Genomic DNA, 69254 nt, shown 5'->3' on the forward strand with positions numbered 1-69254 from the left:
ATCTGCATCTGAATGGTCAGTTTTACACTGATTCCACTGACCTGATAACCCACTGAATTCCATTCCTGGGACACAGGCGGCCAGTACAGCCCACGTCATCCCTTTAACCCCTTCCTTGCCAGGACTCCTGCATCACTATGGCTTTTCTCAGTGAAACATCACCGTGTGGCCCGAGGCACTTTAGGAACCCGTCCTGTTTCCTAGCTCTGGTGAAATAGTTGGATTGAGGAGCAAGCGCAGCTAGAAGTCTGTCTGCATGTGTACATAGACTTACAGAGCAGGGCCTCCAATGGCTTGGGTGTTCTCTGCATGAAGATAACAGGGACCAGTCACACCGGAGGATGAATATGGCCCATAAAGTCAAATATTTGGTCCTTTTCTAAGCTTTGGGCCCCACAGCACAGAGCAAACTCCACCCTCAAACCCCAACCATCTGCAGAACCACCGCCCCCCCTCCCTCAAACCCCAACGGTCTGCAGAACCACCGCCCCCCCTCCCTCAAACCCCAACGGTCTGCAGAACCACCGCCCCCATCCCCAAATGTCCAACACTGAAGTTCAGAGCATTGAGCAGTTTAAACAGGGTAAGAAAGTTAGAGGGGCTAGGAATTTCCCCGAGAACAATCCAGCGCAGAACAGACTCCGAGGCTGCTTTAGTTGTCTGATTTTTTTATTGATTGTTGATTTTGCATCACAATGTACAGGACATCCAATAAATGTGCAATATACAAGGAAAGTGCTGAGAAAGGGGATGCAAGAGAGAGGCGAGATGGGGGCTGTTCACAGAAAGTAGCCGGGGTGTCAAGGTGCTATGTGGCCCAGGACTGCTAGCTAGCAGGGAGCAAGCTCACTTCAAGGGAGCATCAGGAGCGGTGAAGCAGCCTTTCCGATCCCACTGCATGTCCCTGATGCGGCGGATAGACTGGACCTGGGGCTGGAAGGCTGACCATTCATTCCAGTGTCTGAAGTCTCCTCTCTCAAAGAGATACTGGTAGCCTCGGTAGCCAGGATACTGGTATCCAACCCAGCTTTAGGGAAAGCCAAAATAAAGCATCTCAGAGATGTAGGATATTACAGGCCACACGGTGCTGGGGCTCAGCTGGATCAGTGGGCCAGTATTTAAAAAAGAAGAGATCAGGTGTACGTCTATTGCCACAAAATATCAGAGCCGTAGCCCCCTGGCCTTTGCATAGTGGGTGCCATGGAGCGCCAGGCTGTGGAGCCAGTGTGAGCAAAGGCCACACGTGGTACATGTTTCACGTGAAGCATTCGAACATAGGAATTTTCACTCACCCAGTGGGCTTTGCTCGCACTTGTGTGAGTCTAGTGACCTGCGCTGCCCATGTGAGGGCATTGCCCTCTGCTACAGGATCCCTTCACGTGCCTCACTCCTGTCGTTAGGCAGGAGAACCGTGGCTGTCATGCTCTCGGTAATGCAGGGCAGGGGTGCCCTGTGCACCCTGCCCTGAGCAGGCTCCTCTGCTTTCCGGGCTCAGCTGTGACGGGACAGAAAGCCCCTCATCGAGCATGGCCTGGTACGGAGGGTCCCCCACATGCTGTACAGGACTGTGAATGCTTATTGACTCTGGAACCAGTCGCCCACCTGGCCTTCCCCGTGGTTGTGGCAGGGTATAGGCTGCTCTTGGCACCACATCCAGACTGTACAGGGACTTTCCAGACTACAGAGGTTTCCCCAGAGCTAAGAGGAGAGGCAGGCCTGCCGGGGGCCCAGTGGGAGTCACTGGCTCTTCTTGGCAGCAGGGAAACCTGTCAAAGGGTTTCTCTGTTGGTTCTAACACGCGATGAGCAAACAGAGGCTGGAAGATTGGATGTGGATCTGCCATGCCGTGCTCCTGGTGCTCCTGGGGCCTGCGGGGGGCAATAGGGTGTAGGGCAGAGGGAGAGTGTGTTCTGCTTACGTTCCACTGGACACTTTCACACTTCCCACCCGGTCACAAAAGCCATGAGCCCAGAGGCTGGGAACGTCATCTTCCTGGATTTCCATCTTGTTGCCCTTGAAGTCAGCAGATTCAAAGAGGGAGATTTTATAGCCATCAGCCGCCTGGGGAAGACAGCAGGGTAGAACCAGCTCAGCAGGCTGATCCACGCTCACTTGCCAAAACACCAGTGGCCTTATGCCACGTAACCACGGGGGCTCAGAACCCAGCGCGGGGAAGCTAAACTGGCAACCAGGTGGCAGCAGTAGAAATGACTTACCTGGTCCAAAGCCCAACATGCAGGGGTTAGTCGCGGGAAGGGGAGCCTCCCTGCTCCAGAGCCGAGGGGGACGGGTGGGCACTGCTCTGCACCCTGGGCAGGGGAGCTGGGGGGGTGCTGATACCCAAGCTGGGGAGAGGGGGGAGCTCCCTTCACTTGTAGCAGAGAAGATGGACCTGTGCTCCCCACACTCCTTTGCTTTAGCCCCTGCCTGCACTCCTGAAAGCAGCCCAGTCGGACTCCAGTTCCAGAGTCTCTCTTACCATCTTGATGGGACGCATGGACCTGAAGCAGTCGCTCCTGTAGCTGCTGGACCAGGTATCCCAGCGAGGATACTCGCCCTGCTCCAAGATGAACATCTCTCCGCGCAGGTTGGACTGCTCGAAGGCCACCCAGCTGAGGAGAAGGGTGGGAGTAGAACATGAGGAAGGCAGCAGAGGGCAGGCCGCAGAGCTACACTCATGAGACAAGTTAGAAATAACTACGGCGCTGTCTCATCTCCTGGACTGGGGCCTGGGCTCAGACTCGATGGCCAGCCAGCAGCTGAGCTCACCTGGGAATTCCCAATCATTCCCGCTTCCCTGACTCCATCTCGTCTCTCGCCCTGCGTGCCTAAAGGAAATGCTCACACAGGTATCAAAGCAATCGAGAACTAGCCATGCACCCAGTTGCATGCTGTGATAGAATGGGGAGGGACTCCCGCAGGGCCCGATGCCAGGGGTTGTGCCCACAGTTGCACTTGTCTAGCCTTTATTACAGACACAGACTTTACAGCCTCTCTTCCATGATGTCAGCTGCCCATTGCTTCTGCTGGCCCAGGAGGTGGATCTCAGCCCATGTCAGTCAGCAGGAAGTATCAGCATATTGCAGGCTGATAAGTGACCCAAGTGTCTCTTCCCACCCTCCCTCCTGCACTGTCCCACCCGAGAGGCCAAGTATCTTTGGGCTGTGCAATCCTGGCTGCCTCTCCCCAGTGGCCATCAGATCAGGCATGTGTCTGGATGCCAGGACACAGCAGCTCTTGGCCTGTTCCGCTGAAATAGCACATTTTGAATAACATGAAAAGGTGCCCAGGGCTGTTGCTGCCACTGGCTGTCTACATCTCATGATCCCAGGGCTCAAGGCTCACAATGCTCGTACGCGGGCACCTGTCTATGGATTTGGGGCTGAACTGCAAACAGCGAGGTATAAACCTTTGGTCCTGAATAGTGCCGCGTTTACACCTTTCTGACAGCTCCCCCGCACTTCCCATCTTACCCTTCCCTGCTCTGCTGGTTTTAGAGCTCTTCCTACCGGGCTGATTCCCCTCTCCCAGGCTGGGAATGACCATTTAAGCTGTCACTGTGCAGTCTGCTTCCTGCGGCCCGCACCCTTGGACAGCTCCATCCCCCTGGTGGATGGTACACGGTCAGGCCGGCCGCTTGGCTTTCACCATTGCGTTTCACTTTCCAAGGAATGCATGTTGCAATTGAAAGTGCTCTTGGTACCTCCTCAGCTGACTCTCCTGGATCTAATTGGAGGCTGCAAAGCACTTTGTCTCTGTCATTGGTCAGTGATACGCAGGGCCCAGTTGTGCGTTTTCCAGCTGAGGGCTCTGTGCAAACCAGTTCCCCTCTTTATAGAGTTTTCCCACATGATGCTTGTGTCATAAAGTCTCTTCATTTTACCGGAGGAGCTATCCACAGCTTCCCTAACACAGCACATAGCTTTCCACAGCCCCGTTCCTCCTGCTCCCCCAAGCATCCTACAGAAGCTCTGCTGAGCTGCTCAGCTCCTGCCCAGACATAACAGCTGCTGCAACACTTCAGTCTGCTCATTAACTCTCCTCAGAACAGCATCAAAAGACATGGGAGATGCTGGCCACAGTCCATAGGAAGATGTAGCCATCTACATCCCGAGGCCATGTCAGCTTGGCATTTCTCATCACGTTTCTCCCAGCTGCACTAGCAGCAATGGTGTGCGCACTAGTGCAGGGCAGGGCCTGGGGTCTGGTGAAATCATTGGGTTGTGGTTGTGCTGGGGCACTGAGAGTTTTGTAGCTCCAGGGAGCTAATAAAGAGCAGGTTTAATACAGCGTCAGGCGCCATTACAGACCGTTGCTTTCATACTGTCTGAATCTCGAGTCATTCATGACAACCAAACAGATACTGGGCAGGCTTCCCTGGTACACTTATCTGCTTTGCATTGCTCTCTATGGCTGCAGGCTCTAGTCTCCGTAGGTCAGGTCTGTAGTTCCTAAGACCATGTCTGAAGCAAATGCCAAGCACATCGGCAGTGACGCATTCCTTTGCTATTCTCACAAAATACTGGTGTTCTGGGGTTCTCCTGGCTTTACAAAACAAGCACCACATACTCTGCACCTGCTTTTCCACCTCTGGGCTGCATCCTACCTAGTCATAATCCTCCTTTAGCTTAGAGTTTTGTAACCCCCAAAATGTCCATGGTTTTCAGGTTACAGCCTAATCTCAGTGCTTCTTCCTCTGTTTGTCCAGTACAACAATAATGACACCGAGCATTGACAAAGCACTTTACACCTCCAAAGGAGGGATAAATTCATCAGGTGTGTTACCTCTGTCACTCAAAGATCATGCCAATGTCAGTCAAAAACCAGCTCCTAATGCCTATTGGGGGCTTCTTTTCTTTTGTACAATATTGTACATTCCAGACTACCTCCCTTAGACCAAAATACCCTTCCAGTGGCATTGCTTGGGCTCATCACAGTCTGTGCCGGCTGAAGTCCCTATGATCTTTTAATAGCAAGATCAACCCTCTGTCCAGTTAGGGACTGGCATTCACCTGGAGGTTACTGCAATTCCCATGGCTTCCACCTATTCATACTTCCTTCACTGCTGCTTTTACCAAAACGTGGGGCTGCCCTGAGGCCTTCCCCTCTCACACCCACACAAGCTTGGTGAGGCTGGGTGAGCGGCTATTCCAAGAACTTGGGTAGTTTTGCCTTGGCTTGCCCTAAATTTACAGGATTCTTTCATTTTACGGCCAATCTTCCCACGGTACCAGTGCCTGATGGCAATGTGCCCTTGCTTTCTTTTTGTTGCCAGTGCTCTTTGTTTTACAAATGGAACCTAACAGATTCTCATACGTCCAGTTGGACTCCCTTTTCTTAGACATTAGGAATCATAGACAAAGGCCACTCCACATTCAAAACTCTCTTTAAGACGCATGTGCTCCTGGCCAGCTCTAGTCTGCCAATGTGACAGCTAAATTTGCCATCCTTGCACAGCCTGGCCCCACCACTCTCTACTGGCTCAGTGCTTCTCGCCCAGAAATGTTATCCCACACTTCTGGCACCCTCTGAGCTTGCAGGAGGATCTGGTCCCCGTGGCCAGGGGGCCAGTTCCCTATTGGGAGAGAGGATGAGAGGGCCAGTACATGCCTTGCAGAGCTCCAGGACACAGTGATGGAGCAGTTCCATGCCTGGATCTCCCCTGCATTGCACCTAGTGTCATCAGTTCCCCCTGCCCGGCGGGTGTAACCTGCTACCAAATGTGAAAGGTGCTGGGTCACCGCGAGCTAGACTCCCATCCAGGGAACTCAACCTTTGCTGTTCAGGCTGTCCGTCAAAGTCACTAGCAGGAATCGATCCAAACCACTCCCCGAGCGGGCACTGAGCGGTTTGCCTTGACCCAGCTTCCTAATACTCTTGTAGTTCACAGGGATACTAAAGGGTAATGCAGTATTAATAACAAAAATGATGACATAGTAATGTCCCATCTTAGCTCCTCACATTTCAGGTGACAACAAGTGCTGCTCTGAAACTGGCATCAGGGGAGGCTGCGTGGTGCTGAATGCCTGAATTCCCCAGGTGAGGCACCAACTAATGCTGCTGGGCAGAGGCAGTCTGCAGTCTTCGTTAACCTCTGCCAGAGGGACGTGACTGTCCCTCTAAAATACAATGGATGGTAATGAAGCCATGGGTCTGTACTGCATGCCTGCCCCTTTCTCTGGAATAGCTTCTTTCAACCTCTGGTGAGTTGCACAGTTCTCCGTGTAGAAAGGATCATTTCCCTTTTCTGCAGGGTACATTTTGTGTCCTTTTCTGACATCCATTCACTCCAGACAACTCTGAGTCCGTCAGGAACTCCATTCTCCAGGGATGATCCTGCACAACTTCATTTCTTTGCACAAGAGCTGTTTGGATTATAGACACACAAAGACATGTGTGAAAGCCCCGAAGTCCAGGGTCTGCCTCCTATTTTATTTCCTGGTTCAAATGTGAGTTAAAAGAAAGATTCCTTGTGGGAGCACTTGTTTTCACTCTATGAAAGCACAGAGTGAACAGCCAGGATATGCAACTGCAAAATATAGCACAGCACACGCACACACACTCTCTCTCTCTTTCACACACACACAGACAGACACACACACACCAGTTCCACTGCTAGACTAGGGCAAATCTTACTTCCTAGAAAGCTAAACAGCCTTCGTTTTGGGTGGCGCCTTCAGGGGGACTGATTTTTCAGGAAGTGCGGAGCATCCACCCTCTGAAAGTCAGGCTGAGTACGGTGTCTCAGGCTGAGCATCCTAAATCACCAGCCACTTCTGACGGTCTTAGCCTACATGTGCTGCACGGCCTTGGCCTGTACTAACTGATCTGACTCCAGGAATTGCATGGTGTTGTATTTAAGAGGTTAATTATAATGGCAGGTTGTGGCAATGTTAAATGTAGTTTGATGCGCTGGATACAGTCTGACTCCAAAGATCACAGGCGCTCAGTTCCCAGCAGTGGACGATAACATTGTATAGACTCTTGACACATGTGAATGGAAGTCAGTGGCAGGGCTGTGAGCACTTAGTTGTGCCTCCTAGCACAGTGGCTGCCTTTTCTGCCCTTAACTCTGCCTGCCCGACCCCCCTGAGAGCCTCTCGTGTGCCTCCTGCCCCAGCTGTGTCACTTACGGTCCAGTGCTGACAATGACGCTGCGCACCCGGTCGAACCCACGGTCGCCTAGGTTAAGGCACTCGTTTGTGAACTCCATCTTCCTGCCTTGGAAATTCTCCTGCTCAAAGATGACGACCTGCAGGGAGCCCAAGGACAAGGGTTCAGAACCGGCAAGAGAAATAGCCACCCACTGAGGGGTCAGCGGCAGACAGCGTTCAGCCTGGCTCTGCCACAGCTGCTGCGTTGCCTTCAGAGTTAGCTTCCCCGGGAGTCAGCAGAATGCTAGGACACACGGGAACAGCTGCAGCACAACCCGCATGTTCTACCTGGATGCAGCTTGTGCACCGAGCACCTGGAGCAGGTGCCTGCCACCACTACCTAACTACGCTCCCTCGGGATGGCCCTGAGAAGTTCAGCAGCACAGTAGGTGCCCTCTGCGTGGAAGTGTCTGCAACATTTGGCAGCTGTTAGAGGATTAAGGATTTTCTATTGTGTCAGTCCTGGTTTGAATTGCTCTCTTGCCGTAGGGTGGGCTACAGTTTCTGGTTTCTTCCCTGACTACTTACAACCGTTCAGCTTAGTCCTGTGATATTTCAGGGACCTGAAGAGATGTAGTGGGACTTCCAGTGAGTCTGTTAGGAAGCCCCATCCCACCCCAGCTCACTCTGACCCGCTGTCTCCAGTTGTCCTATGACTGTGCTGACTTGAATACACCCCTCTAGTGAGCCCCAGTGGGAGCAAGATCCCAGTCAGTTCTCCCCTTCCTGCTTTTTGTCCCAGGCTGACAGCCACTTTGCAAATGGCCTCAAACCAGACTCTAGCTTTGCACCTGAAAAAGGACGTGTGCCTGTGTGGGGTGCGCAGCACAGCCACAGAATGGGGCCTGGGGCTGAGCTATGCAATGACACACCCAATCCCGGGAAACGGGCAATTCTGCAGGGTCCTTCCCTTTCACAGTGTGGATTTTGCAGCTGCAGAATCAGAAGCTGCATCTAAAGCTGTGGCCTTTGCTGTCTGGAGGTGGTGTGCGTGTACCAGCAAGGGTGGCTTTCCTCCCCATTGCTCCCATGGAGTCAGCAGGGCTCAGGTCCTTTCAGAGCACACCACTGCCATCGGCCCTTCGAGGAAAGGATCCTAGTGCCAGTCTAGTGCCATATAGTTTAGACAACAGCCCAGCCTCTCCTGGAGCTGAGGGAGACCAGCTGCAGCTCACAGCCTCAGCACCAGCTTGAGAACTGCTGCTCTGCTCCTGAACTCCTGTCTTGTATTTTTCTAGCAGCAGGAGCAGGAGAGAGTGGTGTGGAGCATCAGACCCCAAGCCCACGACTTGGGGCACAGCACCTGGAACCATTCCCTATGCAGGCCGCTATTCAGCCTCTAGGCAGAGATGGCTGAAGCACTAGAAGACATGCTGGATGGGCTGATTCTGTCTCTGCCTCATGGCTCTTCTCTTTCTCTAACTTCTGTGATTCCCACACAGCCGCTGTTCCGGACGCCTGTTCACTGGGATTTGGTGCTTCACAGGCGGCCTGGTGGGAATCCACGTAATCATTTATGGGCTGCTCTGAGGAGGAGTCAGCTGTAAGTGCAAGGCAAGGGCCCGTGCAGGGAGCCAGGGCCTGCCCAGGGGACCTGCATTGCCCCCTGCGAGGAGAAGTCCTGTCCTAGTGGAATCCAGATGCCTGGGCAGCTGGGGCCCAGGCATGATGCTCCAGAGCTAAGACCTTGCTCTTTAGCCTGACACATTCCCCAGCCATCAATGGCACCTTGGTGCTGAGACGCTTCCCTGCTGCTAGGCCAGAGGCTCCCTTGTACCCGCCCCACCACACCGAGCCGGGGCTGGTCATCGCAGGGGGCTCACCCTGAAAGCTTGCATGGAAGGCTGCTCAGCCTTAGTATTCGAAACAGGGGTGTGGTCTGGATATGCGGCTGGGGCCAGGGCTCCCCTCTCCTTGTCATCAGCAGCCTGGCTGGCAGCAGTGGTTTTCATGGTCTCCGACATAGCTGTGGTCAGCTCAGGTGGAAGAGGGGCACCGAAAGGAAACATCGTTTGCAGGTGAGTGCGTGTGTCACAAAAACACCCCTTCCCCCAACCGAGGCCCCAGCAGAGGGTTGTTCTCCCCTCCCTTGGGCTGCTCTGCCCACCGCACAGTCCGCCTGCTGCTAGCTCAGAGATCCAGCAATGGTCCTTCACGCCCAGGGGGTGCTGCCACCCCCTGTGACTGCCTCAGCCCCCCTGCCCTCGGGGAGAGAGGGGGGTGCCTCGCGCTGGCAACCCCAGGCCCACACTGCCTTTGTCCCTCTTTAGCTGTTTGCTTCTTTTGCACTTGACTGGCAAGGAATAACGGGCTGGCTGGGTGCTGGGATAATGGATTCCCGTGCTCTGGCCAGGCCCCTTTGGGGTCACTCTCTGCACATAGCCCAGAGAGGATCTGTCCCTGCTCCTTGGGCCGAACTCTCTGCCCTGCCGGCTCTTCACCAGGGTCTGTCCCTGCTCCCTGGGCCGGACCCTCTGCCCTGCCAGCCCTTCGCCAGGGTCTGTCCCTGCTCCCTGGGCTGGACCCTCTGCCCTGCCGGCCCTTCGCCAGGGTCTGTCCCTGGTCCCTGGGACTGACCCTCTGCCCTGCTGGCCCTTCGCCAGGGTCTGTCCTTGCTCCCTGGGCTGGACCCTCTGCCCTGCTGGCCCTTCGCCAGGGTCTGTCCCTGCTCCCTGGGACTGACCCTCTGCCCTGCCGGCCCTTCGCCAGGGTCTGTCCCTGCTCCCTGGGCTGGACCCTCTGCCCTGCCGGCCCTTCACCAGGGTCTGTCCCTGCTCCCTGGGCTGGACCCTCTGCCCTGCCGGCCCTTCACCAGGGTCTGTCCCTGCTCCCTGGGACTGACCCTCTGCCCTGCAGGCCCTTCGCCAGGGTCTGTCCTTGCTCCCTGGGCTGGACCCTCTGCCCTGCCGGCCCTTCACCAGGGTCTGTCCCTGCTCCCTGGGACTGACCCTCTGCCCTGCAGGCCCTTCACCAGGGTCTGTCCCTGCTCCCTGGGCTAGACCCTCTGCCCTGCCGGCCCTTTGCCAGGGTCTGTCCCTGCTCCCTGGGCTGGACCCTCTGCCCTGCTGGCCATTCGCCAGGATCTGTCCCTGCTCCCTGGGCCGGACCCTCAGCCCTGTCGGCTCTTTGCCAGGGTCTGTCCCTGGTCCCTGGGCTGGACCCTCTGCCCTGATGGCCATTCACCAGGGTCTGTTCCTGCTCCCTGGGCTGGACCCTCTGCCCTGCCGGCCCTTCGCCAGGGTCTGTCCCTGGTCCCTGGGCCAGACCCTCTATCCTGCCGGCCATTTGCCCAGGGTACTTTATCTTCTTACCTGGGCAGCTGCTGATCTTGGTGGAATGAGCGAGAGTGTGTTTTGGGGTCCAGTGAAGCCCCCACTTTATAGCCTGGCAAGGACCCCCAAGCCGGTGCACAATGGAAGTGCTAGCTCATCAGTGTCTGCCCTGATGCTCGCAGTCATCACATATTGCAATGTGGTCAATGAGCTGGAAACCTCTGTCAGGCCCCAAGCACAGCCGCTGAACCCAGCACTTTCCATTGCGAGTCCAGGCACAACAGAAGGCCTGACAGGGCTGCTTTCCGGCCCCGCATTGGAGCCCTGCTGCTGGTAGTGCAGACACCTAGCCAGCCAGAGCACATGTAGAGCAATGACCAGCCCCAGCCCCTGCAGACTCTCAGCCCATCTAAAAGCCTGGCCTGCTGTTCTGGGCTCCTCTGAGAGGTGTGGGTCCCCAGGGCCCTACTGCCCTCCCCCCTGGGCCCAAGCTTCTCCAGGGCCCAGACAGCCACAGGTTTGTTGCAGGGCAGATGCGCCGGTGGGCCTGGAGCAGGAGGACCCTGGTGGGGCCAATCTAGGGCTGATGGCCCCGCACGATCCTCCGGCTCCCTCGCTTAGAGGGTTAACCTCACTCAGGGATGGTCAGAGATGGGGCAGTGTGGGGCCTGGGAGAGCCCTGTGCGGCAGCCACTCCCCTAAGGAACCTCCCAGGGCTCTCCCAGCCCCTGCTTGGTGTGCTTGGGGCTGCACACCTCCCTGCCCGTCACCCCTCCAGTAACCAGCCCTCCCTGAAACCCCTCCCTGCCACCTTCACAATGCAATAGCCAGGCCGGACTTGGCACACGCTGGGCCACGGGCCTCAGTGTGAGAGCAAGGGGCCTCCCCTGGTTAGGGACAGTGGGGTACGGGGCACTGACAGGTTGGGGAGAGGCCCTGAAACCCCATCCTGGGGGGCACATTGAACCTCTCTGCAGGCTCAGCCTGGGCCTCTCTCTCTCACTGAACAGGTGAGCTGGGCCGGGGCGCCACTCCCACCATCATGCTAGCCCTGGAAAGGCTCGAACTGGACAAATCCTGCCAGCTTAGCCTTTCTTTGCTTTCCTCTCTATAGATAGCCTCACAGGCTGCGGCCAAGGCTCAGCTGGGATAGCTGGGTGTGTATGTCCTCCTGTCACGGTAGTATGCAAGCCCCTCACAGCATCAAGCAACATTACCCGCCCCACGCCCTGGGCGACAGGGCAGGGCTGTTAGCCTTGTGGTACCGATGGGAACAGAGGCCCAGGGAGATTATCTGACCTGTCCAAGGTGTCAGGGTTATCTCTATCCCAGACTTTTCAGGTTCGTTGTCTGACTGCAAGAGACAGGCAACCCAGCAAGGTCCAAATACAAGTTATCTGAATCTGCTGATTTTAAAATGTCTAATGTTAGTAGCTTCTGCTTAACATTCTTCTTGCTTACTATTGGAATAGAAAGTATTTAATCATCCTATGGTATGATTACATCATCTGACTTTTTCCCAAATACAGAGAAAAAAATATGTATTGAACACTTCAGTCTTTTCTGCATTATTATTGACAATTCTACCATTTCCAACTACCAATACCACTGTTAGGATTCTTTTTGTTCCTAATATACTTAAAACTTTCTTATTGTCCTTAACCCTGCTGGCCATGAATTTTTACTTGTGTCCTTTAGCTTCCCTTAAAGATTTTCTACAATTTCTAGCTTCTAATTTACACTCTTTCCTATCAACGGTCCCTTTTTCCATTTGTTATATGTTGTTTCTATATTTTCTACAGCTGCTTTCACTTCTCCTCTAAGCTAGGTTGCTTTTTTAATCAGTGTGACCTTCTTTCCTAATTGTGGGATTGTGGCTTTTGGGACATCTAGTAAAATGTTCTTAAAAAGGTCCCAAGCATCAGTCATATTTTTCTGTTTAAATTCTTTCTCCCAACTGATTTGACCCATAATAGTTTTCAGCTTTGTGAAAGTGGCTCCTTTAAAGCTCCCAAATATATACATTACTGCTTTGGACTTTATTCTGTTTGCACATCACAAATGTAATTAAGTCATGATTTTTTGCACCTAAGCAACCACTAACTTTTAGTTCTATGATCAGTTCCTCTTTATCTGTCAAGACACGGACTAATAGAATTCCTCGGTGTTGGATGGAACCCATTTTGAGTTAAGGTTTAGCAATTCCAAGGACGTTTTTTTCCAGCACAGACCCCAATTTGCACTTCATACCCAGGAGTTCCTGCTCGCTTCAGGCAGGAAAGCGAACATGGCACGTCTGATGCAGCTCACCTCCACTGATCCATCGCTGGCCATCTTGATACCACATGTAGAGTTGGACCTAGAAGAAAGACCTCTCCCTCTTCAGCCTCCCTTTGAAACGCTCCTGTTAGCTGCTTCTGTTCCTGTCTCTCGAGTTCTCCTAGTAAGTGACTTTGTGTCTCAAATCTCTCTGCTTATCTCAGCTCAGCTCTACCCTCAGCGGGAGGGAGCACTGGTGCACTGAGAAGAGAGGCCCACCGTTACAGTGCAACATTCAGCACAGCTTAACCTGAGGCTTGCATTAAATATCGGCACTGGTTTGAACCTCACACTATCCAAACCTGAAGAAGGACTTGCCCCAGGCTCTGTGGTCCAGAACCACCCGCCATCCTGATGGAGCACAAAAGGGAGCAGCACGCAGGGCCCCTGCTGAGCAAGCTGGCTGCTCCCACCCAGGCTGGCCCAGAATGTGCATCCACCTGATTTATTTGTTCTTGTAACCATGCTTTCCCTTCCCATCCTCTCCCATGGCCCCGGCTGCACCACAGCCAGGCTGTGTGAGTGCAGCCCTTGTGGATATAAGCATCACCTCCCTGCTGGGGGCAGCTAGCCTCACTCCAGGGGGTACCAAAGCACAGCAGGGGCAGGGGGAGGGCTCACCAGCGTGAGGTTGGAGCACAGCCAGGCATCAGGCAGGTCACTTCCATTCCATGGCACCATGCTCCCTGCATGTGCCCCTGCCCCCCAGGAGCGTCGTGGGAGCAGCTGCTGTAACGCCAGGTGCCGAAAGTGCACACACAGAACAGCCTCAGGCTCTGGCCCTCAGCGGGGTGCTGCTGGGGCTGCCTCCTGCTGCCTGCTCTCCTGGGACTGGGAGGACACAGTCACGGGCCTCTTCTGTGCCAGGCTGGGCCACCACACCACACTGTGTGGTGGTTCTGGTATGGGGAGGGTCAGACCCCCCCTTGCCTGACTCAGGAGTTATGATCCCCCCTACCTCCTGCTGTGCCACACCAGCCTGTGCACGGACATCTGGGTGAGGGCAGAGTCACGGCTCCACAAGGCCGGTGCTGTGGCCCCAGATTTGGAACAGCCTATGGGAGGCCACCGTCAATGGGGCAGACCCCCTGGGGGTCTGCTTCTTCCTCCAGGGCAAGCCCCACGGCTTCACCACCTCCTTAGCCTGGACCTCTAGGCCTGCAGTCCCGCTCCGCTCAGTGAGTCCCACTGAGGCAGACCTCGAGGGTGGCCTGTACAAACTTAGGGAGCCAGGCACCTCCTCCGCCGGCCTGTACAGGCATGCTCAGCCAGTGCTGTCACACAGAGAGTGCTGGGCAGGGTGCGAGAGAGACACTCTCAGGGTCTTGCTCACAGCTGCCGGCCCCCGCTCACCCACCCCTGACTCATCCGGGGCTGCGCTGGCTGGGAGATGGGTGCAGCCCCATAGGAAAGAGCGAGCTGCTCTCCCGCATGGGATGGGGCAGCAGAGCAAGCACAGAGGGGTGAGCGAGGCCAGAGGAAGGCTGCTCACGGCAGAGCTGCTGTTTGCCATCTGGAAGGAGGGTGACCCCCTCAGGGATGAGCCCAGGGCAGTCTCTGCTGCATTCGGGGTCTGGCTGAGCAGGGAGCCTGGCACTGCTGGCTGGGCCGTGCTTTAGCTGCTCTACAGAACAGTCTTTGTTCTGCCCCAGATCCCTGCTTGCCATGTGCTGAGCGAGGGGTTTCTGTAATGCTCTGCCTGTCTCTGTCTCTGTCTGGAGGTTATAAAAACCCAGCCAGAGCCACTGCTGGCCAGGTCGCCTCCCTGGGAGTCCGGCTGCTCTACACCAGGTAAGTGGAGGGAGCAGCCTCCATTGGCCAGCGCTCGCTTCAAGATGCTCTTTGACTTGGAGCTGGAAGGGCATGTGGGCACCCAAAGGGACGGGGATTCTTCAGGGAGGCTGAGCAGGACGGTCCGACTGGGCTGGAGCAGCAGTTTGCTGACAGGACCCAAAGACTCTGTCCTGGAGCAGAGTGTCCGGCCGTAGGAACCTGCTGGCCCTGAGGGTCAGGTCGAAGTTGGACACAGGGCGGCTGAGGAAAGCCCTGCCCTTCGGGAGCACGCTGTGCCCGCTTCTCACACAGCTCCACCCCGGCACCCTGCAGGATACACCAGCCGCGGGGGGTCTCGGAGCAGAGCCAGTGGTGACAGAAGAGGTGGCAGAGAAGACTCAGAGTTCTCAGCCGCGGCAGCTTGCTCCTGCCATTGTGGGGTTAGTGCTCTGCTGTGTCCTGAGCTGCATGCGGCAGCAGGTCAGAGCCCCGAGGTTTGCTAGTGTCTGAGCTCAGACTGCCCTGTGACGTGGTGAAAATGCATGGACAGCAGCTCGCCAGCCAGGCTGGGCTCCGTGGTTGATCGACTCCTAGGAGCCGCGCTGCTTTCTCTCCTACTCGATTTCAGTGGCTCCCGCCAGGGGGTTTGTCCTGAGGGCAGGGGGTTGTCACTGTAAAACCTCCCTCTGGGGCTGCCACTGCAGGAAGCATCCTCAGCAAGGTCCCAAATCCTCGCAGAGAGGGGCTAAGTCTGGGCTTGACGGGCTGGTTGCAAAGCTTCAGACGCCTCAGGGCACTTATGGTCCCAGCTGCTCCCCTGCTCTGCTACAGCTGCCAGGACAGCCAGGGAGCCGGAGGGAGCCGACAGACACAACTGTTTTGTAGGCAGCAGCAAACACTAACTAGGGTCAGACCTAACAGGTGCTGGGGCCTGAGTACCCGAGTGGAGAGAGCAGAGCAAATGCAGGCCTGAGCATTAACTCCCTGGGGGCTGGGCTGCATCTGAGACACAGGCACTGGGTCATGTGATTGGGACCGTGTCCCACCCCAGCAGGGGGATCCCAGCCCCCCATCCCACCCATATGCCAGATGAGCCCTTCCCTCGCCTATGAAAGCACCAGTGTCTGCGGACAATGGGAGCGATGGGGGTTCCCTAGGGTGCCTGGCCCCAGCTGCAGGACCGTGCCTTAGGCTAGGTAGGGCCAACGAGCGGGGGGGGAAGCCAGTACAAATTACCGGGGCCTGGCAGTCTGGAAGGGATGCTTTCCAGGCTTCGTTGGCCCTGTTTAGATGGTCCACCCTTTCTGGGGGGCCCGAAAAATTTTTTTCACCGGAGCCTGAACTCGCTCTCAACGGCCCTGAGGCTGGGGCCTCCTGCTGCTCTCCATGTCCCCAAGTGGTGGTGGGGGTGGGGGTGATCCAGGGCCATGGGGCCGTGGCACTGGCTCAGACCCAGATGGCCGGGGCTGCAGGAGGGAAGGACTAGAGGAGGGGTTAGCAATGGCAGAGGAAGGCACCAGCTCAGTGGGGTGACCTCGCCACTCCATCCCAGTCCCCTGGGGAGGGTGTCAGCCTGCAGCCAGTTGCCAACAACACAGATTTGCGTGGAGCAGATTCTAACGATCTGGTCTTCTTGTTTTCTCCCTAAGACAGAGCCATAATGAGCCAAGTCTGCGCTAAGTTCTCTGGCCTCTGGAAGGTATGGTTGGGCGAGGCGGGGTGGGGTCTTGGGGGGAGCATCGCCGGAAGCTGGTTTGGTATTAGGACCCATGCTGAGACCTGGGCCCCAGGACCCGCTCCCTGGGATCTTTGCATAGCAAAGCTGAAAGTCCCCCATGTCCAGTCCCATGGCGAGCCTGCGCACAGGCCGTGTCTCAGACACAGCTGGGGGAGTTGAAGGGAGAGGCTGAATTTGGTCTGACGCTGCCCTTCGTCCCCCTGCTGCTGATACACCTGGGAGGGTGTTGGGGGTCTCTAGGCCCCAGGCTGCTGAATGCCCAGGAATCACCCCTTGCCAGGCACATCCTGTCTGCCCCTCTTGCTGCTGTCTCAGAGCCCTTTCCTGGGCCCTGGGCACCAGGCCTGTCCCAGCACAGTACGACAGGGGATAATTGGCAGTGGGGACTGGGGGGCAAAGGGCTGGTGGGCACACGGTGACATGTTTCCCCCCCCCGCAGCACAGCCAGGTGGCTCTGCTGGAGCAGCCCAGCTCCGTGCGGTGTCGTCTCCTCCGGGCTCTGGAGGGGCAGTGGGGTTCAGTCCAAGGGCGTGTTACACGTGTATTTGCTGCAGCCAAGCCCTGTGCATGCAAAGCCGGTCTCCCTGCACCCCGCTCTGGCTGAGGAGGGGCAATGTCTGGGCACTGCTGCTGTCTGCTGGACGCAGCAGGCTTGGGCTCCACGGCGGAGCATCGGACTGGGCTAGTTTGCTCCTTTGCTGCTGACTGCAAAGTGGGGATAATTCCGAGCAACTTGGAGTCCCTCAGCCTGAGAGGCTGGGGCAGGGCCTGCGAGCCAGGCTCAGCAGTGTCACAGGAAGGCAGCAAGCTGAGTGCAGTGCCCTTCCCGCTGCTGACAGGGCAGAGGCCATGAGTCCCGTTCCCTGGGAGCTGCAGGTGCTCAGGGCCTCTGTCGGCCAGGCCCCTGTAGCGAGGCTTGCTGCAGGTGGGTGCCAGAGATGGGGCAGGAGTGGAGGCCCAGCCCTACCCTCCCCTCTCCCTGGAGCACTGGACTCACCCCCAGCCCCAGCTCTCACAGAGTCTGGCCCAAGGTGTGAACCCCCTGCTTGGCCCAGACCCAGCCAAGCCCTTCATGCACCAGTGGAGTTAACCCCTTCCCTGATCCCATGCAGCCCACCGCCCTCCCCTGGGGCTGAGGCCAAACACAGGGGGACAGGGAGCCAGCTGGACATAGAAACCACTCCCCTGCTTGCAGGGTCCTGGCTAAAGGCAGGTCACAGCACAGTCCCCTACTGCACTTTGCCTGGCCTGGAGCTGAGTTGCAGTAGGACGACCCTGGCATGGTGCTTGAGGGGACGTCAGCCATATGCCTGGAGCACAAGCTGCTCCAATGTGTGAGCTGCCCCAGGGCTGTGGGATGCCCCTGGCGCCCTCCAGGAGCCAGGGAGTGTTGCTCCATGATGCCAGAGCAGCCCCCTGACCCTGACTGTCCCCCCGCCCCAGATCGTGGTGTGGGATGAGGAGTTCTTCCAGGGCCGGAGGCAGGAGTTCACCGCCGAGTGCTATGACGTGAGGGCGTGCGGCTTCCAGACACTCCGCTCCTTCAAGATTGAGAGTGGCGCGTGAGTCCCGGGATGGCCCTGCCCTGCTCTCCTGCTGCACCCTGTCCAAACTGCCACCCCATTTCTCCCTGGAGAATGCTGCGTCCCGGGGGGCTATACATGCCCCAGGGCATCCTGGGAAACTGGGGATTTCAATTACATTTTGTCCCTGGAAATGCTTGGTGTTTGGCCCCGAGAAATCATTCTGCTTCCCGGAGTGGTGTAAACACGTCCCAAGGGGCTGGCAGCCCCAGCTATGCAGCCCACCCCAGCCCAGCCCTTCGGCGCTCTCATGTGGCGGGCACATGCATCCACCTCTGTGGACGCTAACCTGCCATGCGCCAGGCTGCCAGTGCTGAGCCCCATCTCCCCCACAGGCTAGTGGGTGCCATGGGCTGGGGAGGGATCAGCGGGGCCCTGGGACCCAGAGAAGAGACAGGGAGCCCACATGCCGGCAGTGGGCATGGATGCAGAGCTGGCCTGTCAGTCATCTCAGCTGAGGTCACTGGCAGATACGCCACAGCCTGTTGCCCTGGCCCCAGGCTAATGCGGTTGCCTGAGCACTCACGGCCCCTGATCTCCCTGGATACCCGGGCTCTGGCTTTCCCCACAGGTGGGCAGGCTTTGAGCACGTGGGCTTCCAGGGGCAGCAGTTCGTTCTGGAGCGAGGCGAGTACCCTCGCTGGGAGGCCTGGAGTGGCAGCCACGCCTACCACATGGAAAGGATGAGCTCCTTCCGCCCCATCGCCTGTGCTGTGAGTAGGGCTGGCCGACTGCCCCCCTCTGGGCTCCCCCATCTGCCCGCGCTCCCCCATTCATGCCGCCCAGCCTCACTGGCCCCGCAGAGCAGTGGGCTGACCAGACGCACCCTGCCCAGCTCCAAGGGGAGGGAGCATGGCCGGTGGTCCCCCTGGGATGCCAGTCAGTGCTCTCATGGCCTGGGCCTTGGCACACGGGTCCCTCCTGCATCCGGCCCCTGGGGGCAAGGCTGGCACAGCCCCAGTCTCGGGTTGTAGGGACGTGGGCATTAGCATGGACGGGGCTGGTTTCATCTCCCATATCTGTGAGGAGTGCTGCCTGGGACTGATCCGGTGCCCCTCGACTCACCCGAGAAGGGACACAAAGGTTGGGATCAGGCCCGGCCCTCCTTTGGGATGCCCGGTAGGAGCTGGGCAGCATGTGCTGATGCCCATGTCACTCCAGGGACCAGGCCCCGGCCTGGAGAGAGGAGGTGTTGTGAGAGTCACTCCCCACCCCCAGTGCCCGGTGAGAATCACCCCGTGTGCGCCCTGGGCCCGAGACCCCTGCAGCGAAGCCATGGAGAGCGGCCTGGCATTCCTGGGACTTCTGCCCACCCCCAAGCTCCCCGAGGCCTCTCGCTGTCAGAAAGGTCCCCAGGCCCCAGTTAACCAGGGCGCTTTGTGGGTGCCCTTTGCGTTGCGGTGAGCTCCAGCTCCCAGCAGCAGGGGCCCGCTTCTGCTGTCTCGTCTGCTGGGTGAAGCAGGAGCAGCCCTCCTGGGTGGGGAGCAGCACTGGGGCAGAGCAGCCCTGTGGAGCAGGCAGGCCCTGCAGGGGCGTCGGGAGGTGTCCCCAGCCCACCTGCAATCTCTCTGTCCCCTCACGGCAGAATCACCGGAACAGCAAGATGACGATCTTCGAGTGGGAGAACTTCCTGGGGCGGAAAGGGGAGCTGAGCGATGACTACCCTTCGCTGCCAGCCACGGGCTGGGGGAGCAGCGCGGTGAGCTCCTTCCATGCTCACTCTGGCGCGTGAGTACCTCCGGGGGGTGGGGACGACAATATGGCTGAGCCCCAAACCCACTGAAGGTGGCAATCCTTGCCCCTGCTCAGGACTGCAGCAGCACTCCCCTGGCGTGCAGCTGCCAGGCCCCGAGGCCAGGGCTCAGCGCCCCTGCAGGGTCCCAGAGTGATGCTGTGGCTGAGGAGAACCGGTATGACCCTGAAGGCCCAGGAGTTCAGACCCCCCTATGTACTGGAGTATGTGGGGCCCCCGACCGCTCTGTCTGCACAACCCCTGCCCTGCTGCCGGCTCTGACTGCAAGGTGATGGCTTCTCCTGTCTTCTGCAGCTGGGTCTGCTCTCAGTTCCCTGGGTACCGGGGCTTCCAGTACATCCTGGAGTGCGACTGTCACGCGGGCGAATACAAGCACTTCCGGGAGTGGGGCTCCCATGCACAGACCTCCCAGGTTCAGTCCATCCGGAGGATCCAGCAGTGAATGCTGCCAACCACCAAGCCACAGCCGCCTCCTTCTGCCCCTCAGCGTCTTACCCCTACCCGCCTTCCACTGGGGCCCCCGGCTCCGGGCCCACTCAGCTGTGCTCAAAGCCAAGCTCAGTAAAGGTGCACTTGTCTAGCCAGCCAGGGCCGGTCAGTCCAGCTTATTGCAGCCGGCTGCAGCCAGGGCATGAGCCCAGGGAGACCCTCCCAGCGTCAGGTCATGCAGTGGGGGCAGCCCGATTGGCTCTCTGTCCCTTGCTCCAGCTACTGGACATGTTGGCCAGGGAGCAGCATGTCCCCGGGAGCTCGTTAACACAGGCAGCCCAGAGCTGCAGGCACATAGGCTGGAGGGCTGGCAGCTGGTGGGCAAGGATGCAGAGCTGGCCAGCTAGTCACCACAGCCTATTGCCCTGTTCCAAGGCACCCCGAGGCAGAGCACAGTCCCCCCGAGAGCAGGGGCAGGCCTAGTTCCAGGATCTTCCCCAGTCCTAGGCAGCCCGCAGCACTGCCAGCTTACCGCTCAGGGGCACTGAAGGGCAGAGTGCCCCTCTCTGCCCATGGGGACTAACGGATATTCCAGAAATACAGCAAACTGCAGCCTCACATGGAGAGCCAGTTGGGAGCCTGCCATCGGGATACCTGGATCCTGAAGCAATTTTCCTGGTAAACACAACAGAGACTGCAGACATAGGTAGCATCCAGCCCTATGAGAAACCACCAAGATGTCTATCTGATGTGCACAACAGACCATGGCAAGGCAGCATCAGCGTCAGCCCCACCCCGCCCTGGTGGTACTGCAAGGAGAGAACCTGGAGGAAATCCTGATCATGGGAAGCCAGCCGGGATGTTAATTGAAACTACAAGAGTGGAGCCAAGTGCCCATTGCTAGTCTGGGCCCTGGAACAGAGCCCCCTTCCAGGAGAGAGGGTACCTGAGACAGGGGAAGAGGCTGCAGCAGATGCGGAGAAGACTTTGCAATAGCTAGGGTGTGTATTTACTGCTAGTCACCCTGCGAGGATGGTGGGTCCAGGAGGGGTTCCCTGCCCGGAGCAGTGCGTCTGGCAGGTCCCTTCGGAAGGGCAGCCCCTGTGCAGTGTCTCCAGTTGGGATCCCAAAGCTGGAGGCATCAAGCCCCCAGGCCTTTGGGAACAGGCTAGTCTAGATTTCCAACCAGTCGGAACGGCCAGCCCATGCCATGGCTTCGCTCACCCTCTTCTGCCAGGCAGCGCCTGGCGAGGGAATACGCTGGCTGCCCACCATGGGGTCAGGCTGTGAGACTCGCTTTCTGAGACTGGCAGAATGTGTCTGGGCAGCGCTTCACGGGGCGCTCCCCCATAGCAGGTGCAGGGCCTAACGTGGAGTCTGTCCAGCATTGCCGGCGTGGCATCCTGGAGGGGAAATGCAGGGGCAGTCTGGAATTGGAGATGAGCCCAAACCATGAAGCTGGGACCCACACGTTCCCCACAGAGCGTGCTCAGATTCAGCCCCACTAGAAAGAGAGACCCCAGCTGTCAAATTCAGCTCTGGATCCAAATCCTCGTGCAGATGCTCCTGGAGCTCAGGGCCTCAGCCCATACTTCTGATCCAGCCTCTCTCTGCCGGGAATCCTGACCAGGGCGAGTTTCTGGGGTATCCAGCTGAGAGCAGCTGGGCGTGGGACCCCCGGAAACCAGCGTCTGCACTGGACCAGTCTCATTCCTCAGAAGCTTCTCCACCAGCTGCTCCTGTGACAACGCCAGGGTGACACCACGTGGCCACTAAGGAAACTAACCCCAGCTGCAGCCGCACACCCGCTCTCTCTGTGGGCTTTGCAATGCCAGCCAGCCCCAACACCAGGGCGGCACAGCAGCAAGCGAGTCCTAAAAGCTCCATTGCATCTGGGGCCCTGGTAGAGTGAAGCCAAGGCAAGTGTGTTGCTAATGAACATGGGGGACTTGCCCTGTGCTTTGCCCCACACTGACAATAATATAATAACAAGCTACACTCTGAATCGCTAGTGTCTCTCACCAGTGGGTCCCAGCACTGTGCAAATGCATGTTGTTTGTGTAGTTTGTCAACCAAAGCCTCTCCACACAGAACAGGCGGTCAGGGAGCTAACAGTGGTTCCTTAAGGCACAAGGGAACCTCTGGCTGTCTCACATCTACGCAGAGCTAAAGACCTGAGCGTGGAGGTGACGCTCTGAGAGCTGGCGGGAAGTTTTGGAAGAAGGATTCGGCCAAACCAAAGCTGTTTGTGGGAAACGGCTGGGTTCCACAAATTACTTGTCTCAAAAATAGTTTGGGAAAAAAGTTTGGAGATTGTCAGAATGTCACCTTTGGAAACTATCTGAATAACACAATCTGTGCATTTGCCTCAAAATGACTTTTTCTTTAGAAATGTAAATTAACTATAGTACCAAGATTAAAAATCTAAAAGTCAATATTGAAATGAAACATTTCCATTGACCCTGAGCTCTTTGTTCCCAGACAGTCACTTCACACAACTTTCAAGATTTTGACTTTTCATCCCAATTCTAAAAGGGGGAAATTTTTCAAATTCTCAAAAGTTTTCCCAGGGTAGTGTGACGAACTGGGACTGTTCTTACTGTGGCCTGTGAATGCTGAGTGGGGTGTGTTGGCCTGGGAGGCCTGTCTGCATTGGGAGATGGGAGACTGGCTGGAGGGAGGATACCTGAGCCTGTAACATGAGAACCCAGGAAGGGGTTGGAGGCCAGGGGACACCTCTGCCCAGGAAGCTGAACAAAGGCTGGGGAAGGAGACGCTGGGGAGTGAAAGGAGTCTCAGAAGCTGGCTGAGGAATGGAGGGAAGCACAGACAGCGCTCTGACCCCCCAAGGGGGCAGTGGTGCTCCTGGGACCCCAAGATGGACCTAATTGGGGAGGATCCTGCTGTCTGTGCCTGCAAGACCTGTCTGGGACTGTGTTCCTGTCGGCTAAATAAACCTTCTGCTTTACTGGCTGGCTGAGAGCCCTGGTGAATGGCAGGAAGCCGGGGGTGCAGAGCCCTGACTTCCCCACACTCCGTGACAGGTAGGAAAAGCGCTTTCTGGTCAGCCCTAGTTGCTGTTTGGGGCTGAGAATCAGCCCCCTATCCCCAGCTCTGCCTCTAACTCTCTGCATCCCCTCTGTGCCCTGACGGAGGCGCCTTCCCAGGAGCTGTGGGGCAGTGAGTGCTTGCAGGGCCCCTGCAGACGACAGCCTGTGCCATGGTGCTGGGTGGGCCCCATAGAGACCCCTCTCCAGCATGAGACCTGCTGGTAGGTTAGGGAGCGGGGCCTCCCCTCCTTAAGACACGAAGGAGCATGGGTGGCCAGGAACCAGCTGTTGGCAGATGCTAGCCCCTGGCCCCACCTCTCACCCTCCCCTTCTGCTCTCGTGGGCCGGGGATAAACCCCTGGCTTGATGCTGATGAAGATGAGCCCCTCGCTTTAGACTCTGCACAGCATGAAACCATGATGTGTGTCAGCCAGAGCCTGGTGACTGGGGCCAGGGTCCCCCAAACAGGGCAGCTCGCTCACTCTGCAGGGTCTCTGACAGTGGTGCCAGGTCCCTGAATGGACTGAAATTATACAACAGGGGAATCACTGCAAACCCCTCCCAGGTGGCTCCTTCTGTGCTCTTCCGTGTCCTCCCTCCTGCTTTCCTGTCTCTCATCCAGTTCCTGCCCTGGCCACAGGATGGCGCTCTCTGCCCTGCACAGAACTGCAACTGCAGGTGCCCCCGACAGCTCCACTATGACCCACACGCATGCACCCCCCCCCCCGAGGTGTGCTCCCTCTCGCTATTTCACACACACACAGGCTCTGTTCCCACTGCAGTGTCAGCCCAGGCTCAGCAGAACTCGAGTTAGCAGGTGCTGGGTCTGTTACCCCAGGCCTGGAGCATCTCTGCTTATTTGCAACCCCAGGCCAGGAATTGTTGAATCTGGTGGCTCCAGTGTCTACACTGCACTGTGTGAGCCCGAGTCCAACCACCCATATCCCAGACTTCCTAGCACCCTCCCCAGGTGTGACCCTTTGTTCTTGGGGAACTGGGGGAAAACTTGACCATCCTCCAAACTTGACTGTCCAGATGACAACGCAAGTCAGTCCGTGGAATTGTGGGACACATTTGGCGGGCTCCCAGAGCGTGAGTCCTATGGGGCTGTGTCTACACTGCAAAGCAATTGGGATTGAACCCTGGGACCTGGTTTGACTCAGACTCTCCATCTCTGTGGGGTCCTGGGACCCTGGGATGAGTGATTTGTGTGTAGACGGAAGGGGGGTTAGGTTTGAGCCTGAGTTTGCAGTGTAGACATAGCCTACATAGCCCTGCAGTGTAGACATAGCCACAGGGGAATCCGTGCTCGCCAGGGCCCATCTTGGGGAGGATGCAGTAGCTATTGAGCAGGGCACAGCAACGCATCACAGTCTGATCAGAGCTGCAAGGGTAGGGGGAGGGCAGGCTGCCATTCTATACACGGTTTGGGGAGAGCCCTGGGCTGGAGGGAGCCAGGCAACTGTTCTGTACAGGGCGGACAGAGGACCCTGGGGTGGGGACAGCCAGGTGGCTGTTCTGTACAGGGCGGACAGAGGACCCTGGGGTGGGGACAGCCAGGTGGCTGTTCTATACAGGGCGGATGGGAGACCCTGGGGGGTGGGGAGAGCCAGGTGGCCGTTCTGTACAGGGTGGGGCTGGGGGACCCCGAGGTGGGGAGAGCCAGGTGGCTGTTCTGTACAGGGTGGACGAGGGACCCCGGGGTGGGGAGAGCCAGGTGGCCGTTCTGTACAGGGTGGGGCTGGGGGACCCCGGGGTGGGGAGAGCCAGGCAGCTGTTCTGTACAGGGTGGACAGGGGACCCTGGGGTGGGGAGAGCCAGGTGGCCATTCTGTACAGGGCAGACGGAGGACCCTGGGCTGGAGGGAGCCAGGTGGCCGTTCTGTACAGGGCAGACGGGGGACCCTGGGCTGGAGGGAGCCAGGCGGCCGTTCTGTACAGGGTGGGGCTGGGGAGAGCCCCTGCTCTAAGGTATTGCTTTCAGCACCCCAGGCTATCCAGGAGCCGTCTGTGGAGGCTCCTAGCTGAGCCTGGTTCACCCCACTTCCCGGCGCACCGTGTTCCAGGATCAGGGAAGATGGGCACAGGAACTGCCATCAGCACCACACTGCTATTAGCAGGACCTTCTCTCCCCTTCTTCCCCAGCCAGAGCCTCCCACTTTGCATATTATCTCCCACTCCAGCTGGATTTCCCTGCAAGGATCCTGCTAGCTCCAATGCCCATGGGGCTCTCTGGAGCAGAGGCGGGCAGAGGCAGATTAAGATTTACAAGGGCCCTGGGCAGGGCAGGAGTCATCTGTAAATAATTCATTGGCAGAGGCAGGTGTGTTGCTGGTGGAAGGTGACAGGCTGGCAGCCTGGGGGAGGGGTAGCCGTCCCCAGCAGGGATCCCTTCAGGAGCCCCACTTCTCTGCCCCCTGTTTGGAGGCACTCCCAGCCCGGGCGTCAGCAATCCAGGACTCCGGAGTACCGGTACGTCCTTTAAGTTACTTTCACCCTGCTGCTATGTCAGCGGGGCATGGAGCGGGGTCAGGCAGTCGCTGAGACAGCCAGGCCCCACACGATGGAGGGCAAGGTAAGGCCTGGGCTGGGAGCCAGTGGCGGGTGTGAAGGTGCTCCTGTTTGGGTGACCTTTCCACCTGTCTCTTCACCCCAGGGACAGTGGGTTGAAAAGTCCAGCCTGGAGGTGACGGGGGACCAAATCCTTGCCTGGAAGGAAGGGCCTCAGGACCCAGGGAAGCCGGAGGTGGGAAATGGCTTCTCCTAGTAGTGCTGCCAGCCCAGGGTCCAGCCGTGGTGGGTGCACCGGAGCTGGGACACCATGCCTCACCCGCCCCGAGTTCCCCCTTGCCAGGTTGAGTTGCCTCCTTGCTCTGCCCCAGGGGCCGACAGCCTGCAGCCTTTGGGAGCAGGTGAGCAGTGGAGCTGGCAGGTAGAGCTGGGGGGGGATGTTGGCACCCTCCAGGGCCCCCCTCTGTGGCTGCCCAGCCCGGCAGAGCTCTTAGCCAGCACAGGCGTCAGTCTACGGGCTATGAGAGTGGGGCTGGGTGCAGCAGCCTCCATCCAGCCTGGACCCCCACAAGAGGGGCCCTAATGAGCCGTGGGGCTGGTGTTGGATCTTTCTCCTTCCTTAGTGTGAGCTGACCCCAGGTCTGCTAGGATTGCTGTTGCCATGGCAGCCCAGATGGCGCCAGCAGAAGGCGAAGAAGTGCCCGCTTTGAATAAGCCAGCAGCTGGTTTCCGACACAGCCCATTCAGCAGCCTACAGATGGGCTGATTATTCTGAGCTTTTCAGTGGCTTCCCTTTATTCACTTAGACGTTAATGATTCAGGATTGTCAAGCTGCAGCCCAACCCCCGTCACCCCGGAGCACCCAGCCTGTGAGCACTCAGCGCAGGGCACCTCCCCGTGCTTGGCACATGCCTGCCCCGTGTCGGGGGGCTCAGCAAGAGGTGTGGACATGGGGGGAGGGACATTGCACAAGGAGCAGGAGGAGTGAAGGTGACTTGGCTGCATTTTCAGCATTAAAATTTAATTGGAGCTGCAGCAGATTCCTGGTCCATATGCAGCACCAGCAGTGCTGCTTGGGCGGCCGGGTGGGGGCGTGGGGGGGTGGGGAGCTGCTGTCGAGAAGATGGGGTGGAGTTTGCATGGTAATATCTTATCCAGGGATTCTCTCTCTTTCTCTCGAAAGCTCCAGTACAAAGAGGCTTGTACACCAGCCAACATCTCGCCCAGCCTGGGGTCCCTGCGCCGCGGTTTCTCGTGGAAATCAGGTGAGGATGCTCTTATCTCGTTTTTCTCTTTTGTCTGGGTGAAACGGTCCCCTTCCCCATGGTCACAGCCTTCTGTTGGGGTGTTTCTCCCAGGACTCAGCCTGTCCCCAGAGTGCCAGCTTCTTGGCACCACCAGCACTGAGGTGTGGTGTGTGCACAGAGACACTCCGAGAAATTGGTGTTGATAAAACTCGGTGTGGAAACCAGAGGGGGATTTTCCTGCAGCTGTTCCCTAGCAAATGGGGACATATCTTGGAAAGGGGCCAGCGGGACTGGCCTTCAGCTTCTTGGTTCATCACCAAAAATGTTCATTCGGTCCCCTGCTTTTTCCCATCTATCTCTGGGTCATTCCTGGCGGGGAAAGTGAGGAGGCTAAGGGCACAGTCTGCCTTCGCTGACTCCTTTGTTAAGTGGAATGATCAGTTGTGAGCTGTCATTGCCTTTTCCTAACCTCATTCCTGGCCCTGTCTGCACGGAGTCCCTGCCGAACAATAGCACAGCTAGGCAGGCGCTGGGCGGAGGCAGGGCTCCATTTTCAGCCCTGAGCATCTGAGGGATCAGATTAACTGATATGCCACTTGTTTGTATTTTCTTTCCAGAAGCATCTTTTTGATCCACATCAAGAATAGGGTTTAAGACAGGTAAATGGAACCTTGCATCATTTCCAATGCTCCCCGAAGGGAATGCAGTAAAAATGCTGGGTTACGTCTCTGCCTTTAAACCACCATTTTCTCTAAAATATGGGAATTAAGAGCAATGCAGGGGGGAAAGGGACAGGGACGCAGAAGAGGGCAGAGAAAGTCCAGCCTATGAAGGGGACTTTATTCCACCCATTCCTATCTGCAGAGTTAATCTGACAGATGCTACCATAGAGCATTTTGGGGTGTCATTTTCACATCCATTATTGCTCTGCCACCTTTTGCACTGGAAAATCTATCCCAGCCCTGGCACTCAAGGCAAGTCTAGAAATAATGGGATATTTTATTCCTAGCAGCTTCTCAAAACCCTAAGGAATGCCCCTGATCTGCCTTCTTAAAAATACATCAGATGCCACAATCAAACTAGTTATTGAATGCCCAGCTAGTGCAATAGGCAAAGGAAGGCTTGCTTCAGAGCCAGACGTAGACACTCCTGGAGTGCAGTAGTGTCCGACAATTCCGATTTCACACTCCGCCAGGAATCAAAATGAAGGAACACGAAGTCCGGCCGTGGCAGAGTGAGGGGCAATGCCCAGACAGGGGAAGTGTAGAACAGCGCAGAATGCCCAGAACATTGCATCTTAGCAATCATGGTGTGTAAGTGACTCTAACTCCGCCCTGAAGAAAGCCATTCCCTCTACCCACTCTGCTGCTCTGCTCACCTCCGCTCATCACACAGGCTGCTCGTGTGACATGACTTGTGTAGAGTGGTCTCTTGTTCCTTTGTGCATTCTGCTCTGACCAAGTGCAAAGCTGGGCTTCAGTCCTGGCTTCCTTTCTGTTTATCTCTTGCTTAACCTGAACAATACGGCTGCATGTTCACATCTGCAGCATCCCCACATGCTACGCTAGCTAACGCTCCCTGCAACCAGGGTATACAGAAGCCAACAGGCAGCCCAGACTGCAACCAGTTCAGTGGGGCACAAAAACATTTTGTTAACTGCTACTGTCATTCATTCTCTCCACTCGATTCCCAGGAACACACTCCACTTCTGGCCCAACAAAGGGAGTGTGCTAAAGCTCTCAGTTCACTGGCAACGGGGCATTACCTACCTTTAGAGAACCCAGCCTCCATCTTACAGCCTCATCAGGGAAACCCTTTGCTACAGTTCTTATTGGCTTCTACTGTATCTATTCTAGCAGTGCGGGCAACCTTCCTACGGACTCCCAAGGAAAGCCCCAGGTCCTATTGACTATCCTCAGTGCATGGTGTTCAGCAAATGCATGCATGCCGGGGCTTCCTCAGGAGAGCCATTTTCATACAGATGGGAGATGGCTAATTATTAGAGGTAATAATAATAACTAGCTGACAGCCGTATGCCATCAGAGACTGTGCTACAGTCGTCCCTGCCCATTTCCAGAGGGGTTTAGCCAGGGCTATGGTTGTTATGTTCATATTGTTTTGGAACACAAATCATTAGCAAAGTCTGACTCTAGTGGCTGCTGTCGGCTGATTGTACTTCAGCTAAATACAAGAGTGGGGCCAGACCCCAGTCGCAGATATCCTGGGGGAAATCCAGAGTGACTCCATTGAAGATGAAGCCTCTCATGTAATGGAGATCAGAATCCAACCCAATCTCTCTGCAGCTTTAGCTGCTGCCGAGAGTGTGAAGTTTTGGAGTAGTGCACGAGGCCAAGTGGGCTAGGATATTACCATCTGAAATGGGTAATTGTTTGGTGTGGACTTTCTATGCCTCCTTCACTGTCATTCATACACACACCTGGGGATAGCTGTGCATGGGCTCCAGGAAACTCAGAGAGGGCTCCTTTCTAGCGCTGCTGGTGGGAAGACGCTGCAAGGGGGTAGGAGTAATTTTCTGGGAGCTAGATTCTGCCCCCAAGTGACTAGCACAAGGTCTGTCATTGTCTGCAAGTGAGCTCTATGCTGGGAGCCGATGGAGCGTGTCTGTGACTTTGTCTCCTAGTGACACAAAGAGGAAGCGGGTCCTTTTTCAACATCGCTTTGGACACAGTGTAACAAAATATTCTTCAATGGTTCTTGGCATTCTGTCCCACCTGTCCCCATGTTCACACCACACAGAGACACACACACTGTGCAAATGTACATATAAGTTAGAGGTGGTCAAAACACCTGATTGCATCAAAAAAGTTTTTTTTTTTCAAAAATCAAATTTTGATGAAAAATGTAATTGAAAATTTGAAAATCAGAAAATTTGGACCAACTTTAAAAATTTAGTCAGCCCTGAAAACAACACAGGTGTGCGCGCGCACACACACGGTAGGGAAGCAGCTAGTTCAGGAGAAATCTAGGCAGCAGACAGCCGCAGCAAATGGAGATACACAGCTATCTCGAAATGGTTCCAGACCCACCCTCCACTTTTGCTGCAGAGAATCAGATTTTGTACAGATTCCACACCCCAGACTAGGGGCTGGCTCCCTCTCCCAGGACAGGGGCATGGTTCCTTTTGTTGCTGTCTATGATAGTGTGAATCATGTGCAGGTGTTAGTGGGAGTAGCCACGTAGGAAGGCATGACCAGGAGTGTGGGTTCTGGATCACGGCACAAGTAGCCGGGGACCCAGCCCAATGAGTGGCTGGCTTGCTGGCTGTAAGGAGCTGCTGGTGTCTGGAAATCTCCTTCTGCGTAAGCAGTGTCAGCAAAGTGACTCCTGCTGCATGCCGGGGGCCAGGCTTTTGCTTTTTCTGAACTGAAGACACACTGCCCTGCCCCTCACCCCCATCAGGCCTGTTCCTTCCCCCAGGCTTGCTGTGCAGCCGGACAGCAGGGAGCTCACAGCATTGCGCCAGGCCCAGCGCTCCGTGGCTCAGAGCTGCGGCCCCCAATTAGCTCATGTTCCGCCTTCATCTTCTCTCTCCTTGGGAATGTAAAGCTGGCTCCTTCCTAAGGCATGAATGGAAGTGAGTCCAGCCATCACCTGAGTGACCCGGCGAGCCCCACTCTGACACCACACACGCCGCTGGTAGAAGCCATTTTTAATGAAGAGAATTTGATCAAATGAGACAGCGAGCGACTCTGGAGAAAGCCAGGGGCTTGGCTTCTGCATGCCCTAGCCCTGGAGATGCCCAAGCCAAAGGGGCTCCTTTGGAGGGGACTTGCATGCAGACATGGACGGCGCCACTGGCCACTCCTTTCCTCGTCCAGTCTGTGCAGTCATGTTTTCTCCTAGCTTAGGGTCGGTGTGGCCCCAGAGGATCACAGTCCAGCTGTCTCTGTATCCCCAGGGACAAAGCCAGTGAGGGGGACCTTTCTGTAGCAGGAGAGGCTCCGCACCTTCCCCTGAAAGCACCTTGTCCAGAAGAGGGTGGATAGCCCTCATGCCAGAGATGCACGGCAGCCCAGCCCTGCCCAGCCCAATCCAGCCCAGCCAACCCAGCCCTGCCCAGCCCTACCCAGCCCTGGGATGGGGAGCCTCTGGCACAGTCTCCTCTGAGCCCCCATATCCCACAGGCTGGCAGAGCATCGCAGACAAGACTCTCCTGCTGGGTTACTTATTAGTATGGGGATTCCCTTCAGTGCCACCTGGGCCCCGGGGACTGGGGAGCTGGGTGGCCGTGGAAGGTGCTGCATGCTGTTCTCTTTTGCTGTGTTGGTTGCTTTGTTTTGCAGCTGCTAATGACTGACCTGAGGTCTGTTCACACACAGTCCCCTGCATGGCTGGAGCAGCAAGACAAGATGGGGGGTTATTTTACAGTGTTCTCGTAGCCAGTGGCGCCAGGTAGGACACAGGGTGAGCCCCACACAGTGGCACTAGCATGCAGCTGGCATGCGGGTGGCCAGATTCCCAGGGGGCAGCACCAGGCCTAGGCACCGCTTGTGTCCCACTCCAGCCTGACAAAGGCCTGAGTGGGGAGAAACATTCCCATGGTGGTGAGAAGTGGCCCCTGAGTGACCTGGGGTGGTGGGCAACCCTTCCCAGAGAGCCAGTGCTCAGGCGATTCGTCCAGAAGCCCAGGATGAGAGTCTTCTCTGTCCTTACTTGTAGGATGGGGTTGCGCTTCCCAAACTCCCGCTGGTCTGGCCTTGCTCCGCTGCAACCCTGACAAGCAGCCCGCTATGCCCTTGTCCAGCCCTTTTCCTAAGCCTTGAGCAGGACTCAAAGCCTGGACAGGTCTGAGCGCAGGGCTGGGGCCCGGCAGCCTCTGAGCTCCCTTGGCCATCTTCTCTGAGATCTGATTCTGCAGCTCCCAGAGACTCTGCTTTGATTGGGGTGGAGACGAGGAGTTACTAGTTAACCCTGGAAAGTTCCCTGAGAGTGGAAAGCACCAGGTTTCCTGAGTAGGCCAGCAAATGCCGGAGCTCGGCTGCAGAGAGTGCCCTAATGCTGCACACACTGGGACGAAGGAGTGGGGCAGCTGGTGGGATCTAAGAGTTTCGTTCGCCTTCCTTGCAGAGACACGTCTGCTTGAGGGATGCTCCGTCTCGCTCCCTGGAGGGATTCCTGAGCCCTGGCGACCTGATGGCAGCGCCGTGGAGGTGCCCTGGCAAGGAAGGGGCGGCAGTGAGTCACAGCACCTCAGACTGGCACCATGGGGAACTGGTTTCTGTTCTTTGCCATAAATCCCCAGGAGCCAGCGTGGCAGCAGAAAGGATCACGCTGACTGGGCTGGCGTGTGAGCGTAGCCATGAGGCAGTCTGCACGGAGCTGTGGGAGCAGCACGCACAGGTGTTGCTTAGTGACCACACCTGGAAGATGTGAGCCTGTAGCAAACACCGTGTGTCAGGCTGTGGGTATAGACTGCCCGACAGAGTGTGGCCCGGCGCATATCCCCGTTTCACAGAGGTAGCCGGCTGCAGTGGGAGAGGAGCGAGGCTAAGGATAGCTCTGGGTCAGCGGGGCTTTCTTGCCAGGGTCACTTCTCTGAGCTAGTGCAAATCCCGATGCCTTGGCCCTTTCACAGAGTTTGTTCCCTGGGGAGGGGAACAAGAGCTAGTGGCTGGGAAATGTTCTAGATGCTTATGAATGGGGGTGACGCCAAAGCAGTTCATGCTTGTCTGAAACCTCCCCCTGGAAAGACAACAGATTCCTTAGGGCTCCCCCACCCCGCCCTTGGGGCAGTGGGCCAGGAGGGTGGGGCTGGGTTTGCAGTGTCTGTCTGCAGATTATCCTCAGACTGCTGGCTACTTCATTTGCCCGACCTGTATGAATGACGGTGCTTGGCCTGTCTGGCTTGCCGGGGCGCTCTCCCCCCCCGAGTGAGATACCGGGGTCACCTCCAGTGGTGGTAGCTCTGGAAATACTGAATGGGAAAAGGTAGTGCGGGGAAGAGCCTAAGGAACGAGTTCACCCGACTGGCTTTTTGTCACCGGCTCATGTCGTGACTTCTCTGCTGCGGAGAATGTTCCTTTTGTGAATGGTGCTGAGCCCGGTAGCCGAGGAGCTGGGGTGGGGCCAGCAGGTCTGCTCTGAATTTCCCCGGACCCATGGAGCTTGTATGGTGTGATGTCCTCGTGTCAGCACGATAGCTCAGGGCTCAGAGGGACCCAGGCGGTCCCCAGGCCACCTGGCTCCTCCACCACTGTTCGTGCACTGTCTCTATCACCTGTCGGCGACATTCTGGGGCCTTTCTCTACCATGCCTGTCCTGTGCAGCTGGTGTCAAGCTGTAATAAGAGGAGAGTGCGACAGGGAGATTAGCTTGCCCTGATGCCTGTCTGCTGGGCAATGTGTTTAAAGACCCGTCAGCCTCCAAGAGCAATGTGGAGCACCCAGGATTAAATGCCACCTCTCAGAACTCCCCTGAGCCACATTCCTCCATCACCGTCCTAAGCCCGTGCCGCGTTCCCACTGTAAATGTAACAACTCCAGCACTTCCCTGCTGCTGGGAGGTGGGTGGGAACGCGCCCCAGGGAGGTGAGAGCAGCTTCCACAGGCGGGGTGCTGTGGTGGGACTTGCAGGTGAATTCTTTTAGCAGAATAGCTGCAGGTGTGTTCCCGTTCAGGGAGGAACTCTCCGAGAAGCCAGCATGGACAGCTTCGCACCAGGGAGCTTGCATTGGGCGAGTCCAGCTATTTCCCATGTATGCCAGCACAGAGTGTGAACACTATGGCATCCATAGAGCAGGAGGGGATGGAATCTCCTGGCTGTACCTGTCTACTCCTGACGAGAGGAACCGAGGGAGCCAGGTGGGGCACAGAGAGCCCTGTTTGGTTCCAGGGGATTATTTCCTGGTTTCCTTACCCCCTTGCTTCCCGTCCCTGAGATATTCCCTAGCCATTAGTCACCAACGTTTTTCGTCTGGCAGGTGCCAGACTATGAGACACAGAGGGCCATGGTGGCGGACGAGCATCCGCCGAAATGCCGCCGAAAATGGGTGCCGCTGCTTCTGGATGACACTGCTTGTTGGTGGCATTTCGACGGATGCTCGTCCGCTGGCCAGTACTCGTGCACACTTAGATGCCCCAGCGGGCGCCATGGCACCTGCAGGCACCACGTTGGGGACCCCTGCCCTAGCACATGTGACAGATGGAGCCTGCCCTTAGCTGGGAACCTTCTGCTTCTCCCACTTTACAGCTGTAGTTAGCCTCTCCCGGTCGTTCACTGTGCTTCTGTGCTGCTCCCTGGGCGTGCTGGGGAGAACCCCAAGCCAAGCATCCTCCACATGGCGGAGCCTGCTGGGTTCATGGTCAGGCCGTGGGGGAGAGCCAGAAGGCAGATCTTCACTTTTCTTTGGAATTCCATTCGTTTCCACACTGGGTCCCTGCTTGCGAGACAGCAGCTACTCAGACTGGGACAGAAATAGTTTTGTCTCTCCAACAGCCCAGCTAATCGCCTTTGCCCCAGCCATCAGCTTAGTGCAATTTCACCGTGTTCTCCTAACCCTAGTGTTACCCATTTCCTTCCTCTGCTTCTTGCGGCACAGTCCTGCCAGTAGATCTGGCACCTTTAGCTCTGATGGGCTGGCCAGCTCCTCGGCTCGGTCACTACGGGCCCTTCTACATCGCCTGTGGCAGCGACCCTCCCAGACTGAGTCAACAGGCTCAGGCTGGTGGGGCTGGGGCTGCTGTGTGCAGATGTTGCAGCTCTGCCTGGGGCTCGGGCTTTGAAGGCCAGGAAGTGCGGTGGGCTTCGGAACCCGAGCTCCAGCCTGAGACGTCACACCAAAGCCCTGGCTAGACAGCAAGCGCCAGCCTGAGCCCTGCAAACCTGGGTTGGAGGCTCGCTGCTGTGGGCAGTGCAGACAGACCTTAACAGCCTGACTCTCGCCTGCCCTGGAGCTTTGGGCACGACACCCTCCTAGCTGGTGGGCATGAGGGGAGCACGCTGGCTTGGTAGCTGTGTAGCTGCGTTCAGCACAGGGGTGCATGGCAGCAGGAGGGGCTGCGTTTGCAAAGTGCTTTATGCTCCAGTTCGGTTATTTAAGGCCATGCAGGCCAGTTCTAGCCTCAGAATAATGAACCAACAACATTCCAAATCCCGGCCCAATAGACACTGCAGAGCCCAAAGGCGTCTCCTCCCTGCAGATAGCAGGAACTGCCCCTGGCCTATGACAGCAGCATGGGCTAAATTCCAAGGAGGCGCATCCCCTGCCAGCAAGTGGGACTAACTGGTGTGTTGTGCATGTGTATTGCGGTGCTAAGTTATTAACATACTAACCGAGGAGGATCTCCCTGCTCTCACAGACTCTGCCCCCCAGCCAGGCCTGCTATTGACGCTGGAATGTTGAGTAAGTCACTTGTGAATGAACTAACCCACTAACTGGCTGTAACGCATGCTCTACTAACCCGTCTTGTTTCACCTCCTACTAACCGGGCACAACACACATTGCCTTAAAGGGAACGGAAAAGCTTGGGTAAGTACGTCTGCAAAGAAGTCATTCAAGTTGCCATCCCAGGAACAGAATCTATGTGCAGTGTCAAACATTACAAACACAGTGAGGGAATCTGGGCAGCTGCTCCTCCATGTACCTGGCAGGGCCTGAGGGCAGGATTCTGTCTTTCCCCAGCAACATGGGGAACATCAGAAAGTGGAGGTTTGCTGCACTCTCTGCTCTGCTGTCAGTGCTAGGATTCTCCCACCATCCGCAAAGGAAAGACAGACTCTGCTTCGCCAGTCTTGGTAGGTAATAGAGGAAGGGCTGATTTTCCAGTGGTGTTTCCGTCTGTAATGCTGAAGTCTGCATGTGGATTCTGCTGCTGACTAGGGATCCTAGACGGTTTATTAACAAAAGCTTTTCAGTTCCTTTTTAAGTCACTAGATCTCTCTCTCCTGTTACTAACACATTTCCAAACTGAATTAAACAAACTAACCTTGGCTGCTTTTCTCTCCATTTCTCTTTCCTAGTCTGTATGTTCTGTTCCTGAACTAAGATGCGCTCTCTGGTTATGACATGTGGCTCTTTATTAACTGCTTGTACTAATCTCTTCTCAGTTGGTTCTAGATGCTACTAACACACATCTTTGGCTCCTGAACTTTCTGATGCTATTCACCATGACAAATGAATGAACAGGCTTTTCCCCGCCCCTGTAACAGATCCCTGTTAATGCAACCTCCTGTATTATTCTGCTGGCCTTTTTTTCAGTGCAGCTGAACATCTTTAACTCCCATTAAGTGCAATGAAAAAGGAAGATGCTCAAGAGTTTTGAAAATTAGGCCACTGGTCTTCAGTTTTTCAATCAGCTTGATGAGGCTAAGAGAAAACAATGCTATTAACAGGCTTTATAAAACTACTCGAAGTGGCATGTTCCACATACTGGTCAGTCAGTTCGTAATTTGTATTTGCCAGAAGGTCTGGTGAAGCTAGTTTGCAGAGAGACCTTGTTAAAAAGCAATTAAGAAACTGCAGTTCCCACCTCACCCCAGACCCTTGAATTGCTTGGAATGCTGGTTCATCTGTCATTGGGAATGGCCTTCACATCAGCCTTAGTGCCTCTGTTACTCCTGAGCTTTGGGACGGACATGGGGTGTTTTCAGCTTGTGCCGGCCCAGGACTCAGTTTCCGTGTATCTCCACAGTTCCCCTTTGGCACTGATGCATGTGGAAAGCAGTTGCCAATCTTGAGCACCCAACTACCAGGAGCTGTGGGGCTGAACCAACCTGGTTGATTGGCACTTGTTGTATTTATTCCTGGTCACTAACCCGAGAAGATGGGAGGCGAGGGGCAGGGAGAGGAATAGGACATGTCGTCTAAAAGGAAATCTGCTGTCGAGGCCTTTAACATACTTTATGATGTGCTAACATTGGGCCTAGTTGTGAGGTCTCTGTTCAGCTTTCACTCCACACCTAATGTATGGGCTGCATTCCCATTGCCTTCTCTGGGAGTTTGCCAGAGTAAAGGCGACAGGGTTTGGCCCATCCACTGTGCCTTTAGCATGCAAACCAGGATTATCCGCTAGCTAACCAGCATCCCCTCGGGGGGGCCTGCAGTGTTTATTAACAGGACTAACCTAACCCCTGCATGGACGGAGAGCAATGGTGGTTGCTGTCCTTTTAACTGCACTTAACTACTGAGGGCAAAGGCCCGATTCCTAAATCAGTCAGTGATAATAGAGGGAGTGGGAACTTGACGCCCTTAACCACCCCAAAGGCTCTGCATGAAGCCTGCAGCACAGGTACCTGGCCAGGCAGTGGATCCCTCCTGCACTGCTCCAGGGAGGAGAAAGGTGCCAAGCCAACAGACCATGGCTGCTAACAGGAGAGGACACATGGGTAGCAGGAGAGGCAGGGGGCTGCGAGCCAGGACATCGCTGCTCAGAGCTGGGGTAGAGGTGATAATGTAACGTGTGTGGCTTGCATCATCGTGAGATGTTCCCTGGAGAGTCGTGCATGGGCGGGGGAGCAAAGGGAGGCCCCTCGGTTCAGATGCGGAGATTGCAGTGACTCGATCAGTGGGGGGCGCTCCAGAGAGATGGGGCAGCACAAGCGACAGGGGAGCTCCCCCAGCCAGTGGGCAGAGGTCAGAGAGGTTGAGGGGAAGATGGCAAGTGTGAGAGGAGGGCGTAGTGAGAACAGGGAGGGGGCGCAGGCAGAGAGGAGAACAGCACCAGTCCATGAGCAGAGCGGGACCAGACACAGCTGGGTTACCAAGCACCCCTGTCCCCAGTCCCGCTGCTCTTAGCTCCGCTGACAGTGCTGGGGTGAGTTTGCCCGGTCTGTGCATCTCAGCATGGCTGAGCGCTACACACAAGATCCTCTCCTTGAACTGCCCCCACTCGGGAGCAGCGTGGCTGCGACCCTCAGGTGAGCAGAACTCCTGGGAGGGGAGAGTCTGCCCAGACAGACAGACAGACAGACGGGTGCACTCTGCAGCCAGGGCAATCCCTGGCTTTCCGAGGGTGAGCAGCTCTGCCCAAGTGCTTTATGGGTCTGGCCTGTAACTGGTCGGAACCTCTCTCGCTCGTGAGATGCTCTGGTGCCAATTCCCCTTTCTCTGGCTCGCTTGCTGCCTAACTACTAACCGCTGCTCTGCTTTGCCCTGAGACGTGTAGCTGGAGAAGGACCCACAGCGTAACTCGGTCTTTATGCCAGTTTATTGCCTGTTTCTGTAGCAGATCCCTCTCCCCTTTAATCTCTGTGTGTTTCTGTACTAACCACGTGACCTGTTCCCTTCACGCTGATATTAATAGTTTGCTGGGGATCTCACCACTAACCTGGCTGCCTCCTCTCGATTATCCCTCCGGGTCCGTGTGTGGCAGTGACGTGGCTGGTGTATTTTCACCTAACACACTAACTAGTCAGGAGGCTGCCCGGCCCTGGCTGCTCCCTGCTTTATTAACATAGTAAAACCTCTCTCAGGGCTGGGATCAGGATGGGTTTGGGGGTCAGTTGTTCCATGTGCTTCCTTGGAGAGTGGGGCTGTGATGCACCCCCAAATCGAGGAGCAAGCACACTTGCCCTTTCGGGGGATACTGCAAGGGGTAGAGTATCTGGCTGCCGTGGATCAGAGTGCCCAGCAATGCAAGTTTGCCCAGCAGATCAGGGAAGGAGCTGGTGGAAAGCAGCAGCTGGGCTGGGGTCCTCCAGGGGCAGGAGGGCCTGGGCACAGCGAGGTGGGCTCAGCTCATGGGGAAGCCAAGCTAGGGTAAGTTGGGGTGATTTGGCACAAGGCCTGGCAGAAAAAGCGAAACCTTCCTGTTTTGGAGATGAGTGAGAATCTGCCCAGGATAATGTAGCAACCAGGGAACCAGCATTTCAGCCCTGGTGTTGTTCAAAGCGTGCCTGTGCCCCAGCCCAGGAGCTGCAGCTCTTCTGGGCCAGCCCTCACTGTTGTTTCATGGTGTCTTTCACAGCCTTCAGTGACCTGAGCCTCCCGCGCTGCTCATGAACTAACCAGTCCGCCAGGCAGCAGGTGCTGCAAGGCTGAATTTGCTCATCCCTGGAGATGTGTGGCACACAGGAGCCCAAAAGGCCAAACCTGTGTCTGGGCCAGCCTCTGCGGGACTTGGCATTTGGAAATGTCCCTGACTTTCTCTGGGTCCCCTGCTCTTCTGGGCTGTTGGTTTGCACAGGCTGGAACCCTGGGGCCTGAGGGTAGGAGCCGCTGGGAAGGCTGCAGTCTCTGCAGGAGAAGGGCACCTGCTAGTCTCTGAAGTATGCTCCCATCTGCACGGCTGGCTCCTCGGCCGCCAAGGGCAGCAATGCAGGGCGGGGACAGGGAGCGCATGGGGGGCTGTGACAGAACAAGCGGCTTTGCTTGGCTGGCTCTGTCGCTCTGCTCCTTGTCACTGTGCATGTTCCCTGCTCGGCGCCCGGGTGCCCTTTGGGGTCAGGTGGTTTCTCGTCTCTGGCTGGGCAGGGGCAGCGACTCCAGGGGCCCAGCGTGGCAAGGGAACGTGGGGGTCACCAGCAGCCACCCGCTCCAGACCCAGCTCCTGTTCTGCATTGCGCTGCTTCCTGGCCCCTTGGCAGGCAGCGATCCCCCTGAGCGGGTACAAGGCTGGGTCTCCATTTCCTTGCAAGGGCTGTGGGGCTCGAGGCCTGCTGGGCTCAACATGGATTTCCAGGGAGACTGGAGAGCTGGGGGATGTGGGGACGAGGGTGTGACTGGCCTCTGGCACGATGCTGGGCAGCGCGTGGAGGGAGCTGAGGGGAGAGCTGGGGCTGGCGTATGAGGAGAGGTTAAAACCTGCAGCTGGGAGGAGTGGGGGGATGGCAGGAGCCCCCAGAAGTTGGCCCTGCGAGCACGGAGGGAGGGGATGATCTAGGGGGCCCAGGGGAACATGTAGGGACCCAGAGATGAGGGGCAGGAGAGCTGGGGCAGGCAGCAGCACCGCCCAGGGCAGACTTTCCTCAAGACGGGCTAGCTGGCCTAACGGCACTTCCAGCTCAAATGTCGGGGAGTGGGGATCTCCCAGTGTGCCGAGGCTGGCCAGGTTTTGGATCCAAGGCGGGGTCCCTCCGGTGAGCGGTGGCAGACCTCCAGGAGTCCCCTCCTCCTGTTCTCTGGGCCTCACCCTGGTGGATTAGGCACATCGCTCTCCCTGCATCAGCGCGCCACGTCCTGCGGCCAGCACCGGGCTCGGCAGGACGCACCTCACAGCCGTCGGGGGCACTTGGGCCAGGTAACGCTGGCTGCTGAGGGAGGCAGGGACAAGCCTAGAGGGCCCACTTGTCTGCTTGTGTGTGGCAAGTCCTGTGTTCCTAGGTACAGGAGAGTCAGAGCAGGTGACAGCCCCCAGGACTGCTCCTCTCCCCTGCCCTGCACTTGCTGTGAGCAGGCCCAGAGGGGCAGTCCTAGGGCCTGGGGAGGGCGGATGGTGCTTGTGGAGCGGTGACGGGACACTGTCTGGAAGGGCTGGCCTGTCGCTGTGAGCACTGGCAGATCCTGAGCTTGGCTGCTGGGGATTTTCCAGGGGTGAGCAGCGTCTGATGTTCCCTGCAGGGAGGGAGCCCGGGAGGTGACAGAGGGAGCTTGCAGATAAGTTTCAGGCTGCTTGTGCCCCAGCTTGTCACTTTCGGGTTTCACAAACTCTGCTGCCAACACCCCCAGAGGCTGCCCCACAGTCTGCAGGGTGGGGGTGGGATCCCTGCCATCCCACAGCCTTGCTGCTCTCGGGTTTCATCTCCTGGGTAGAATGGGCTCCTCTAGTGCGGGATGCCCCTTGTTCCTCTAGAGCTCTGGCCGGAGCCAGGTGAATGGGTGTGCGAGGGGAGACAGACCAGTGAGAGACGGCAGTCTAAATCGTGGGGATGATGCTGCAGGTCCAGCACTGCCTCGACGGGGCAGCCTGGAGACGGCGCGCTTCCTTACAGCTGCACTAAGCAAAGGGCCCGAAGCTGCTCACCACTGCTCGCAGGAAGGGGAGATGGAACGCTGGGTTCTCAGTGACAAAGGCAGTGCCACACCCAGCACTTGCCTTGGGAGACGGTTCTGTAGCCTCTCACACCAGCCATTGGGTCATTTCTCCAAGCTGGTGTGTGTTTCTGATGGCCTTCTGTGCGTGTGTGTGTGTGTGTGTGCACATGTATCTCTGATGGCCTGGTGTGTTTGTGCATGTGTGTGTGGTGTGTATGTCTTTCATAGTTGTGTGCGTGCATGTATGTGTGTGTGCAATGGCTCTGCGTATCTATTTCTGGCTCTGTGCATGTATGCGTGTGTGTGTGCAATGGCTCTGCGTCTATATCTCTGGCCCTGTGCATGCGCGTGTGTGCGCAATGGCTCAGCGTGTGTATCTCTGGCTCTGTGCGTACGCGTGTGTGTGCAAAGGCTCAGCATGTGTATCTCTGGCTCTGTGCGTGTGTGCGTGTGTGTGTGCAATGGCTCTGCGTCTATATCTCTGGTCCTGTGCATGCGCGTGTGTGCGCAATGGCTCAGCGTGTGTATCTCTGGCTCTGTGCGTACGCGTGTGTGTGCAAAGGCTCAGCATGTGTATCTCTGGCTCTGTGCGTGCGTGCGCGTGTGTGTGCAATGGCTTGGCGTGTGTATCTCTGGCTCTGTGCGTGTGTGTGCGTGTGTATGCAATGGCTCTGCGTGTGTATCTCTGGCTCTGTGCGTACGCATGTGTGTGCAAAGGCTCTGTGCATGGCTGTTGCTCCCAAGTGGATAGTGACTTTTACTCGTGTCTGGTTAGCAGGGTTCCATTGCAGTCAGTGGGGGGCTGCCCGAGAGACATGTTCCAGTGCAGGTTGCCCCTTGGGAGAGGCGGTTGGTGAGGCTCAGGAAGGGGTCGGAGCTGGTGGGGCTAGATAGGGGCTGCGTTCCTGCCTTACCTGCCCTAGGTCTGCTGTAGCTCGAGGTCGGGCTGGCGTCAGACGGGGAGGTGGCGGTTGCTGGATGGGGGCTTGCTGGAGAATATAGTTTCCAGAGCACGTGGACTAACGGCCTGACCAGCACCTTGCAGAGGAACCAGTAGCACCAGCTCCATGTGCAGCCTCCAGAGTTGCAAGCTCCTCTCCCTGCTCAGCACGGGCAGCTGCCCTGCTTTGCCAGGCCTGGTTGGAGCCTGTCCCCGGTGCTTTCCCCGCCGTAGTGAACAGGGTGTTGTAGTGGGCGAGAGGCTTTGCACTAGGGCTGGGGCCGGGAACTCCCTGCTCTCACCCCAGCTTTGCCGGGTGGCCTTGAGTGAGCTGCCCCGTGGGATGGGGATAATGATGCCTACCTGCTCCTGGGGGAGGCTGGCCGCCTGAGCTCCCCTCTGGGAAGGTCAGTGGGACGGAGGCCAGAGGAGGGGGCAGAGGCTGGCATTCTGAGGGCTGGTTGGTTATTGTTCACTCCCCCCATCCCTCGCAGCTGGGCTACTAGGACCACACTAGATCGGAAACTCGTGCAACCCAGCAGTGCCCCCACCCCAGGAAGTGACAGGCCTTCCAGCAGGACGTCCGCAAAGACCTGAAAACTCATCTGCCCCATCTGCTAGCTACACATCCAGGTAGCTGCACTCCTGGCTCACAGCTCTGGCTGGCTCCCACCATCAGGGTGCTCAGGCCCCAACCAGGCCTAATCCTGCAGCTGCAGCGTGTGCAATGTCTCCCTTAGAGGCTGGTGCTCGAGAAGGATAAAAGCCGCTCACTGCTAAGCTTGCTCCTTCTGCTCAGGTGGCAGCGGCCTGGGATTTTTGTGCAGAAGATCTCGGTCCAGTCACTGCTGCCAGCCCATATTGAAACAGTTGTTACACAGCCAAAGGTCCATGTGAGTCCTGGTAGGGAGCAGCACCAGGGGCTCGTGGCCGTTTGGTTTGTTTCAACCCATTGTATTGTCCAGTGGTACCTTTAGAGGCCACCGGGCCACTCGGGACAGGCCTTTTCTTTGTGTTCTCATGATCTAATCACAAGCCGCCGACCTTCCATCCTCTGCCCTAGGTCCTTGTGTCTACAGGCCCACCTGTAGGTGGATGCGAGCTGGTTCTGGCCATGGTGCTCACTAGGCATTGGAGGGCTCCTTTCTCTTGCACAGCAGAAGCAAAACTCTCACTGCAGAATCATCTCATAAGCAAGGTGTGCATTTGACAAGTGGGGAACAACCCAGGGCCTGACCCTCTCCCCTTTACTCCCTGAGTCAGGCTCACTCGTGGGGTCGGGTCAGCCAGGATGCAGAGCCAGGCCCATAGCACTCCAAATGGAAGGGCTCTAGGGGAAAAATGAAGGTAATAAAAAACCACAAAGCAAAGAGAAACCTGCTGCTAGCAGAACTAGATTGTTCTCCTCCTTTGGATGTATACTCCCCCGAAGGGTCTGCAGTGGGCCGCTGCTCCTGTCGGGAAAGGAGACTGCCTCTGTGGAAACGGCTGCATTTGCTGATGGCATGCTCGCCTGAACGGTTCAGAAGCGATTGTTCTTATTCACTGGTCAGGAACCTGTTTCAAAGGAGTTGTACCACACAGAGGTCGATGAACGGCAGGGATGCAAAGGGAGTTGTGGGGAAATGAGATGCAAAGCTGTCCTACTTAAATGCTAGACAATCCCTGGCATGCATGCCTGCAGAGCAGCGAGGCCAGAGGCTCCTAGAAGCAAAGCTGGGGAAAAGAGTGTGGGGCTGCAGTTCCCGGAGGAAAAAAATCAAGTGGGTCCCACTGACCCTAATTTTTCCAGCTAACAGGAAAAAGCCTTTGATAGGCCTCATGAACTGGAGCCACTAGAATAATGCCCAACCCAAACCTGCCTGAACCCAAGGTGAACTTTAATTGGAACTGGGCATAAGAATTTGGTTCCCTGTATTTTTCCTTCTGCGTCTCTGCACTCCGGGCAGGGCTGGATCTGAAATGGCTGGAAGTCTGGACTGGCAGGCTGGCTTCATGAGATCGCCAGCTCAGGCTGCATGGGGTGTGGACAGCTCAGGTCAGGTCTCCAGAAGCACCCAAGCCCTGGAGTATTTCTACAGCCTCAGCTCTTGGAGATTTGCCCCTCGCTGTGCATCTCACTTTCATGGAGTGTTAGCTCTGTATCATACTAATGCCGTGGGCCACGAGCCCTGGCACCCTGCAGCCCAGTCAATTAGAGCATCCCCCTGCACCAAGGAGAATTAATAGCTTGGCCAGTTAGCATGGCCCCGAGGGCCCTGCCCGCAGCCCTGTCAGACAGATGCCTGGTGGGGCAGAGAGGGGTTGAGGTGAGAACATCACACAGCTGGGACCGGCCTTTGTGTGGCTCTGGAGAAGCAGGCTCCTGGCCCCATGGGGTTGCTCGCAGTGTAAAACCACTACCAGCAGGCATACTGTGGATCTGTGAACAGCCCTGGCTGTGTGTGCACCTGGGGTTCCCGGTGGACTGTGACCACTGGCCCAAGCCTGTAACGTCTGCTCTAAACATGTCAGCTCTGCAAATGCCTGTGCAGCCCCGTGTCTTTGTGTGGCGCCGGGGTGGGTGCTCTCTGCGCGGCTGGTGTCCCGTCCCCTCCCAGCTGGAAGGGGCAGAACGAAGGAAGCTGCTGCTGCAGCCAGGCCAGGCTTTGCTGCGTGTCAGCCCAAGCTCTGCGCAGGTGCTGGGCCCAGGAACCTGGACTGTTCGGCTACTGGAAAGCCCCAGGAGGTGAGTGCAGCTGTAGAGATGCTGCATGTGGCTCTCTTACGGAAGTTGCAGTGGTAATCAAGGGCAGAGAAGCTGAGGCCCTGCTGGGCGGTTTGAATCTGCAGTCCTGAGAGGCACAGCAGCCCCGCCAGCCCTGCTACACCTACCCCTAGTTGTTAACGTCAGGACCAAGAAAACAGGCTGGAGTTGGACACATCCCAGCCCCAGAGCTATCACGTTCTGACAGCCTGCACCCCAGTGAGGTCAGGGCAGGATTGGGCCGAGGGGGCAACAGGCCAGATAGGGCCTGACTAGCCCCCCAGGGCCCGAGACCTGCCCAGGACCTGTAACAGTGAGCAGAGGGTGCAGCAGGACCGGGCTGGCCAGCGTCTCAGATGTGCCTGAGTTATGGCAGGTGCAGTGACAGAGACCTTGGCAGGGTGAGCGTGTGACCGCCAGGGGCACTCAGCACATGCTGGGGGCTGACTCCAGCTCCTGGGATGCCCAGCGCGCAGCCCCCAGAGCGACATGCTGCAAAATGCGCTCAGATGCCAATGCAGCAGAGGCAGTCAGGGCAATCTATATCCGCTAAGGGACCATCTCAGCCTTCAGCAGCCGGCCAGGCAGCGTGTGAGCCACTGTGAATGTGGAGCACCCCCCAGGGCAGGCCAGCCTGGTGTGCCCCTCCTGCACACTGACAGGCAGGACATAGCCCCAGCATGGATGGCACCTGCTCTGCCAGTCACTGTCACACCTTGGGGAAGGGGGTCTGTCTGCAACAGCCAGGCCTGGGCTGGGCTGGGCTGGGAGTGGGAGTGGGAATGGGCAGGAGGTGGGGAGTGTTAGGAAGTGGAGAGAAGAGGGGCCAGAGCTAGAGAAGGTCACACCGGCCTGCCCTACAAGGAAGAAAGCTGCAGCAAAGCAAGGGGTGCACATGCCAGAGGAGAGTGGCATTGTGGGCGGGGGCACCAGCAAAGTGACCGGGGGCCAGCAAGGCTGGAGGGGCTCGGCACGGTGGGGGGCGCTGTCTGGTTGAAGCCAGCGCCAGGGACAATGAAAATCAATCTGCTCCTGCTGGCCTGACCCTGCGAACGCTGCTGATCTGCGACCCCATAGCACTGAGCCCAGGGCCCCTGGCAGTGGAGGGCGCAGACTTGGGGGAGACAGTCCCGGCTACAGAGCTTGCACTCCAGGAGGCCAGGCAGAGAGCGGAAGGGTTTTGTCCCCGTGGAGCTGCAGTGAGCTGAGAGATGCAGTGATGCCGCCCCAGGTAGCGTGACCAGGTTTCCGGTTTTCGTCTGGAACACCCGGTCGAAAAGGGACCCTGGTGGCTCTGGTCAGCACCACTGACAGAGCAGTGCTGCAGGGCTAAGGCAGGCTAGTTCCTACCTGTCCAGCTCCTAGGCAGGGGGGCCACAGGGATCTGCGCGCTGCCCCCGCCCTGAGCACCGGCTCCACATTCCTATTGGCCACAAGCAGCCAATGGGAGCTGGGGGAGGGCGGTGCCTGCAGGTAAGAGCAGCACATGGAGCCTCCTGCCCACCCCCCCAGGAGCCAGATCTGCTACTGGCTGTTTCTGGGGAGCAGCGCAGAGCCAGGACAGGCAGGGAGCCTGCCTTAGCCCCACTGCGCTGCTGATGAGGAGCTGCCTGACGACAGCCCATGCCCCAAGCCCCAGCCCCCCACCCAGGCCCGGAGTCCCCTCCTGCACCCTGAACCCCTCATTTCTGGCCCCACTCCAGAGCCTGCATCCCCAAATAGAGCTCTGTCCCCCAGCCCAGTGAAAGCGAGTGAGGGTGGGGGAGAGCGAGCCAGCGAGGGAGGGGGAATGCAGTGAGTGGGGGGCGGGGCCGCGGGGAAGGGACAGGTCAGGGGCGGGGCCTCACAGAAGGGGTGGGGCTAGGGTGTTCGGTTTTGTGTGACTAGAAAGTTGGCAACCCTAGCCCCAGGGTCACCCAGCCAGGCAGTGGCAGAGCTGGGAACAGCCCCCACGTGCCTGAGCCTTGGCCACAAGGTCCCATTCTTGGGCCCAGGCCTTGGCGACACAGATGCTGTGGTCAGCACACTGATCTCATCATAAAAACAGAGCAGATGGCCAAGTGACTCCCCCTCTCCAGACCCCCAGGGTCTGTTCTTCCCCAGCTCTGGCTCTCAGACGGGAGCTCCACTCGGCAGGGGACGTGTGTATTGTACAGAGCCTGGCACCAGCAGCTTCAAGCAATAGCACCAGCAGCACAGGGCTCTGGCCGCCCACCTCCTCTGCCAGGGCACTGGGAAACTCGTAAGAGGCTAGAACTGGAGCTGCAACCAGCATGGAGTCTGCCCTCATACCCTGGAGTCTGCCCGCATGCCCCCGGTGCCTGTCCCCACGTCCCCAGTGCCTGCCCCCATGTCCCTGGAGCCTGCCCCATGCCCTGGTGCCATGTGAAGCCAGCAGTGTCCATGACTCCAGGATCAGCAAGGTACTGGCTCTAATACCTCCAGACAGCCACTCAGAGAAGCTCATATTTACAGCTGCTGGTTTGGGCTCTTCTGGGCTCCCCTGGGACAGCGACTGTCTGTGGCTGTGATCAGAAAACAGGCACAGAGAGTCTGGCAGGTGAGTCCAGCCTGCCCCAGCCTCCGGGGCCAGTCACAGGCATGCTGCGTCCCAGAACATCCCCCCGGCGCCAGGCCAGGGGTTCACACAGGCACGGCTGCACTGCCTCCTCCATGGCTGCACGTGAGGACAGGAAATAGACTGGCTTGAAGCAGGCTGGTGCCGGGATAGGAGGCAGACTGAGAGGAGGTATGAGATGCAGCCGATGGGGTGGAAAGCTGGCTCTAGGCTAGGTAGGAGGATCCTGGGGGTTCCTACTTCCTCCAAGGCCCGTTCCTGCCCCTCTGAGTCCCGCTATAACCCCCAACCCCACCACGCTGGGTGTGCACAAGTGTATGTGGTTGGGGTAGAGCCCACAACATTTCCAGTGTAGGGACATTAGCCCCCTGTCCCCCAATGCTGCCTCCCTGATTTGAAGATTGCCCCGTCCATAGAAGCAGGGCAATATACCCAGCTTCTTTCTCCCGGAGCGTCTGTGCGGCTCGCTCCCCAGGCGGCACACACAGTGCTTCGTGCTAAGAGCCACTGCAGGGGGACTCCATGGGCAGGGACGCCAGCCACACCTGGCTGCAGCGTGAGGATAAGGCAAGAGTCGCAGCAGCAAACCCCGTGGCCAGCAGGGAGGGTTGGCGGGCCTGGGCATTTCTTTGTATCAGTTAGAAACACAGACATTTGCCTCTTAGATCAGCAAGCCTTCAAACAGCAGGGGCTGTGCTGCAGTCACAGCCCAGTGCTACAGTCATGTCACCGTGTTACAGTTGTGTTGCTGGGTTACGCTACAGTCGGGTCACTGGGTGACATTCACCCCCGGGCCCAGCATCACGCACATCCCACTGCAGCCCTCACAATAGAGCTCAAGTGGGGCGTCAGTGGTGCCTGGGCCTTGGCCAGGCCCCCGCCTGGTGTGAACACCCCTGTCTGCACAGGAACCTGCCTGCAGCCTGGCCGTACTGTGTGTGCTGGGTTTATCCCGCTGTGACACTGGGCGAGGCCTGTGACTCACGTGGGACAATCACTACCAGCACCTGCGGCACTGCCTCCACCCCGTCCCCTGCCTGCTGTGTCCGCGGGGCCTCTGGCAAGGGGGCAGCAGGTGGTGCTGTTGCACTAGGAAAGCCCTGTCCCAGGTGTGCCCGTGTCTGCAGCCGTCTAATCTCCCGTCAGTGCTGAGGCTGGGTAGTGCCGGCTGCCTCTGCCTGGCTCTGGGCAGGCCGGACTGACACTAGCCTGCTTCAGCCCCGTGTGCCCCACAGGGCATGTGCTTCTGTGGGAGAGTCTCTGGCAGGGGCCCTGGGGAAGCCACTGCCGGGAGCCGGAAAGCCAGCAAGGGGGAGAGGTCCAGGGAAGCATCCACACCTTGGCAGAGTGTGCTTCCCACGGACACATTGCCTGCCCCCGGGGGTGGGGGCCGTAGCGACGCGTGGCAGGTGCTGGCCAGGGAATCGCTCAGAACTGATGATGCAGCAGCACCTTTGGGAAAGTTCAGAGCTGGTGCTGACCCTTCCTGCTGGGCGCTGCGCTGCCCGGACCAGCCGGCTGGCACTCGGGGCATCCTGCTGCCCCAGACATGTCCCTGCGCTGACAGGCTGGCTGAGCGCCCCTCAGGATCTGCAGGGGCAGCGACAGGGGCCGGTCTGCAGTGGGGGTGATCAGAGCGGGGTGCGCTCTGTCTCCAGTGGGCCCAGGAGATATGGGCAAGGAAAACAATTCCGAAGTGGCTGTGCTGAGATTAGTGCATTAATTCGGTCTCTCTCCAGAGCCAGGTGCTGGCTCTTTTGGGACGCACCCCACTGCAGGCACGGAGCAGAGAGCAGCTCCAAGAGGGACAGGACTAAGATGGACTTTGCTCACATGGCTGAGCAAATCCCAGCCACTAACCCCAGGCATGCAGCCCCCAGAGATTTAACAGCATCATGCCTCTTGGCATGGCATGACACAATGTCCCAATGCAAGGTGGCTGTTGGGAACTGGGAATGTTGATTTATTCCTGTGACAAAATGTGTGACTCAGTTTCCCCTCTCACCTTGTATTGTTACCCTCTGCTTGCAAAGCGGGGAGGGGGGAGACGTACCCAGGAGCTGGCAGCCCAAGAGCAGAGCTATAGAATTGTGAGCTATTCAGAGATGTATTGTATGAACTCTGTAAATGTGATATGTATCTGTATAGGCTAGGGGTAGTTTTCTAGCTCCCTGGGGGGTTACAGGACTTTCCTGAAGGAACTAAAGTCACTGTGTGTGGGGGAGTGGAAAGGGTAATCAGTGCAAATCTCTAGGCTGGTAACCATTCTGGAGAAGCCTCACCTCCCACCAAGGGAAAGGCATCTCCTGGTTTAACCCAGTTCAAGAGACTGATCAAGAAAGGCAACCTGTGCAAAGTGACTAGACGAAGGAGGTCACTCTCACTGATAAAGCAACTGGCACGATGTTGTGACAAAGAGGGTCAGGCTGTGTGGACACTGAAACCTGCCAAGGTCTCCCTGGGGAAGGGAGCTGACTGCCTGGTAACCTAAGACACACAGGTGAGCTGCTTATCATTTTTAACATATGTTTTCTCTGTAATGATTTTGTTCTTGTTAGGGACTTTAACCCAGACGGCAAAGTTTGTTGTTTGACCGCGAGAGAGACAGGCAACACCAGCAAGGTTTGATTAAAAGCTTTTTATTGATTCAGGCCTAACATTCTGAATAAACAGTACTCTGCTCTATGAGGGCGGGCTGGTCACCAGGGGTCAGAGGTGGAGCTACCTCAAGAACTGCGACACGTGCACTGCAGCGTTCGGCGTGTGATAGACACGGTTCCTGCCCTGGGACTCCCAGTTCAACAGACATGCGTGCATGTGAGAGAGAGGGACAGGACTGCAACAGCCATGCAGTGACCGAGCCAGGCTAGGAACCATGAGTTTGCAGAGGGTTTGTGTGTGTGGCTGATCTGCACTCCAGGACCTGCTGGAAGCAATGCCCCTAAGGAGATGAGGGTGTTGGGGGCAGGCAGGACGGAAGGGGTATCATGGGGAGGGTCCAAAGGGGCTGGGGCAGAGCTGAGTGTGTGGGGCGTGGAGACAAGGGGGGCTGGGTGGTCAGGCCTACCGTGGTTCCCTCTCCACGTAGATCAGGAGCTCCTGCTGCTCTGTTAGTGGTAGAGGGTGCCAGGCCTGCCCACGACATGTCCTGTGCTCAACACACCACAGCCTGGTTTGCTGCAAAGTGATCTGGACCCTCCCAGCCTGCAGCGGGTGAGCAGTGCTAGTCCCACTGAGCGAGGGAGCAAGGTCAGAGCCAAGAGTGACTGGTGTGCCAGAGATCCTGGGCCCAGGACCCTGCTCAGAGCTGCCCTCTCTTGACAGTGGAGTTTGCCAGGCCCTTAAGGAGCTGACAGTGAAGGAAAGTTAAAAAAAGACAAGTCAGGTCAGCTGCTTTGCAGCTGCTTTCCTGCGCTGGGCCCTGCACGGCTCAGCAGGGCCCGGAGCGGGCGGGCAAGAGGAGGTGCGAGAGATCGACAGGAGGAGAGCAGGAGAAGCCTTGTGAATGCACTGGGCTGCAGTTTCATTGCCTGAATTCTCCTGGTACGCAGAGATGAAAAGGGACTGAAGAGGGGGCAGCTGCTGGGGCCTAGCCCAGAGCTTCAGGGTGAAACTTTGGGGCATCCAGTGGCGCAGGATAGTGTCAACTCGAGTAAACTGAGTTCACCTGCTTCTCCTTTGGGAAATAGGGAGTTCAGTTTGTTAGGTTATCCACCTCTTTTCTTTACCACTGGCCCACTGGGGGTGTCCAACGCAAATATTGCAAGGAGGTGCGTGTGCATTAGTGAGAGTGAATGGGGGTGAATGTGCATGTCCGATTGTGAGAGTGGCCGCAGGAGAGCCCCCTCACACAGCACAGGCAGCTCTAGAAATGCAAGAAAATGGAATATTGTCAAGTGACACAGCAGAGCGGCAATAACCAGATGGAACCAGCAAACTCCAGCCTGCAAGCTGGGGGTGGTGGGGGCATCTGCTACTTGGTGGTTGGAGTACGAAGAGGGCCTGAAACATAAGGCCTTGTTTTGGAGGCCTGGGATGAGGCCTGAGGCCTGAACTAAGGTCATGGTTAAAACTTACTAATATAAAGCAAAGGTAAGTTGTGACCAAGAGGCAGGCCCTGCTCACAGAATTTGGCAAGCATAGGGCTGATATTGCAAAACCACATACTCCTAAGAGCACAAAACACACACGCAAGCACATTCCAGAAGGGTGGCACCAGAACACCCCAATAAACACATTCCCCAAAGATAACAGGAACATGCTGACCCATCTTAAGGATAAGGTCAGGATGACAACATGATGAACAGAGATGTTTTGATCAAACCTCCAGGTGGGTGGCACCCTGATACATCAAGTGTGATAGGTCACTTGTTTGTATTGGTGTATAAAGATGTATCTCGGAGGGAGTGTCTTTGTCTGGCCGAGGGGACAGTGGAAAGTCCTGCCACTGACTGAGCTGGTCCATTGTCACCAGCATCCCCGTGCTAGTGTAGGTATAAGCACTGAGCCGGGGCATTAGCACCCAGCTTTGTCGGCAATAAATCTGAGCAAGTGCCTTCGCTACGAGCCAAGTCTGTACATTTATTGGGTTATTCACTCAAGGTCTGCGCAGAGCTGGGACAGCGCACGGGAGAACACGCACGCAGCCAAACATCTAACAACTGTGGTGACTGACAGTCACCGTGGGCCACACTTGGGATTTTAACTAACTGTCAAATTCCCATTTTACATTGATGGTGGTGGGCCATCGGGACTCATGGGGCTTTGGCTGGACTGTGACTCTCCCCTCAGTACCCGGCTTCACATCTGAGCGTCCCTCCATGAGGTTTGGGTTGGAATTCCCCCGGGACCCAAGCAGAGTTCCCCAGGGAATTTTCAGTGTGTCCTGCCCAGCGGGGAGCCCCAGTGGGTGCACAGAGCCAGGGCCATGCAGCATTCCCTGCAGATGCAGCGACATGGGAGCTCTGTGCCCGTGGGGAGCCGAGCAGCACCCCTAGATGATGGGCTGTCCTCATGAGCGGGGATTTAGGTCTGACTGGTGCAGACAGGAAGCTCCTTCCTCTGCCCACCAACATCCCCCCAGTCTGCTCGGGGGTTAACTTCAGCTGACTCCTCTTTGGCCACACACTGGTCTCAGCTGGGCAGCTGGGTAGGTGCAGCCTGGAGTGACACATAGACCTGGGGCCATCTGCACCATGCTGGCAGTTGATCCCCTTTCAGCAGGAGGCTGCACATAAATACTGACTAAGGCAGGGAAGGAACAGAGCTGGGGCGCACAGGGAGCAATCTCTGGTGGGAAGGCAGGTTCCAGGGAGAGCCCCTCTGGAAGGACTCGCCATTCGAGAGAGGGTCCCCAAGCACCAGCTGCCTCTTGTAGCTCCTGAGACTGGCCTGACTGACCTGCCCAGACAGGGGCACAAGCATCAACTGGTGCCCTTTACGCATGGAAATCACAAAACTGCCCAGCAGAGCCACCGGAGTGGTGTCTGCTCCAAATCCTGTCTAGGGAGGGTCTAGGATATTGGCTGCAAGCAGGTGGCTGGAAATAGCTGTTCATAGCTTCTCACTAGGGGACATTTGACACTGGGCAGCAGCTGGCAAAGTCCATTGCTCCCAGGGAAGGTCTCCTCAGGATGTCTGGCTTTGTCATCTCAGTGCCTAGGAGCTTTGGTCACTCATGACTTTCTTTGCCCAACCAGGAAAGGCAAGGGTTAGATTCCTGGGTGGTGGCTGCGTCCCCCTCAGCACCTGCTCTAGGACCAGGATGCTGGGTGAGGAGAAGGTAGATGCTGTGGTCCTAGTTCTGTGGTTCCTGCATCCCAAGAAGCCATCTCTTGGAGGCAGTTGGCCTTTTCGGGGAAGAAGGCTGGAAGTTCCTCGCGGTGAGCCGCAATGTGCACTGCCAGGCACACTCAGCCTGGGAAGTGGCTCAGCATCTACCCAGCTGAAATGGGGCCTAGGTGCAGCTCACCCCCTACCAGGCGGTTTGTGGACAGGATGCATCTGAATCGCAGTGTTTATTTTTACCCAAGTCAGCAGCGTTTTCACGTCACAGCAAGTTCCTCAAAAACATGTTGACAGAAAACGTGTGTAAGCAAGAGAAATGCTGCTTATTTGCATCAAATTACAAAGTAATTCTGTGAAAGTGATACAGGGCGTTTATGGTAACATCTGTAAACAGCACGGCTCCCTGCACCAGACTGAGAGCAGGCATCGAGGGACTCACAAATGGAGAGCTCCACCACCAAGGCTGGGGACAACTGTAGCTCTGAATCTCCTGGAGGACCATTTATTCTTGCAGGGAGTCCCAATGGCTGCAATGGGGACACAGCTTTGCCACACTCTGGCCTGGAATCCTGACTCTAGCATCAGAGGCATCAAAGGAAGGAGCAAAAACCACTAGTGGGCACTTACAAAAGGACCTGTCCCCAGGGGAAGTCTCTTTTCAACCCCTCAGCTAGTGCCTGGGCCAGGGTCTGCAGCAGGATGCCATGGATGTCACTAGCGCTGCTAGCAACATGAGAAACGAGTCTCGTGCAAGACTTTAAAATTCTGATGTTGCTTTTGGTTTGGTTTATTTAATTTTGTTTTCTGCATTTTCTTTTGGGGAGGGAGGATTTTTAGCAAAAACTTTGACCTGGTTCCTGACTTTTGATTTTGATAAAACTTCTGGACTTTTTAAAATACGGCACAACGTGAGTTGTGCGAAGTGACAGGTTGTGACACTGTCGACAAGTTTTCATGAAAAATTTATTACTCGTGGAAAAACTTTTCTTTAAAAAATTGTCAAGTCATTGTACTCATATAATATACAGCTGCCTCCTAGTCAATGTGACTGGTGAGGTTCTCACTGTGCAGAGAAATTCTCAGGCACAAGCTATGGCACAATGGAGTTGAGGTAAACATGTTTATCAGTAATTTTATGGTAAAATACATCCCAGGAACGTTAGAATTGTTCCGAACCAAGTGTTAGAAACCCAAGAAATTCACAATGTAGGTTACACATACAAAAAATTCAGACAAACTAAGTTATGGCAATGGGCAGGTAGGGTGTCCTGATTTACCTGTGCTCTGTGGTGCTGCCATTCCACGCCAAGAGGGGTTTCAGTTATTTCTGGTCACAGAATAGATACAAACTGAGCTTTAAAGACACATTAGAGATTTTTCCCCCCCTCCCCGAACTCTCACCTCTTCATTGAGTCAACTTGGCCCGTGTCAGTGTGCAGTCCCCACGGTGGGCGTGACGGGAGCATGGTGTGATTCTCCAAAGCTCCTAACAGAAGATGTGGTTCTCAGGCTAGTCGATGAGCTCCCTCTGCCCTCACTGACATCTATGGGAGCTGAATGCACCCAGCACCTTGGAGGGCTGGCATGGGGATATTCAGTCTGAGCACGACTCGCCCCTCTCGCTGAACTCACCACAGGGCTGAAATAACTCTCCCCAAGACACGTGTCTTTGCGAACTCAGTGACTTAGGGTCTCTGCTCACTCCCACAGCACATGCTCCAGTGATTGAATAGTCTGGAAATGTTAAGAAAGATGAAAAGTATAAAATGAATGCTCCTTCCAGAACGTTCTCCAGGGCTGGGCCCTTTAGGCAGCATTTCCATCGAGGGCTGTTACTGTGCCAGAACACGGCTGGGTGGCTTGATGGATTCTCTTGTGCTGTGGGCCACAGTACGTGTGACTGGAAGCTCAGCCTGGATTGGACCCTCCATTTGTAGCAGGAACAGACTCTGCTGGGAAGCTTTACCCTGGTGGGACAATGGGGCTGCTACTGCGGAGTCGCTTGGGCCCTGTCTACACTCCAGTTGCTCCAGCGGCACAGCGAGAGGCTTCCTATGCAGGGTTGCCAGGTGTCCAGTTTTCAACTGGAAAGTCCAGTCAAAAAGGGGACTGGGCAGTGTCCGTCAGATGTCCTGACTGGATACCAAAAGTCCAGTTACTGTGGGCCCAGGAGGTGCAGGTCATCAACCTGCACCAGACCCTGCTCAGCCGGGGCTGCCTCCGACCGGCATCACATGGGCAGGCAGCAGGCTCCACATCAGGCTGCAGCTCCTGTCCCAGCCCCAGAGCAGAGGGAGCCCAGCGGGGAGAGGGAGAGAGGGAGGTGCAGAGGATTGCGCAACGAGGAATGGGGGGGAGGGAGCAGAGTGATGGGGTAAGAGGTGGGACCGGGACAGGACCTCAAAGGAGGAGGCAGCATAGGGCCTTGGGGGAACAAGTGGGATGGGAGGTGGGAGGGGTCTAGTTTTCAAAAATTCGAAAGTTGGCAATCCTATGAATCCTGCTCCGGCAGGAGGGCTTTATCCACCACTATAGTTAACCCCCGTCTCCAAGAGGCAGAAGAATTCTTCTGTGGACCTAGCTCTGTTGACACACGGCCCTGAGCAATGGAGCTAGGTCGATCTAATATTTAAGTGCAGACCAGGCCTGAACCTTACTTTGCTTCATAGCTCCATGTGTAAAACAGAGACAACATTCCTCACCTCGCAGAGGCGGTTCATTAATTCATTGTTTAAGAGGTGCTTTGAGATCCCTGGATTCAATAAGGCATGAAAGATGAAGAAGCTGTTGGATTAAATACAGCCGTCTCCCCCAGGCCTGCAGCAATGCAACATGCCAACATCTGCAAACAAAGAAAGTCAGGCAATGCCGAAGTTAAGGTTCTCGTAGTAACATTAACTCAAGCACATTTCACCCACTACGTCTGTTACATTTATCAGGCTAGCAGCCAGCAGAAATATTAATATGCAGCGGGCCATGTGGGCCTTTCATTTCCATGGTGCAGCGTGGAGCTCACCCCTTCGGGGCAGAAATTGTTTGGCTGCAGGCGTTTTTATGCATGGCTGGGTAAGCTGGGCAGCAGCGCACCTGAGCAAGCAACAGATTAGGGCAGCAGCTGCAAAAGAGTCGAGACATAGTGGTCGACCGCCGCGGTGCTGAGTGCTCTGGCCCCGATCCAGCAGTGCACTTAGGCACATGTTTGATTTTAAGTGTGTGGGTCCTTCCAGTCAGTGGAAATAGCTCTTGCAACTGTATGACCATAAGTATCCACCAAGAGCACAATATCCACAGCCATTGCTGTGGTCTTGGGATGACTTCCCTTCCCTATGTCCACTTCACTGCTGACAAGTGTGCTCACTTGCTCTCTCTCGCTCTCTCATGTATGTATTAGCTAGTTTGTTTACTTGACTATTAGCTGCATCAGGCGCTCTGGACGGTGTAACAACATTTACATCAAATACTCATTTCTAAAACAATCACGAACCAGGGGCCAAAGCAAGACTGTGCCCATGGACCTAAAACAAGAAAACAGAACCACCTCAGCCCCTTCCTGCTCCATCATCCCATTTCCCCAACCCTGGACTCTCACCCCCCATCACTGCTGAGACACGTCCGTCCCCCTACCCCCCACGTGCCTGGTGAAACAGGAGAAGGAGGCAGCTGCTATTAGCTACTGGTTGCCCCAACCACAGCCTCAATCAAAGCATGTGGGTGGAATTTTCAGTCCCACAGGTAACCCACCCAGTCACTGCCTACTCCCCAGCAGAGACAGGTGCTCCCACAATCTGAATTGTTTGGGACTCAGTGGGGACACTGTCACTGAAGCAGTGATGGATTTTAAATACACTTACAGGGCGTCCCAGAGGGAAGGTTTTATGCCATGGCATTTAGCATCCTGACTAATATCTTGGTAACCCTAGCCTCCTAGGTGGCTGCTTATCTCCATGCTGGGTAATAGCTTTATTCAAAGGGAGAGTAGCACAGGCCTAGTGAAATGTCACTTGTTTTCCAGGTGGTTGTGACTATTTCATATCTTGCAGCAAACAGCGCTGAAAACCATATGTGAAATAATGAATAAAGCAGAAGCTTATGCTGTGAGGTCCCTGGCACGTCTTGAAGCGATTAAAATATCAGTTCCAAAGTTCCATGCGTGTAAAAACACCGTCCTTTCTTCTTTTACCTTTGTGGAAGAAGACAGTGGCTGTGATTTGGTTGGGAATCAGAACAAATATTTATCTCGAACCGGAAACAAAGAATGCAGCAGCGCAGCTGACAGCAGCCTGATCAGAATAAGTTGTGATTTACTTATATCTGCGGGTGATTTTTTCCTTTTCTACAGCACCTTGCAGAAACCACCATTCTTTTAGCCTCAGTTACTTTATAAAAGAAAAGCCGCTGGATCATTCAGCTAATAAGCAATGCTCCCTGATTGTCTGGCTTGTAGAGCAGGCTGGTTATTAACTAGGTAAAAGCCCATTTAAATGAAAACCCACCTCCTATCATCCCAGCAAATCTTGCTGGCTGCTTGAGCATATAGGTTTCCTGTGATGGGAGAATCAGGTATAGGATGGAGTGAGGTTGTCTAGGATAATGTGGGACCCCTAGTATATTAAGAAGAAATCTCCTGTTGGTTATTTCAGTGCTAACAATGTGTTTGTCTAAACTGTTGTTAATTAAATGGCAGCTGTTGAGATGGCCCCTCCAGCCCCTCCTGTGGCTGTTCCCTGCATTGCAGGCACGCGCCGAGGCTGCAGCTGAGCTCCAGGCCCCATTGTGCTGGGAGCTGTACACCCAGAGAGCAGCCATCTCCGTAGCAAAGGGAGGTGTCTTTGCACTCATGTTACAGCTGGGACGTGAGGCACTGAGACACTTGCCTAAGGGCTCCCAGTGGTGGAGCTGAGCCCTGAGCTCCAGCTTCCCAGCCCAGTGCCCTAAGCACCAGCCCATCCTCCCCACCTCTACAGACATTGATCTGGAGGCGTCACTGGAATGGCCGGGGCCTGTGCAATGGGCAGTTTTCACTTTCTGTTCAGAGTTCTGCACCCCAGCTGGGCACTGCTCCACTTTGTTCCAGCTGGAGGCTTCCCAGGGCCGGATGGAGTCTGCCGTTCTCTCTCTGAATGCTGTGTGTGCCAGGGCCTGGGAACTAGCATCTGGGGCGGGGGGACTTCAGAGCATCCCCACACCTTAGTGGACTCAAAACCCCCCTCGTCTGGTAATTGAAAATCCAAACTTTCCTCTACATTGCTGCCCCCTTCTAGGCTCATCTCCATTGGAAGGACACTTACACTGGGCCTACATCCAGCTGGCACTTGTGACTGTTCATCTGCCTGCAATGCCAGGGATGAAGGGCGAGCTTGGAGCTGCATTTTTCTGCCCTGATCCCTCACCTTGCTGGCTGCCCCGGTACAGAGGGGTGCAGCCCACCTGTCAGTGCCCTGCATCTGGACCCAACCGTCTGCCATTCTAACCTGCACTGAGCTGCAACGTCGTGCTGCTGGCAAAGCAGCCTGCAGGTTGGGTTTGTGCTTTGCGGTGATGAGTGCGCAGGGGCCAGTCTCTCTCCCATGCGAGGTGTGGTAGGGACTCCATTCCTGCTGGCAGGGTTGGGCACCCGAGGGAAGCTGCCAGTCTGACTGCTTGGCGCTCAGCCCCTGAACGGCCTGGTGAAGCCAAGGAAGCTGCAGGTGAGCAGCAGTGCTGGACACTGGGTCACTCACTTTTCTTAGGTGCCTAAATCTGCACAGGAGCCTCATTTTAGTCACCCAAACGGGATGCTTCTGGCTGACATATTCCGAGCAGCTGGCAGGGCTAGTTCCTGGCTGACTGCAATGTCCGCTGGGGCAGGATGGAGCAGAATAACTGGCGAGGCTGCACCTGCATGTCTCCATTCACCAGGCACCAGCTCCGGGGCCAGGCATCTCCCGCGCAGCCTGAGAGAGTTCTTCGCGCAGCCCTGCCATCAGGGTGGGTGTGAAGGGGAAACAGGGAGCAAGGCAAGCCCTGCCCAGCCACGGCTGCAGGGAAAGCGCCCAAAGCATGTCTGAATGTTGCCCAAGCATGACCTCCTCCCAGCCAGGGGATCACACTGCTGATGCATGGGGCAGGCAAGTCCCCAGATGAGAATGGCTTGCTGAGCCCGGCCCCGTGGGGCACTCATTAATACACAGCATTGTAAGGCAATCCATAATTAGATGCTAACTGAGTTTTCTGTAAGATTGGGTGAAAGAAGGTCACCAAGGTAGAACAGGAGTCAGCTTATTGTTATTATCAATCAATAACCTATTTATTTTCCAACATTCCTATTAACCTCTTGTAGCCAGTCGCTGTTTCAGTTTGAAAAGGCTGCATCACTTGGTTTGCTGACTGGACAACTCTGATTGAAAACGTTAACGGTGACCCGACCCCCCAGGCAGAATCCAATTAAAATAATTTTCATTTGTAGATTAATATTTTTAACATGTTCTACAGTTCTGGCTTCAGCATTTCACACCTAACTGCTGCCTCATTACAGGAGCAGCGTGTGTCGGTAATGTCATGAGAAAATAACGACAATTAATTAGACACTCAGACAATAGGATTGTCCCCTTTACGGGGAATGGGGCATTCCCATTATGTCTCTTTTGATGTTCCATGCAGAGGGCTGGGCAGGCGAGGGTGAGCAGCAGGAATCATCAGCCAAAACTCAGACCCCCCGTGGAGTGCTGAGGAAATGTTCCTCGGACCCTCTCGTATGGCAGCTGGGCTCGGCTCTGGGAGACTAGCTCTAGTCCTAGCAGCAGCTGGGACGGAAATGCCGAGAAGATGGCCTCCCTGCCACTGCCACTCCTCTCCCTGGGCTCTGGTGCGGAGCTAGCAGGTGGGGAGGGGAGGGACAAACACAGTGGAAATGCTCATTTGACTCGCTTTCCAGGCCCTGGGAAGGCAGGAGTGGCCCTACACACAGAGTGGCCTCACTGTCGCCCCAGAACCTGGGGAGGTGCTGCCACGAACGAGCCTGATGCGAGTGAGCCTACAAAGAGCAACCTCTGGTGAGGCTTGCCCAGTGGACGAGAATATCTGCTGTTTGTCTGACGCCGTGTGAGCTGGCCTACCGGTCTGAGGGTCGGCTGGTGCCATTGGGGCACACACCTGTACTTGAAAATGTGGCTCGAGAAGGACAGTGGAGCATTGTTCGTTATTGCTCCGCTCAGTCTAGCGAGAAGGCACCAAAGCAGTGTAGTCAGCACACCGGGGGTGTTCCCACCCACAGCCTGCTGGCATTCACTCACAGTGCCACGTTTCTGGTTTTTAACTGACCCCGGACTGTCCTTCCCCTGGCTTTGTCCCATTGCCCCAGCTCTGCATGCTTCTACCGCCTTTAACACCTCCTCGCCTCCTTGGTGTTTATACCCCGCACAGCCTGGTTGAGGGTCACAATATTTGCTCTGGGCAGGGAGGGCTCTCAGCCTCGGAAAGGCTGCTGTTGCCTGCAGATGAGAATGTCGACACTGTATGAGCCAAAAAACCCTGCCCAGGAATCTGAATTTCCAACTCCTGCTATACTGAGACCAGTAGCATCTCCCCATGCAATGAGTTTCTGACAGCCTGGGGGGTGGGAGAGGGAAGAGGGTGCATTCCTGCACCCCCATCTTGGCGAGCACAAGGGCTCTGGGAAGGGCTATGGCCTTGCATATGCTCTTAGGGTTATTTCAATGGTGTTAAATTCAACCTGCGCAAACCATTGACATTGGAAGCTTCACATTTCAGCAGCACTGGCCTGCAGCTGCCTGTCCATCCGTGACTCTGCAGGGTGGAGTACAGGGTGGACTTTGCAAACCATGGCTGTCCACGAGCTATCTGCCACGGGGACTGGAGCAGCCTGGTTAGTGCTAGAGACCAGCTGGAGCCCACACCCTGCCTTCCAACCCCCAGCTGGACAGGCAGGGCTCGGAGTCCGAACCCAGGGCCGGTTCTGAATTTCACTGCTGGTCTCTCCCTTGGCAGGCGGCTGGAGTTGCTCATCCCAGTTGGGAGCACAATCCTGGCTGCAGGCTGGAGTTTTGCAGTTTGGGTCTTGCTTGTGCACACTTGTGTTCACCTGGCATCAGTGGACAGTGGGGGCTTGGATAACTGCATGGCCCTGTGCAGATGGCACCTATTCTGAGTCCTGGGTGCTTTGCACACGTGTCTCTTGCTCATGCAGACTACTAGAGATGCAGCAAAGAATCCTGTGGCACCTTATAGACTAACAGACGTTTTGGAGCATGAGCTTTCGTGGGTGAATACCCACTTCGTCATTCACCCATGAAAGCTCATGCTCCAAAACGTCTGTTAGTCTATAAGGTGCCACAGGATTCTTTGCTGCTTTTACAGATCCAGACTAACACGGCTACCCTCTGATACTTGACTACTAGAGATGTGGGTGGCCACAAAGTCTAGCCAGCAAATACATTTCTCCTCAGAGCCAGTAATTTCCCCAGAACCAGCTAGAAAGTCCCCACATCCCCAGCCCTGGAATAGATCCATATTTTACATTCCCGGGGCCCTTTATCTCTAGGACAGCACCGGTCTCGTCAACCCCCCAGCATCCTCCTGCAGGCGAGCCTCTCTGGACTGAGCTGTGTCTAAGAGGCACCTCTCCTTTCCCACCCCATTGCGGGACCCCAGCAAAGAGTGACCCCCCCCGAAGCGGGAGCCAGGCTAGCAGCCACTGCAGCTGATGGCAGAGGAGGGCCAGGGGGGAGAGAAATGGGAGACCCTGGGACTGGGCTTGCTGGCATTGTGACTGCAGAGAGCTCTGCACTGAGCCCTGTGCCCGTCCCCTACCGGTCTCTCCTCCAGTCTCAGCCCCAGTTTTCCCTTTCTCACATGGCGCTTGATTTCTGCAGACACTCTGGTGGTGGGAGCACTAGACGTGCACAGACAGACAGTCATGGACACCTCCCTGGGTTCCTCTGGTGCAGGATGGGGATATGACGCATGTGACTGAGAACATGCCTATTGTACTGGCCACCTAAAGTTTTAACTTGAAACACATAGGTATGAGGGAAGGGCTTCTGCAGCTCCTCTCATGGGATGTCACTGGGGTCTGGGGTAGCATCTCACATCTGAGCCAGCCACAGGGCTGGGCGGGGCCACAGAAGGAGCTGCAGAAGCCCCCAAGCTCTAGCAGAGGATCAGCTGGCTTGCCATAACACTTAAACCTACCCGCTCTGCAAGTGCGCTGCAGGAGGGGGAAGCCCTGGGATGCCTAGCTTAGCTGGGTACCGTGCAGTCCTGTAGCTTCACTTCCTGTCCTAAACACTGGAGTAGTGTTGCCATGCGCTGTTAAACAGTTGCTGCATTCCTCCCCAGAAGTGGCTGCATCTTAGCAGATGGATGCCATGTGAATCCTGTGCGTAGCTGGTATGTCAGTTCTCAAAATGGAAATGCTTCCTGGATATTAATTCCTTTCCCTTCACTCACTCTGTAATTGCTCAGAAAGTAAAAATAGAGTCATGTTAATACTATTTTGGAGAAAAATGTATTTAGCTTTTTCTAAGCAGCATTTCCCTCTGCCAGCCGGGGAACTGCCAGCCTCACCCAGATACCATAGTGGGTGGCACTTCATAACTACACAGACAGCGAGACCCCATTCCAGACCAGTGCACTGGTGTTTGGAGGTGAGGTTTGCAGGGGGACTGCCGGGTAGAGCTGTAATTGGCTGAAGAAGCATGGTCTTAGTGTAATGTCTATTATTAATAACATGACTTTGATAATAAAAAGATTAAAATTAAGTTTATGGTTTGCTGACTGCCCTTTCCGCACTGTAATCAGCTCTCATTCATATTCATGAGCAGCTCATTAGTAACCACTGCTTACAAGCAGGCTAAACAGACAAACCATTCTGCAGCAGCTATCTCCTTAACTGCTTAACTTGCTCACTGATTACCAACATCAAATTAATTCCAGATCTAATAAGCTTCCCAGTGGCTTCAAACTTCCTTGAAAATTGCTCTGATGTCTCCATGGGGCCCTATTAAAAAAAATCCCTCCCTTGTGAATACTGCATTCTTTGCATGGGAAGTGTACTGTGCTGGCACCTTTGAGGTCTCTGTTAGCACTGTGTGTGTGTGTGTGTGTGTGTGTGTGTGTGTGTGTGTGTGCGCGCACACAGGGGTATGCATGTGTGTGTGCATATACGTGGGTGTGTGCGTGGGTGTGTGTGTGGGTGCACACATGCATGAAGGGTAAAACATGAGGGACATCTTGGAAAGCACTTGTTATTGCATTTGATGTAATGTATGTAGGTAATTTTGTAACCAAGCCACTGTTTTTTGTTTTCTCCTGTAACTAGATCTGGACTGCAGCTTCTCTGACTCTGGATTTACTGCACTCGCTAGGAGATCCAGAAGTAGGCAAATAGCCTCTTGGGGATGATTTAGCCTGAATGTCAGCGATCACGGAAGGGTGGAGAGCCCTTGTGAGCAAGGCATGTTCTCCTCCCACTTTTGGTGCAGCTCCTGAGCCAAAACAAAGGACAATCCAGGAAATTTTTCCCAGTGGTGCAATATTCCACCAAGGAAAGGGGGAGGCATCCCAGCACTTGGGACACTGAACCTAACCACGGCACATCCTTCCTCTCTCAAAGAGCTAACAGGATTTTTCCAGTCGTACTTTCAGTAGGTCTTTGTTCAAAGTCCCTTCTTCTTCTTCCTCCCCACACCCTGCCCTCGCTCAGACTGAATCCATGGCACAGAAGCTCTGGCTTCCTGACTGAGGCTGTTTTTGCTGTGGCTGGATTGGAATGATGCTCGTCGGCGTGTCTGCAGAGATCCGCCCTGGGAAATAAATCAACATGTGCCACTGGGCGAAGTCAGATGCTTTCCAACAGCCATGTGTTACTCATTCGAAGTGCCTTGGTTCCACTCAAATTCTCTGAGTTCCGTGCGACTCCTCTGACCACCCGGCCCCGGCTCCCCGTTCTTGAGGAAGCTTGCCACACAGACACAAGATGGGACATGATGACTGAAGGAGGCCAGAGCTCCCCAAAGTGGACTCCTGCTGCTGCTGTGCGGTGGGATTTGACAAGAACAGAAAGCACCTAACCTGTGAGCTTACGATGAATTTATTTCTGGCCATTGTCCAGTCAAAGGGTAGGGAATAGGTTTGTCATTGGCTCATGCCCTGTCTGCAGAGAGATTAGTATCCTCCAGCTGCGTGTCTTGGTCTCTAGGCAGATGGCTTTGCTGTTCACACATTAGACCCTGTATATTAACTTAGGTTCCTTTTTACTTTTTTGTTTGCAGTGTTGTTGTAGCTGTGTCGGTCCCAGGATATCAGAGAGACAAGACAGGGGAGCAGGAGGTGATATCGTTATTGGATCAATTTCACTTGGAGAGAGAGACAAGCTTTCGAGCCACAAAGAGCTGTTCTTCAGGTCTGGGAAATGTACTCAGGGTGCCACAGCTAAATGCAAGTGGAACAGATTGTTCACCTATGCCATTAACACGGATTCTACGAGACCGTTCCAGGTGAAGTGGCCCGTTAACTGCAGTCATGGTACCAAAAAGATGGGGTGACAGATTGTTGTGATAAGCCATGAATCCAGTGTCTTTACTAAGACTGTGATTTCGAATTAAAGTGACGAATTTAAGCTCCCAGGCTCAACCCGTCATTGGAAGGTGAACACCAATGTCCCGCACAATGATGGCCTCGCTGCCTGCCTCAAAGGTCTACAAGACAATGGACCACACTCATACCTCCACACCAAACACATCACCAAATTCATCCATTTCATCCTCAGCCACAACAACAAACCCTGTATCCAAACCCTGGAAATAGCCATGGACACACATCTTTGAAGATCCACAGATCCTGCACACGCCTATCACAACCTGTGCTGTACCTCGTCCAGTGCACTAGATGCTCCAATAACAACTGCATGGGTGAAACCAGACAATCACTGCGCTCTCGAATGAACTCACACGGGAAAATGATAAAAGACAAAAACACCCTATCACCTGTGGGCCAAAGTGACCACTCTACATCTGACCTCTCAGTCTTCATCCTCAAAGGAAACCTGCACTACATCTTCTAAACATGAGCCTGGGTGCTTAAATTCAGAACTGTGCTAGACACTAAAAATCATGGACTGAACAGAGACACTGGATTTATTACAACAACCTGTAACCAGCTAATCTCCTCTTTTTGTCCTGTGACTGCAGAAGTGTTAACAGGCCACGCTACCTGGAAAGGTCCCTTAGGATAGGTGCTAACTACTTATGCTAAACAAAAGGTTCCACCTTGCATTTAACTGTAACCACGGGAAGTAGCTTTCCCAGACCTGAGAAGAGCTCTGTGGGGCTCAACAGCTTGTCTCTCTCACTAACCAAAGCTCATCCAATAAAAGATATTATCCCGCCCACCTTGTCTCTCTAGTTTCCTTTTTACTGTAATTTGTTGCTAAAAATTCATTGTGGCCTCCTGAACTTTTATGATGCTTAGAAAGAATCTCATATACTGGCCAGCTCCTCAAACTCCAGTTCCACCCCCACCCGAACATTTACATTCACTATTAAACTCAGCCTTAAAAAGGGCCCTTACATTCTCTACCCAGCATGCTGATCCTTTGCTAAATGCTTCCTTAGTCTGACTGTTGTTAGCTTGAGGCTTGAATAACAAACAAACAAAACAAAACAAAAAAGAAGAAGAAAGACCTTTTGGTTCCAATTAATTTATTTAGAGGCGGAAAATGTACTGACTGATATTTCCAAAGGCGTCATAGGAGGGAATTTTGACCGATGTTTAGGTGGGTGTGAACAAACTGAATAGTCAGAGGCCTCTGTTGTTTTAATCACTGGGTGTGGAATAGTATTGAATACAGTCAGTAAATGCAGCTAGTATTACAGCAAAATGAAGATTAATCATTTGGACTGCACTCTGCTGTCTTTCCCCCCAGTGGATCTTTCCATTGCAGCTAGCTAGTGGAAAGTACAGAACCTGGTGGAAGCCATTTCTGTGTTTACAGAGCTGGTCTGGTAACAACAAAACATTTGGAAAGTACTTGGCCTGTTTCTGAAGGAAAATTTCATCTCAGTGGTTTGTCTGAGGATTCCTGAAACCACAAAGAGCTATTCTAAGGCATTAGATGATCATATATTTCCCTGAGAGCCAGAAGCTTTGGACAGATACTTTAGAAGCTTAGGGGTAGTTTGTGCCTTTCGGAGTGAGGCCAGCTGCTTATGATACTTGTTAGACCTAAGCATCATCTGGCAAACACTGTGGATGTCTCCAGTGATGGAAATTTGGTCTGGACACAATACATACGAACTCATCCTCCCCTCACACTTCTGCCCACACTGTCTCCAACCCAACACCTCTCTTTTAAGTTATGTTTTATTTTTTAAAAGCATAATAAGAAGGCAGAGAGAGAGAGTGAAAGAAAGAAATTTAATTGATTCTATTGCTACTATGATATAATGAATATAAGTATCATCTCTTTTTTACATAGAGATATATCCTAGGAGTACAGAGTTGCAACCAGATCAGAAACAACAGAGGGAGTATGAGATAAGTAATAATAGACCCTACGTGCCATCCCATCACAGTGCTAATCTCCTGGTGATATTCAGGGTGCACACCTGTATGTGGAAGTGCCAACAAAATCATAATGAGTTTGGGTTCTCTAAGAGGAAATGTGGAATGTTTTGGATTTTATCACGTGTGTAGGGCTAGAATGACTAGGCAACGCCAAGAGATTGTCCCAAATGGGATTCCATTTAGCTACATTTCCTCCCACAAAATCATGAACTTCTCGGGCCTCCAGACAATCTAATGCTTGTTGATCATTACTAATGCAAGAAACCCTTTACCCCATGACTGCGTTCAGATAGCAAGGACTTCCCTCCCTTCCCATTTCCTCGCTTGGTATCTACTGCAGATCTGTTTTCCAAACACCAACAATTCTCCGTGCATGGTGGCTGGACCTGATGTGTGCACACAGTGACATATTTGCGCTATTTCTATATTAGAGTTGGGCAAATGCTGCAAAATATTCTTTGTGACTTGGTTTGAATTGTTAAATAAATTCTCTTGAGCTGTGTTTTCTCCTGTTTTGTGTTCACTTTCCGCAGACGAATGAGTTTGCAGACTGGAATGTTTGTGGAAAGAGCAATTTTTAGGCAACTATTGGAGAGAGTTAATGGAGAAAGAATGTTGACTTCTCAGCGCTGCTATTGTCCCATGTTCAATGAGGGACCTCTTGTAAAGTTAAGATAAAGTTTCCTCTGCAAGTGAGACACGGTATTACAGACAGACAGAAAGAGTGGCGCAAAAGGCAGTAGCGAATCCCACGACCGCTCAAGATTAAAGCTAATTTGTATGATGGTATTGGGCAGTGCTCAGTTGAAGAAGAGGGTCTCCTTCCTAAGGAGTCACTGATCTCCTGGGAATTTGGGTGTTTACTGGGGTGTTACAAGGACAGTGACATTTCTGTCTGAAAGGCCGATGCCCTCAGGCATGCACTCAAACTTTCATGGAATGCCATGGATGTGAAGTTCCTGTATGCCATGTTCTCAGCTGGCTGCACAGCACTGGCTCACTGCGAGACACCCAGACAACTTCCAGCCAACCCGAGTATCCTCCTGACGAAACCACTTTACTGCAGTGCCTCCATCCAAAGAGACATGGCTGCTAATGCATTTGCCACATCAGCTCAGTCCCAGCTTCCCGGGCCCTCTTCCTGTTGCAAACTCCCAGGCAGGAGGAGCCCTGGTTGCAAGGGGGAGGTTTGGGGGATGAAGATAGCTCAAGACACTAATGACCTCAGTGGTCTGCAGGTGGCTGTCCAGTGACAAGTGTGACTTGAGCTGGGCACCTAGGGAATACACACTCAATCCTGGGAGCCCGTGGAGCTCTCCCTTCTGGAGCGTTACCTTCTGGAGCGTCACCTCAGACCGGCGGAGAAGGTGAGCAACAGAGGCTGGGCTCCCCTCTCAACTCAGGGTGGAGGCCCATTGGCAAGGGAGAGTGTGTAGGGGAAGGTTGCTCAGCAGGTGCCCAACCTCAGCTGATCTGTGGATACTCCGCTCTGACCCCCTTCTCAGTTCTGCCTGCCCAGAGCTGCTGACTAGACCTGGTTGCACTTCCCTTCCGCATGGAGCACTGACGGGTGCTGCTTGCTGTGGGTGGGACTGAGTCGATCCCCTGCAGGTTGCCCATGTCGGGAGAGGATCAGAGCCCTTCCTCTTTATGTCCTGGGCCTCCTTCAGGGACCAGCTGCTTGGGGCTTCCTCACAATTTGCGCCGATTCATATCCCGGTGGCTGCTAGCCAGCGTGATCACGTCGAACGTGAAGGAGTGTTCCCCAGCGTTTAGCATCATGTGCATACAAAGCGCTAACCTTTAATCTCTCTTGTCGTCATGGCAACAGCAGCACAGAGCGGATATTTGTCAGAAAGAGCAGAAATAACGTGCGAGCGAGAGGTGTGCCGGCCGCAGCTCCTATATATAGATCCTTTGAAGGGCTGGTTGGGAACGGTACCTCTCAAAGCCTCGCCCGCCTCTTCTCTGGAATTTTGGGAGGGGGTTTATCTGCTAGGCTCATTATCATCGCTGGCACAACTGCTGTCAGGCTGCCCGGCAGGGATTTCACTCCGCCTCCTTACTGCACAGCGCTGGATAAGCTGCCCCAATGCACGGCAGATGCACTCCCAGCCCTTTATGGCAAATGCGTCAGAAAGCCAGGCTGTAATGCCCCCTCAGCCCCAGTCTCTGCAGGAGCTGGCATGAGCACGCGTCTGGGATCCCAGCTTGCCAGGTGACCTCAAGCCAGGCACTTCAGCTGCCTGTGCCTGGGTCTCCCCATCTGAGTAGTTCTTATTTACCCCCTGGAGTTAACGTGTGGAATGGAGAGTGCGAGGTACTGTCATTATTCCTACAGCGGCAGGGCATTTCATGGAGTATGTGAGGGACATTCATAACCATAGCTAGACTCAGCCATCCAGGAGCAATCCACGCCTAGTGCCTCCTGCCTGGGACCCAGCGTTTGCACACAGGAAACTTCCCTACCCAGGGACTCCCTTCCACTTCTGAGACTTTGATGAACTGTCGGTCTGCTCCGGCGGATCTGAGATTTCTCTAGCACCAGCAGGGTGAACAAAGCAGCTACAAATTCCCGCAGCCAGCCCAGATTGCCAGCATTCTGGAGTATGCGTCCTGCAGCGAGTCCAAGACAGATGGGATTTGGTAGTCGGGAAGGAGAGAATCTGTGTATCATTTCCCTAGTTTATGCTATAGGGGTGTGAAATGTGCCAGGGGGAAGCAACTGTCATATCGAGGGCTGGGTTACTCCATCCAACCTGCAAGTCCCAGCTCCTGAAATTCTGGCATGAGGTTCTAGCTTTAGGCAGAGTGAATTTGGCAGTCACCATTCATCCATTGACTTCTGCTCCCTGACTCTGGCTGGGCTGGGTGATGTCCTT

General features: G+C 55.4%; 2 protein-coding genes and 1 long non-coding RNA gene across 5 annotated transcripts; 2 read left to right on the forward strand and 1 right to left on the reverse strand.

The window, feature by feature from the left end:
- Window positions 1-210: 210 nt before the first annotated feature.
- CRYBB1 (crystallin beta B1) lies at window positions 211-9163 on the reverse strand. Its single transcript, XM_050924066.1, has 5 exons — window positions 8978-9163; window positions 7134-7252; window positions 2480-2612; window positions 1919-2061; window positions 211-1027 (listed from the first exon to the last, which is right to left on the reverse strand). Exons 1-5 carry the CDS (start codon window positions 9161-9163, stop codon window positions 847-849), a joined length of 762 nt encoding a protein of 253 aa, XP_050780023.1. The 3' UTR covers window positions 211-846.
- A 7015-nt stretch (window positions 9164-16178) lies between these two features.
- On the forward strand, window positions 16179-20034 carry CRYBA4 (crystallin beta A4). The gene is made up of 5 exons (XM_050924071.1): window positions 16179-16217; window positions 17700-17818; window positions 18411-18552; window positions 19425-19567; window positions 19887-20034. The coding sequence occupies exons 1-5, from the start codon at window positions 16179-16181 to the stop codon at window positions 20032-20034; spliced, it is 591 nt and encodes a 196-aa protein (XP_050780028.1).
- A 2738-nt stretch (window positions 20035-22772) lies between these two features.
- LOC127034813 (uncharacterized) lies at window positions 22773-32728 on the forward strand. Of its 3 annotated transcripts, none has more exons than XR_007769498.1 (5): window positions 22773-23065; window positions 26765-26846; window positions 27446-27487; window positions 31133-31241; window positions 31917-32728. It is a non-coding gene; the product is annotated as an uncharacterized LOC127034813 (long non-coding RNA). The 3 variants fall into 3 exon arrangements; XR_007769499.1 differs by lacking the exon at window positions 22773-23065 and adding an exon at window positions 26375-26522; XR_007769497.1 differs by lacking the exon at window positions 22773-23065 and having other exon boundaries at window positions 26735-26846.
- Window positions 32729-69254: the final 36526 nt, after the last annotated feature.

Source organism: Gopherus flavomarginatus, chromosome 15, assembly GCF_025201925.1.
Source record: "Gopherus flavomarginatus isolate rGopFla2 chromosome 15, rGopFla2.mat.asm, whole genome shotgun sequence".
In the NCBI taxonomy this organism is placed as follows: domain Eukaryota; kingdom Metazoa; phylum Chordata; order Testudines; family Testudinidae; genus Gopherus; species Gopherus flavomarginatus.

Bases quoted from the DNA above. Each gene is read 5' to 3' on its own strand.
- CRYBB1 (XM_050924066.1), bottom strand. From the start codon at position 9,163: ATGTTTCCTTTCGGTGCCCCTCTTCCACCTGAGCTGACCACAGCTATG. The intron at 2,062-2,479 runs GTAAGAGAGACT...TGTCTTCCCCAG, and splicing joins CCATGCGTCCCATCAAGATG to GCGGCTGATGGCTATAAAAT. The intron at 1,028-1,918 runs GTAAGCAGAACA...CTTTCCCTAAAG, and splicing joins GTGAAAGTGTCCAGTGGAAC to CTGGGTTGGATACCAGTATC.
- CRYBA4 (XM_050924071.1), top strand. From the start codon at position 16,179: ATGAGCCAAGTCTGCGCTAAGTTCTCTGGCCTCTGGAAG. The intron at 16,218-17,699 runs GTATGGTTGGGC...CCCCCGCCCCAG, and splicing joins AGTTCTCTGGCCTCTGGAAG to ATCGTGGTGTGGGATGAGGA. The intron at 17,819-18,410 runs GTGAGTCCCGGG...CTTTCCCCACAG, and splicing joins TTCAAGATTGAGAGTGGCGC to GTGGGCAGGCTTTGAGCACG.